Source organism: Zingiber officinale, chromosome 2B (genome assembly GCF_018446385.1).
Source record: "Zingiber officinale cultivar Zhangliang chromosome 2B, Zo_v1.1, whole genome shotgun sequence".
Taxonomy (NCBI): domain Eukaryota; kingdom Viridiplantae; phylum Streptophyta; class Magnoliopsida; order Zingiberales; family Zingiberaceae; genus Zingiber; species Zingiber officinale.
Window position 1 is genome coordinate 74,142,576 of NC_055989.1, and position 72,089 is coordinate 74,214,664.

The 72,089-nt window shown below is 41.6% G+C and overlaps 2 protein-coding genes and 1 pseudogene across 3 annotated transcripts; 2 read left to right on the top strand and 1 right to left on the bottom strand.

Moving 5' to 3' along the window:
• The first annotated feature begins 17,560 nt into the window (after window positions 1–17,560).
• On the top strand, window positions 17,561–18,568 carry LOC122048351 (extensin-like). The gene has a single exon (XM_042609929.1). It carries the CDS (start codon window positions 17,561–17,563, stop codon window positions 18,566–18,568), a length of 1,008 nt encoding a protein of 335 aa, XP_042465863.1.
• Window positions 18,569–37,718: 19,150 nt separating this feature from the next.
• LOC122045891 (cytochrome P450 704C1-like) lies at window positions 37,719–39,999 on the top strand. Of its 2 annotated transcripts, none has more exons than XM_042606306.1 (6): window positions 37,719–38,156; window positions 38,291–38,506; window positions 38,571–38,858; window positions 38,941–39,273; window positions 39,438–39,641; window positions 39,721–39,999. In XM_042606306.1, exons 1-6 carry the CDS (start codon window positions 37,851–37,853, stop codon window positions 39,898–39,900), a joined length of 1,527 nt encoding a protein of 508 aa, XP_042462240.1. In that variant the 5' UTR covers window positions 37,719–37,850; the 3' UTR covers window positions 39,901–39,999. The 2 variants fall into 2 exon arrangements, with proteins under 2 accessions (XP_042462240.1, XP_042462239.1); XM_042606305.1 differs by having other exon boundaries at window positions 37,720–38,156; window positions 38,935–39,273.
• A 10,404-nt stretch (window positions 40,000–50,403) lies between these two features.
• Window positions 50,404–57,366, bottom strand: LOC122048352 (annotated as a pseudogene).
• Window positions 57,367–72,089: the final 14,723 nt, after the last annotated feature.

Here is a 72,089-nt window from a genome sequence, read left to right on the forward strand (position 1 = left end):
AGACAATTTCTTAAAACTAAATTTCTATTTCTACTAAAAGATAAGTAGACGTCTCCCATTGCAACACTGCCACCTTAGTAGCATTGCCCATGTAGACGGTAATCTCCCTTCAGATAGTCGGTTTCCTGGAACCCTGCAAGGAATTGCAGACATGATCGATGGCTCCGTATTACACACAGGTCCGGTAGATAACACCGCTAAACATGTTTCAACAACTAGAGCATGAGATATACCTTTGTTTTGGTTCCTACGAGGACATCCAATGTCCCGCCTTCTTGCATATGAAGCACTTGCCTTCTTCTTCACTCCGACTTTAAATCCCAGACTGAGATTTATTCACTTTCTTTCCTGCTCTTTGTTTCTTCTTCTTCCTCCTCTCCTTGCTAGAACCATTTTCGAGATAGTGAATTTGAGAATTGTGACGAAATAATCCTTCGTCAATAGTTCCCCTAATGAATAAATTCTTTTATTCATATTATAGTTCAGCGGAACCGCTCAAAACTTCTAGGTAGCGTTTGGAGGATCATATCGATCCGGGTTTCCCATCAATTTCTCCTCCAAGGATCCGTATCTCGGATAAGCCATCATCTTTATGATATGATCCCTTACAGGAGTACCCTCTTGCATGGTGGCGTCATTATTTTCTCATGGCTTTTGCCTAGAAGCCCTATCCCGATGACCAAAGAGTTCCTTGAGATTGTTCATAATATCATAGGCTGTTGGTAAATCTTGATGCTGATGTTGCAATACATTTGACATTGAAGCCAAAATGTAACACCGCGCCATCTCATCTGCTTTTACCCATTTCCTATGAAATTCAATCTCCTCTTGGGTAGATTCACCAGTAGGTGCTTCAGGGCACTGCTCAGTCAGTACAAATTTATAGCTTTCAGCAGTAAGAACAATGTCCAGGTTTCTTTTCCAATCTGTCCGTTGAAGTATGATGGACAGTGGGTTGAAAGTCATCCTAAGAATCACAAATAACTTTTGGTCAGAACTCTAAATTTAGAATAATATTGATTCCTCAAACAATACTATTTTAAATTAACCAACACCTCATAACACCGTGAATTTTGTATGCCACGTTAGTGTGGACGTATACAAATTCAACATTTGTAAAAGGAGGGTTTTAACCCATTAATTTTATTATCTTGTCAACCTAACTTTTGACAAATAAAATTAATAGTTGGTATTATTTAGTCACACAAATAATAGCAGTGACTCCGATGGGGAGGATACTATTAGATGTGTCTAAGTGTATACCATTACTTGACACTAAGTCCATTAATAAGATTATGCCCCTTCCGTTGGGGAAGATCACACGCTCTTAATTAACTTCCTATAGTCATCCAAAAATGGAAGTCTGTTCTAGTGATCCGCAAATAAGCTCATCCGTTATGGAGGAAGGCACTCAGAGCCAACGCGCAAGCTTGTTTGCATCACTTACAAACCAGTAATGGAGACCATGGGATTTATTTAAAAATCCCTCTCCCACTTAGTTATTTATAAATGAGGAATTTTAACTATGCTAGCCTACTAAATTGGTAAACTAACATGCACACACAGCACAATATAAAAGCAATAAATAGAAAATCTAATTTCAACTATTATGGCTTTTATCTCTAGTTGTCCTCCGTGTGTTGTCATCTCAAGCTGCTGCCATATTTGGCCACCGCCACCGGATCTAGTTGTCGCATCCATCTTGCTCCTAGTTCCGCTGCGCCTCTGGTCCTTAGAAGGTTCCACGCTTTGCAAGATTCGATCCGCGACATAAATAGAATTTTACATTTTTGATCCTATATTCCATAAAAGGAATGTACATGTATCTAGATCAAAAATAAAATCCTAATAAAACTAAATACTGCATTTTAATTCAATCATTCACACACAGATAAAGTCCCTTGGCATGTCCAAGGGTCCAATCGCACACATAATAACTAAAGGCCATAATAGGTTGAGCCTTCATCCATAAAGGTAGCACAGCCGACTATTAACTGCTCTATGTATGACCAGCATAATAATACCAATCCAGAGGCAAAACCCCTACGATCCTTGTTGGTTGCTACTCGGAAAACCTATAGGTTCCACTGTACAAAAATTTTGTACAAAGGTCTGAACCTTTTCCTAGCTACCATGTGTTCTTTTAAATTAAATTTTGGATCGCCTGCGGAACTTAACATGATTGATCAAAAACTTAATCTATTTGTTCTTTTAGGTTTTGACTTGGATCTCCTGCGGAACTTAACACGTTCGACCCAAGTCTCCTTAAGTTATTAATTCCATTAAATATTAATTTCCATAATTGGTTCCCAGTACTGACGTGGCGAGGCACATGGCCTTCTTGGATATGGGAGCAACCACCACCGACTAGACAAAACCTTGTATAGAAATCTAATATTTAATTTCCTAAAATAACTTTAGGTTAACCGAAGAGAACAATCAAATCACAAGGAAAAAAAAATAAAAGAACACAACATCGAAAAACATATTCGAAATTCTAGAACGTAAGCCTCTTGTATTTGGTATTATTTCCATAAATAACTAGTATGATGCGGAAAGAAAAATTACTAGTTATACCTTGTAGAAAAACCTCTTGATCTTCTATCGTATTCCTCTTCTAACCTCGAACGTTGTGTGGGCAACGATCTTCCGAGATGAGAAACCACCAACCACCTTCTCCTCCTTGCTAGGTTCGGCCACAAAGGAAAAGCTTCACCAAGGAAGAAAATCAAAACACTAACCAAGCTCCAAGAGATACTAGCTTTCTCTCCTTCTTCTTCTTCTTCTCCGAGTAGTATCCGGCCACCACAAGAACTCCAATAGAAGAGGGAGATTCAGCCACCACAAGAGAAAGAGAAGGAGATGATGGCCGGCCACACCAAGGAACAAAAGAGGGAGAGAAAATAATAGAGGTTGTATCTCATGAAGGCACCCTCACCCATTCTTTTATATTCCTTGGCCTAGGCAAATTAGGAAATTTAATTACAATAAAATTTCCTTAATTTCCTTGACATGATTTAATTGAGAAAAATAAAATAAAATTTCCCAATTAAATCTACATTGGCCGGCCACATCATTGGAGAACAAATTGGACAAGTTTCAATCAACAATTAAAACTTCCTAATTTGTTTCCAGAAATTTTAAAAATTAAAATTTCTCTTTAAAAATCTCTACATGGTTAATAAAAGAAATTTCTATAATTTTAATTTTATCAACATGTGAATAATTTTTTAAAGAGAAAATAAAATATCTCACCAATCTACAAATAAGGAAAGAGATCTAATCTCTTCCTTTAATCTTTTGTAAATTTTACAAGAGAGATAATTTAATTTTAATTCTCTTTAATAAATTATTTCTTCCACATAATAAAAATTATAATTTAAATTCTTTTTAATTTATTTTGGCTGGCCCCACTAGCTTGGGTTCAAGCTAGGGCCGACCACCCAATCTTATACCTAGGCCGGCCCTAGCTTGTTTCCCAAGCTAGCTTGGCCGGCCCCTATTGGGTGGGTATAGAAGGTGGGTATAGGTGGATATAGAACTCCACAAATAAGAGGCTACGATAGGGACCGAGAGGAGGAATTGGTTTTGGTCTCCCGATAAAATTAAGCATCCCGTGTTCGCCCCAAACACACAACTTAATTTTATCAATGATAATTCATTCCACTAGAGAACTATCATTGAACTACCGCACCAATCCCAAATTACATTTTTGGGCTCCTTCTTATTATGAGTGTGTTAGTCTCCCTGTGTTTAAGATATCGAATGTCCACTAATTAAGTGAGTTACTGACAACTCATTTAATTAATATGTAAATCCAAGAGTAGTACCACTCAACCTTATTATCATGTCGGACTAAGTCCACCTGCAGGGTTTAACATGACAATCTTTATGAGCTCCTCTTGAGGACATTATCAACCTAGTATCTCTAGGACACAGTTTCCTTCTATAATCAACAACACACACTATAAGTGATACCATTTTCCAACTTATCGGGTTTATTGATTCAACGAACTAAATCTCACCCATTGATAAATTAAAGAAATAAATATCAAATATATGTGCTTGTTATTACATTAGGATTAAGAGCACACACTTCCATAATAACTGAGGTCTTTGTTTATTTATAAAGTCAGTATAAAAGAAACGACCTCAAATGGTCCTACTCAATACACTCTGAGTGTACTAGTGTAATTATACAATCAAAATAAACTGATACTTAATTACACCACGACCTTCTAATGGTTTGTTCCTTTCCATTTTGGTCGTGAGCCACTGTTTATAATTTATAAGGTACTGATAACATCATCTTCTGTATGTGACACCACATACTATGTTATCTACAATATAAATTAATTGAACAACTACAAACAAATGTAGATAATTTGACCAAATGTGATTCTTTATTCAAAACAAATGTTTACAAAAGCTTAGGCTTTCAGTATACACTCCAACACGATCACCCTTGATCCATCTGGATTTTCCCTTGCCCGGCTTCACTCACCAGGACTTTCACCTAGCTTCACTCACTAGGGTTTTCACTTGGCTTCACTCACCAGGATTTCCAATCTGCCCGGCTTCACTCACCAGGACTTTCCAACTGCCTGGCTTCACTCACCAGGACTTTCCCACTGCCTGGCTTAACTCACCAGGACTTTCACCTAGCTTCACTCACTAGGGTTTTCACAACTGCCTGGCTTCACTCACCAGGACTTTCCCACTGCCTGGCTTTACTCACCAGGACTTTCCCACTGCCTGGCTTCACTCACCAGGAATTATCCGTCTGCCTGGCTTCACTCACCAGGACTTTCCACATCCGGTCCAGAGAACGAGCTACCGAGCCCTCTCTGACCACAGTTCGGAGAACGAGCTATCGAGCCCTCTCCGACTTCCATCCGGTCCAGAGAACGAGCTACCGAGCCCTCTCTGACCACAGTTCGGAGAACGAGCTACCGAGCCCTCTCCGACTTCCATCTGGTCCAGAGAACGAGCTCCCGAGCCCTCTCTGACCACAGTCCGGAGAACGAGCTACCGAGCCCTCTCCGACTTCCCATGTGCCAAGCTTCTATACTTGGACTTCTCCGTGCCAAGTCTCCATACTTGGACTTTTCCCGTGCCAAGCTCCCTGCTTGGACTTTTCACCATGCCAAACTCCCTGCTTGGACTTTTCCCATGCCAAGCTCCCTGCTTGGACTTTTCCCGTGCCAAGCTCCCTGCTTGGACTTTTCCGAGTCAGGTCAACTCACCTCGGGTCAACCAGGTCAACCTTGACCACGGGTTGCACCCACAATCTCCCAAGCTTGTATCCTTGTAAAACATCAAGATACAACTTTTATGTTCACGTCAAACATTGTCAAACATAACTCGTCAAACATCAAAACACAACTCGAGTCAAGTCAACTCGAGTCTGGTCAACCAGGTCAACCTTGACCTAAGGTTGCACCAACAATCTCCCCCTTTTTGATGTTTGACAAAACCCATAATCAAACCCATAATCAAGTTAGGTTAACCCGATAACCTAACTTAGGTTTTCCAATGTTCTTCCCTGAACATTCTCTATTCTCCTCAAACCTACACTCTCCCCCTTTTTGACACACATCAAAAAGAGTGAATCAAGGTCAAGAGTTTCTTTCTAATGAAGGTCCCATACATTTCATTGAAACCCTTAATTTCCCCCTTGATACTAAGGTCAACAATTAACTTAGTGATAATCCCATATCACGCAAGTCTTTAGGAGTAAAAACTCCCCCTAAAAGTCAACTCCCCCTTGACTAATAGGTAAAACTCCCCCTAAAGGTCAACTCCCCCTTGACCATTGCACCAACAATGTCTTGGAGAGTTTCAAACCTTCAAAATACCAACTCCCGAGCTGAAATTTCAGACAACCAGTCGAATTTCAGCAATTTGGCACACCCTGATCGGTCACCAGACCGATCAGGCTCCCTCTGGATCGGTCCAGTGACCGATCCACACAGACCTGGACCGATCAGGGAACCTCCTGATCGGTCCACGACCTATGATTTCTGATTTCTGAATTTTTCTTCTCCCGAAATTCAGAAACCTCTAGAAAATCACAGAAAATTCGAAAAATTGTGAAATTTTGAGGATACATTCCTCATACCACATACTATCATGGAAAAATAGTTTTCTATGAAAATATCTTCCATTTTTCAATCTTGATACAAAGTTCAAAAGACTTTAAAATAGCTCAAAGTTAAGTCATCTTTGTATCACTTTGCTCAATGATGAATGCTATCACTAGAAAATCTTCATCAAGGTTTTTCAAATCAATTTTGAAATGATTTTAAACCATTTAATTTAGGACCACAATCTTTGGGCTAAATGTACATGACTTGTACATAAGCTTTCCCTATGATCCCCAATTTTGAATTAGGCTCATCTAGGTACAAGAACTATGCACCTTGTTCCTAACTCATCATCCTAATATCTCACACACATCTAAGGTGTATCAAACACATCCAAGTTAATTTTGATGTGAGATATGGGTTTAGGTTATCTTAGGCTAAGGTCTCATGCATTTTTCTAAACAACAATTTGATCTCCATATCAAATTGTGTTTCTTATCCTTAAGTCAATTTAATTGATCCTAAATGCAAGAGAAGAGATGATGACATGGCATATAATGATATCATAAATGAAACATGTGCCAATGTCATGATGTCATGGCATAAAGTGTGAAACTTAAATAAAGCATGACATTTAAACTAACCTAAGCATTATCATGACATTTTAAATGATCATAAAATAAATATGATGTCATGACATGGCATATGGCAAACAATATATGGCAAATAACATGTAAAGGTATAGAAAATACCTAATTCTAGCCTTAGTTGTCATTTTTGATAATTTTGATCATTTTGCCATAAATTCTATATTCCTAAGTGTAATAGACCTAAAATCATATCCTCAAGACTTTTAGATCACTATGTGGCAACTAGATTGACTCTAGAAAATTCCTCAAATGTGGTTGGCACATCCTAATTATCTTAGGAATAATTTTCACTTTCATTTTCAAGGCTTGATTAGACCTTGAAAATTCCTAAAGTGCAACCTTTTGCCATGATTAGGTTAACTACCTATTCAAGTAAGGTTGGCACACCCTAACTAATCTAGCGTGATGGAATCACGCTCCTAGGAACCCAATACCTATTGGAGCTCATTGGGTTCACTAAGTATTCACTAGGGATGACTTCCCTAGCAACCCTTATAATGACCCTCCTAGGCTTTGAAGCCTTGGTCATTTGGGACTCATCAAGATCAACTCTAGGGGTGACTCCCCTTGTGACCTTGGTGATGGTCTTCCTAACCCTAGATCTTGTTCCATAATCGAATGGAACATTATGATAAGTGGGCTTGACCACTTGAGACTTAGGTTTGTGACTCAAACCTCTCATGTCCTTGGGCTTTTACTTTTGACCCTTAGGCCCTAAAGATGATTTCTCCAAATTCTTAAGGGTCTTTTCTAAAGTGTCAAGTCTTGACCTCAAGACTTGATTCTCCTTTTCTAATACCTCAAGTTTTAATTTGTCATTATTCTTTGAGGTACTCCTAGGCATATGTCTAGTAGTTTTGGGATTCCTATCTAGGTTTCCCTTAACCTTAGATGAGTTAATCCTAGGGTTGACATTTCTAGAGTTGTCCTTATTCAAGCTAACATGTTTAGCACCTAAGCACATATATTGATTCCTATAATTAACATGCTTATCATTATTAGCAATTGCAATAAAACTACTAGCATGTGTCTTATTGCAAGAGTGAGACTTAAATGTTACCTTAGGGTTTGCCTTCGCTCCCCCTATTGACGTGCTCGGTTTCTTGTCCTTGTGAGGTTGCCTCCCCCTCGGACATTGGCTCCTATAGTGTCCCTTTCGCTTGCATTGGAAGCACACCACGTGCTCCTTGCCCTTGCATATCGGGACTCCGGCTTCCTTGACTTTTGGTGCCGGTGGAGTCTTCCTAATCCTCCTTGGACACTTACTCTTGTAATGTTCATACTCCCTACACTCAAAGCACATTATGTGTAATTTATTTGAAATTGAAATGCTTGAGTTACCTAGGGTTGAGGATGGATGAAGACTTTCTTCTTCATCCCTTCCGGACGTAGAAGCTTCTTCTTCTTCTTGCTCCGAACTTGAAGAAGAACTCTCCTCCTCTTCATCCTTAGATGTTGAGTAGCCCTCAACTTCTAATTCAACACTTCCATGATGTGAGCTACTTGGCTCACTTGACTCCTCTTCATGGCTTGAATTGGAGCTCTCCTCATGGAACTTCGCCAAGTTGTTCCACAACTCCTTGGCATCGTTATATCCACCTATCCTACACAAAACATCATTAGGTAAAGAAAATTAAAAAATTTTCAATACCTCATCGTTGACTAGGGATTGGTGTGTTGGAGCAATCCCAATGGTCCGCGGGACCATGTGTTTTGGTGTTTGGGCAAAGGGTTTAAGTTAGGTTCACCCTTGTATTTGATATGTGTATTTGAGTTGTGCAGGTTTGCAGGATACACATATGACTCAGGTTGATGGCTTCGGGTCCGGTGAAGGATGGAGCATCCGAGGGACCGTGGACAAGGCAGCGAGGACAAGGGCCGAGGGAAGCGACTTCGAGGCATACGCGAAGGATGGCATTGGGTACGAGCCGCGGGCTTGAATGCATCCGAGGGACGAGAGCCAAAGGAAGTAGGCTTGAAGGCAAAAGGTCAAAGCTGCAAAGGAAGAATCAAGTGAGTCATAAGGGTGAGGGTACGAGTGCACGAGAGATTGTACTCGGAGTAAAATCCTAGATTTTAGGGTTTTACTGTAGCAGTACTGTAGCGCTACTGTAGCAGTACTGTAGCAGTCGACTGCATGTTTTGGCAGTCGACTGGTGCAGTCGACTGGGGCAGTCGACTGGCAGCGAACAGAATGTGTGAAATCGAGCCGTTGGGATGTAACGGTCGAATTTCCACAGAGGGCAGTCGACTGCATGTTTTAGCAGTCGACTGGTAGGCGGGGTTTTCTAACCCGTGGCCTATAAAACCAAAGCTTGGGAGCTTGGTTTGAGTTGACGAAATTAGTGGTGGGTAACCTCTAATTAGTAGTCAACTAGTGCCCTAGCAATCCAAGTGCTCTTGATCGAGTTGTGGTGAGGTTTCTCCACCGACAAGGAGGATTGTGCTAGCCGGAGTTTCCGGGGATTAATCCACCGACGGATTGAGGGATCGTCCACCTTACGGACACGCCGTGGAGTAGGAGCTTTATCTCCGAACCACGTAAATCGACGTGTGTTGAGTATTTGGGGGCGCCGTCTATCCAACCCCCCTTCAAGCCGGCCGTCCGATCCCCAACAAGTGGTATCAGAGCAAGGGTGCACTTCATCGGACTAACCACCGAGAAGAGCAACGCATAAGAAGATGGCCGGGTTGATTGTCCCTCCAAAGTTTGAAGGAGGAAGCCTTGTGGACATCACATTTTGGATGATGAAGATGGAAGTCTTCTTCAACACGGATTGGGACACCATGATGGTTGTAAAGGAGTCATTCAAAGTCCCAAAGGACAAGAAAGAAAAGAAGCTCCGAACACGACATTGGACGGAGGAGCAAACCTCACGATCGGAGGCAAACTCAAAGGTAATAGCAATTTTAATTGATTTATTGCCTCCTAATGTGATAAGTGGTGTAGGTAAATATGAGAATGCCCATGAATTGTGGAGCAAAGTGAAGAAATTACCATGGGAGGAATTTTTGCCTACACAAGAAGATGAAAAATCCGAAGAAAGTGATGAAGTGGTCCAAGAGGAGAAGAAGGACCAATCGGATGTGGAGAGCAATTCAACATCAAAAGAAGAAGAACCCAAGGAGATGGGTTTAATTGCTCAAGTTGAGGAGGAGGAAAATGAAGATGAGGCATTATCTACATCCTCAAGAATTGAAGAAAATTCCAAGGCAAGTGAAGAAGAAGAAGAGGTCTTGGAAGTGGTCAATCTAGCAAGCACCTCCACCGAAGTGAAGTCAAAGGACCACATAATTTGCTTCGGGTGTAATAAGAAGGGACACTACAAGAGTAGATGTCCTTTGGGTAAGAAAGAGGTAACTCCTAAACTCAATTCAATTCATTTTGAATCTAATTTGAGTTGTAGGAAGAAGAACGAGAAGAAGCACATTAGATGCTTCACTTGTGGTGAAATAGGGCACTACCACACCAAATGCCCAAGGAAGAGAGAGCTCAAAAGGTTGGGGCATTTAAGGATGTGGGAAAAGAAGTGGAGGAAGAATGGAGGCTCATGTCAAGGGGGAGCTCCAAAGGTAAAGGGTAAGGTAAACCCTAATTTAAATTTGAAGTCAAATTTAAATTCTTCCATGCATGTTAGGAAAAATAATGTTAATCATTATATACCCATGCAAAATTTTGGTTTTAAATATCATGATAGGAGTAGGGTAATTGTAGATCAAACCCTTAGGAGACCCTTTCATGATAAACCTAGAAATGGTAGACCTAAGGAGACCCAAGGCATTAATCCCAAGAAGGGGAGACACATGCCTAGAAAGGGTAGGTCTAGGAATGTCCATGGTGGACATGTTGACTCTAGGGTTAGGAACCTAGAGAGGGAGAATCAAGCTTTGAAGTTAAAGCTTGATAATTTGGAGAAATTCCTTAAGAGATTCACTATTGGATCTAAGGGATTAAATATGGTGTTGGGTAGTCAAAGACCCAACAATGATAGATCGGGCTTGGGATACCGATCTAGTCCCTCCAAGGTTAAAAGAAGACCATGTGCTAGGGTGGCACATGATAAGTGCAAGGGAGAGTCATCCAAGGCCAATAAAAAGAAATATGCTAGGGTTGCATATGATTATGGCAAGGATGATATGTCCAAGGTCAAGAAGATAAGGAGATCTTCTAAGGGACATCATTGTGGTTTGGTCACAATAGATGAGTCACCTAGGGAGGTGACTAAGGTAAAGAGCTCTAGGGGGAGCTCCAAGAGTCAATTTGGGACCCATGGCCAATGGATCTCAGGTGGGTTCTACTTGGGGGTCTAGAGGAGCCATGGAGTGTGCCAAATGGTTTGGAGACGGACTTGAGTCTCAAACCTAGGGTTTTGGCATAATTGGGTTATATTTCATGCTTGAGAATATGACATTGGGGTCATATAGCATGATAATTGGTTTTAGATGTATAGATGTCATATAAACCAATGCTAGGGATGCATTGTGGGTTAGTATGGGCAAATACATCAAGAGGAAGCCAAAACTAGGACTTTAGGTCAAGGTTCAATTGAACCTTTTAGCTAGTTTTGAGTTTTGTGTCAATCTTGGGATTGGTGATAGATACATTTTGAATGTATTTTCCCAAGTAGAAATGATTAAACAGACCTCTCCACAAAATTTGGGAATTTTTGGAGGTCTGTGGAATTTCTGTGCATTTCTGAAATTGGGTGAAATGCCGAAAAAGGTCGAAAACTGTGCCCGGTCATTCGCAACTTTTAGGTCGATCGCACTCAATCGATCGCTAAAGTTGCAATGATCGGTGGCTGAAACGAAGCATTCTGTTCTCGATCAAAGATGCACTACCGATTGGTAGTTCTTGCAATGATCGATACCACCGAAATTGTTTTCAAGATTAGATTTTGACCAAGTCAACTCATACAGTGTATGAAATCCATGGGGATTAATACATGAGTTTAGGGTCAATTGGAATGACAAGTTTTCAATAATTGGGATATTGTTGGAGGACTTTTGGATGTTAGGCAAAGGGGAGAAGTAAGGTTTAGTTGGGAAAACCTGAAGTGCCTAGGGGGAGCCTTGGGATAGGTTCTTAAAAAGCCCGTTGTAAAAATCCTAGCTCAATGGAGAGCTTAGGTAAAGGGGGAGCCTTGGGATAGGTCCTTAAAAAGCCCTATGTGGAAAATCCTATCTCAATGGGAGCTTAGGTGTAGGGGGAGCCTTGGGATAGGTTCTTAAAAAGCCCTGTGCATTGTTTCGGCGGTTGCCAAGTGTGTAACCTTGACAACGTAAGCCCAATTCGGCAGTGTAAGTCCAAGTGTGTAGCCTTGGCAACGTAAGTCCATTCGGCGTTGTAAGTCCAAGTGTGTAGCCTTGGCATCGTAAGTCCATTCGGCAGTGTAAGTCCAAGTGTGTAGCCTTGGCATCGTAAGTCCATTCGGCGTTGTAAGTCCAAGTGTGTAGCCTTGGCATCGTAAGTCCATTCGGCGGTGTAAGTCCAAGTGTGTAACCTTGGCAACGTAAGTCCATTCCAGTGTAAGTCCAAGTGTGTAGCCTTGGCAACGTAAGTCCATTTGTTTTAGCATGTTTATTTGTTATTTGTTTTCCCTAACTTAACGTATTGCCAAACACCAAAAGGGGAGATTGTTGGAGCAATCCCAATGGTCCGTGGGACCATGTGTTTGGTGTTTGGGCAAAGGGTTTAAGTTAGGTTCACCCTTGTATTTGATATGTGTATTTGAGTTGTGCAGGTTTGCAGGATACACATATGACTCAGGTTGATGGCTTCGGGTCCGGTGAAGGATGGAGCATCCGAGGGACCGTGGACAAGGCAGCGAGGACAAGGGCCGAGGGAAGCGACTTCGAGGCATACGCGAAGGATGGCATTGGGTACGAGCCGCGGGCTTGAATGCATCCGAGGGACGAGAGCCAAAGGAAGTAGGCTTGAAGGCAAAAGGTCAAAGCTGCAAAGGAAGAATCAAGTGAGTCATAAGGGTGAGGGTACGAGTGCACGAGAGATTGTACTCGGAGTAAAATCCTAGTTTTTAGGGTTTTACTGTAGCAGTACTGTAGCGTTACTGTAGCAGTACTGTAGCAGTCGACTGCATGTTTTAGCAGTCGACTGGTGCAGTCGACTGGCAGTGGCAATGGTTAGTGTGAAATCGAGCCGTTGGGATGTAACGGTCGAATTTCCACAGAGGGCAGTCGACTGCATGTTTTAGCAGTCGACTGGTAGGCGGGGTTTTCTAACCCGTGGCCTATAAAACCAAAGCTTGGGAGCTTGGTTTGAGTTGACGAAATTAGTGGTGGGTAACCTCTAATTAGTAGTCAACTAGTGCCCTAGCAATCCAAGTGCTCTTGATCGAGTTGTGGTGAGGTTTCTCCACCGACAAGGAGGATTGTGCTAGCCGGAGTTTCCGGGGATTAATCCACCGACGGATTGAGGGATCGTCCACCTTACGGACACGCCGTGGAGTAGGAGCTTTATCTCCGAACCACGTAAATCGACGTGTGTTGAGTATTTGGGGGCGCCGTCTATCCAACCCCCCTTCATGGTGGACTTGTTCCTTGGTCCACTTCTTCTTCTCTAGGGTTTCTCCTTTCTTGTCCATCGGAGGCTTGAAACATAATTGAACACAACTCCAATTTTCAAGGTTAGTCATAAGAAAATACCTCATTCTTACCTTCCAATACGCGAAGTCGTCGCGATCGTAGAAGGGTGGAATCGTGATGTCCTCTCCGAGTTGATCCATCTCTAGCTTGTACTCCCTCGGGTGTTAATCCGGCGAAGAGCGACCTAGCTCTGATACCACTTGTTAGGATCGATGGTCGCGGATAGAGAGGGGGGGTGTGAATAGTCGACCCCAAATTCTTTCGTTTCTTCCTACGATTAGGGTTAGCGCAGCGGAAATAACTAAATAGAAACGCAAAAAGGAAAGATCAAACCTCAAACTCGAACTCGACGATGTAACGAGGTTCGGAGATGAAACTCCTACTCCTCGGCGTGTCCGTAAGGTGGACGAGCCCTATCAATCCGTCGGTGGATGAGTCCCCGGAGAACCGGCTAATAAATACTCCTTGTGGGTGGAGAAACCTCGCCACAATAGCTTGCAACAGCAATATGGAAATACAAAGAAGAGCAAGAACAAAATACACAATGAATGTACAAATACTCGCTTGCCTTCTCGTCGACTGAAGTCCCGGATGAAGCACCAACTTCACGGACGAATGCCAACAAGCAACTCAGTCAAAGAATCTTACCCGAAGCTTCGGAGCTCAGCAAAGCTCAAGAGCACAGCTTTCAGAAGAACAGCAGCTCAGTTCAGAGGAGGAAGAAGAAGAGAAGCGAGAATTTTATCTGTAGAAGCCCTCAGCCTCTTTTATACCAACATCCACCTGCGAAGAAGAAGCCAGAAGACAGCAGAAGACAGAAGACCGTTGTGAGCCAACGGATAGTTCTGGACCGATCAGAGCTTCCTCTGATCGGTCCAGGGACCGATCAGCATGCATGTCCCTTCCTTTTCTCCCGAACTTCTTGCCTTCTGATCGTTGTTTCCTGATCGGTCTGCAGACCGATCATATAACACTCAGTAGGCTACTGTTTGGTTACTGATCGGTCACCGCATCATCCGGATACTCAGTATCATCGATCGATCCACGGATCGATCCGGAGCTTGGTTTTACCCAAACCAAGTCTCAAACCTTCCAAACCAACATCCAACAACCATGACCTATTGGTACATCATGCTTAGCATCCGGTCACCCTTGACCAAGACTCCCCACCAAGTGTCTGGTCAATCCTTTGACCCACTTGACTTTTCTTCACGTCTAGCATCCGGTCACTCCCTTAACCTACTTTACCTTCTCAACACCGATGTCCGATCACCCTTGATCCATCTAGATTTTCCCTGGCTTCACTCACGTGACTTTCACCTAGCTTCACTCACTAGGGTTTTCACCGGCTTCACTCACCAGATTTCCAAACCGCCGGCTTCACTCACCAGGACTTTCCAACTGCCTGGCTTCACTCACCAGGACTTTCCCACTGCCTGGCTTTACTCACCAGGACTTTCACCTAGCTTCACTCACTAGGGTTTTCACAACTGCCTGACTTCACTCACCAGGACTTTCCCACTGCCTGGCTTCACTCACCAGGACTTTCCCACTGCCTGGCTTCACTCACTAGGACTTATCCGTCTGCCTGGCTTCACTCACCAGGACTTTCCACATCCGGTCCAGAGAACGAGCTACCGAGCCCTCTCTGACCACAGTTCGGAGAACGAGCTACCGAGCCCTCTCCGACTTCCATCCGGTCCAGAGAACGAGCTACCGAGCCCTCTCTGACCACAGTTCGGAGAATGAGCTACCGAGCCCTCTCCGACTTCCATCCGGTCCAGAGAACGAGCTCCCGAGCCCTCTCTGACCATAGTCCGGAGAATGAGCTACCGAGCCCTCTCCAACTTCCCATGTTCCAAGCTTCCATACTTGGACTTCTTCGTGCCAAGTCTCCATACTTGGACTTTTCCCGTGCCAAGCTCCCTACTTGGACTTTTCACCATGCCAAACTCCCTGCTTGGACTTTTCCCATGCCAAGCTCCCTGCTTGGACTTTTCCCGTGCCAAGCTCCCTGCTTGGACTTTTCCGAGTCAGGTCAACTCACCTCGGGTCAACCAGGTCAACCTTGACCACGGGTTGCACCCACAATCTCCCAAGCTTGTATCCTTGTAAAACATCAAGATACAACTTTTCTGTTCACGTTAAACATTGTCAAACATAACTCGTCAAACATCAAAACACAACTCGAGTCAAGTCAACTCGAGTCTGGTCAACCAGGTCAACCTTGACCTAAGGTTGCACCAACAGAGAAGGCCCGGGCGGAGCTGGCAATTTATTAGGTAGGCGAAACAGAGCATCTAAGAGCATACAGGCGATCTTATGTCACCTCTCCCTTCTTCATGAGGAAGATTGGAGGTCTGATGAATCTTATGCTATGCTGTGGCGCGGCCAGCGGGGCTCGTCAAATGTTTGAGCAGGATCTGCTTCGATCTGCCCCTTCAAAAGATTTCTTAGACACTGCTCGCCTGATGAATGAGCTTCTGCCCAGGTCACTTCCTTCCTTCAAAGATAACGACGACTTATTTCTTCTCCCTAGGCCTCCTGCTGATGCGGAGCCTTGATGCAGCACTGAATGCTAAATTTTATTGTAAAAAATAAAACTTCCAAACATTTGCTCAAACTATTTGCTTTGTAATTTAGGATTTGTCATTACCTTGAAGTATTTAACCTTCTTATAATATGTTAACCCTCTCATAATATGACATGACTACTGGTTCTCGATTTTTCCTTAGCTCATTAGCTTCTTATCAGTTGCCTCGTATGTTTCCCGACCGATATGAATCGTGGCAATATGAATGTGTGCTTTGGCCTTCTAGTTCAAGTTTTATTTGACCCCGGTCGGGATTCCCTTTTTTACCCCAACCTGTTTTCCTTGCCTTTTTCTGCTGACCGCTTAACTTAGCTTAGCAAATCGCCCTGGTCTGCGTTTATATCCCGACCTGTTTAACTTTCCTTTCTCTGCTGACCGCCATGGCTCTGCCATACCCCCCGATCTGCTCTTCCCCCGTAATCCAGGTTAGGATAATTCTAGAGCGGGAAATCAAGAGTTAAGACCAGACCGGGATACAGAGAACACTTAGAACGGTTGCGTCTTTTCCTGACATCTATCTCCTCGTACTTTACGCCACCACTTTTCCAGATATACCCTCGAGCGTTATTTTCAAAGAAGATCCATCGGCCCTCTTTGCTCCCGCCAATTATTGTGGACCGGTGGATGACACTTGACTAAATTGCCCCTCCGCCCAGCGGCTATAAATAATCTCCTTTCTCTTTTGCCTTCAGACATTTCATGTCTTCTTCTTCTTCCTGCCGGAATCCCTTACTACTCTTGAATCCCTGTTTTTGCATCGATAGCTTCCCGCTTGATCTCTTCTCCTTCTGTTTCTTTTCTCATGACATCCTCCTCTTTTCTATCTTCTCTTACGGCGGTGTACTATCCTGGCTCATCTACTTCGATGAACTGGATCGGGATGACCTGCAATATACCTATGGAGTAGGGGATAACGCACATGTGATCATCCCCACCGGAATACACCAATTTTTTGCTCCTTCCGAGGGATATTGCACCTTCTTTAAAGAACAATTCGTGGTTGGCCTTCGTCTTCCTCTTCACCCCTTCTTTTCTGACGTGTGCCGCCACTTCAAAATTCCCTTGGGACAACTAATGCTGAATTCTATAAGGATCCTCTGTGGATTTGTAGTGCTCTGTGACGTATGCGAGCTTTCCTGGTCTGCCCCTTTGTTCCACTGTTTTTTCACCCTTCGGCACCAGGAAGAAGGCACATTCCGATTCCAACCTCGTCTTCGAACTGCTTTTTTCTCACCTCTGCAACCTTCTGAGCCAAACTGGAGGAACAAATTCCTCTTCATGCGATTTCCTCATGAGGTAGAGTGGCCCCTGCGATGGCAATCATCACTTCCCCCGAGCCCGCCACTAGGGGATTTCCATCTGGATACATCCTATATAGAGGCTTCCTCTCGCTTGGCAGGATGGCAACTGAACTTGACGCGTTTATTATCTAAGGAAGTACTATCCTATTTTTGCCTGAGCTATCTTACTCCTAAGACGCCTCATTCCCTAGATAAGCTTCTCTTTTAGTTCTCTTCTAACTTCATGCATTTTATTTTTCTTACTGCAGTTGACCTCCTACTCTATCTTGTACAGCTGAGGTCTTAACTCATGCTTCAGAAGTTCACCCTCTTCCTCTAAGTGACATGGAACTAATGAGGCGTGGTCGAGTTATTTTACAAAGAAGATTGCTCCCCTACTCGTCTTCGACCTCCGTCGGTGTGGCTTCCCCTGCAAATCCTCGACCCCGTCTTCCTCGCCGAGCTGCATCTACTGTCCGACTTGCCTCCTTCACTCGTCCCGTTCATCCCAGGACGGCACGTCCATCCCGGCCTGTCACCCCTGTTCATCCCCGGGCCCCGCCTACTGCCCGACCCCTCACCCTGACGCCTCTTCAATCAATTAATCCTCCCCGAACTACTTATATCCCTGGTTGTGGCCTCGGTCAAAGATCAGTCAACGTACCTTACGCCAGCCCTGCCTTCAGAGAAGCTTCCCAAGCGGCCCGTCAAGCATGTTCTGTGAATGACTGCCTAAGCCGGGATGCCCCTTCTTCTTCTCGGTGTAGGGTTCGGCTACCTTCCGATAATTCTGATTCGGATGACCAGCCGTTGGCTCAGAGACTTCGCCATAGGGCCCCCGATCCTATACCAGACTCGGGCCCTTCCACTATTCCTCCTCCGCCTCCTACTGCAACCACCACTTCTCCTTCGCCTCCTATTGCAACCCCGACTCTTGTCCTGAGCCAAACAGAGGTTCCCCCTGCTCCATCCGCGGTTTCGTTTGAGCCTCCGCCAGCTCAACCTTCCACATCGCAGCAGCATCAGAGCAGTGAAGCTGGCCCCTCGCATCGCCCTTCACCAGCTACTTCACCGCCAGAACCTTCTCAGGTGCCTCCCTCAGTTCCTTCTGGGTCAGCTGCTAGGCCTTCTAGCTCCGTTGCTGGGCCTTTCCAACCACCACCATCTGTTCCTCTCTATTATCGTACCACTACTCCTTTTGAAGCTGGGTTACAGTCTCGGCGAGATGTTCCCACCAGCTCCTTGACAATGAAAGATCGCTTGACCACTTTGTGGGAAGAAAGTATGCATCAGATGGAACTCTTGCCGCCCCTGCCCAGATGGATAGATTCTCTGAGCTGTATATCAAGGTAAGCTTCCATGATTGATTACCATAGCTATTATCCTCCCCATTTTTATCAGATGTTTCCTTTATGTTCTAGGCCTGTGCAGAGTCCCTAATAATAAACCAATCCTTCCATGTTGTTCATCACCAAAATAAGATGCTACGGGATAAGGTTGCTGAACTGGAGCTGCAATTAAATAACCCGATGCAAGCTAGTCAGGCCCTGAGAGCCGAAATAAAGGATCTGACCAAAAAGAAGAACTATCTGGAAGTATCCTTGGCGCTAGCTAACCATGAGCTTAAAGGCCTTAAGGAAGAAAAAAGTCTGGTCAACGTCGTGCACCAGCAACGTATGGATCAACAAACTTTGGTGCATCAACGAGTCGTTGACCAGCTGACCCAGAAGCTATGTGCTACCGAAACCTTAGCACAAGAACAGGACAAGAAATTAAAATCCTAGACAACCCAATTAACATCTCAAGCAGCAGAACTTCTGACAGCCCGGACTGAACTAGCTTAGGCCCGGGCTACTGCTGAAGGAGTATCTACAGCCCTAGCCATCTATAAGGAAGGAGAGAATGATCGCTGTCAACAGAGTCGCGCTTTGTACTTGTGTTCCCTAGAGTTTTGTATACAAGCAGGACAGCGTTTCTCTACATCTATTATATATGGTGCGGCCGGGGCTCTACGACAACTTTATGAACAGAGCTACTTGAAATCAGCTCCTCCTCTTGAATTTTTAGATCACGACCGGATCCTTAAAGAGATCTCGGATGATATTTTTGCTCCTTTCAAATGATACTTATTCACTGCCTGTAACTTAAAGACTTTCTGTGAAATACTTCATTTCTTTTCTTAATTCATATCCATTTGTACTTTGAGGTTTACTTTGCTAAAATTTCTTAATCTGTTGAAAAAAATACTAGGATATATAATTCCCACTTTAACATATCCTCTTACCGAACTATCTGGTCTACCTTTAACCCCATCCTGCTATCCCGACCTGTCAAACATTTGTCAGCCCGATTTCTTCTTCTTTATATGACTCTTTAGACTCGGTAAGGCAGCAAGTAGTTAGTGCTCCACGGTCGGTCTAGCTTCTTGCCCTGGTTATCTTATAAATAATAAGCTCCGAACGATAATTTCTTGATAACTTTGTAGGGTCCATCCCGCTGCGGTGTTAACTTGGCCACATCTCCCATAGGCTTAACTTGCTTCCAGATCAGATATCCTTCCCCGAAGAATCTAGGAATCACTCTTCTATTATAATTTTGCCTCATTCTTTGTTGATAGGCCTCCAGCCGAGCCGTCGTTCTGTCACGGGTTTCACTAATGAGATCCAGTTCAGCCAACCACCGCTCTGCGTTTCCTTCATCGTATAATGTCCTCCTGCCTGATGGCACTCCAATTTCTATGGGTACTACCGCTTCGTTGCCATAAACCAGATGGAATGGTGTCAGACCAGTACTTTCTCGGGGTGTTGTATGATAGGCCCATAGAATGCTTGACAACTCTTCCACCCAGTTGCCTCCCACATGATCCAACTTAACCTTCAAATCTCGCATGATTTCTCGATTAACCACCTCGATCTGACCATTGCTTTGCGGGTATGCTACTGAAGTGAAGGCTTGCGTGATGTCAAATCCCTTACACCAGGCCTGAATTTTTTGCCCCTGAAATTGCCTCCCATTGTCTGATACCAATTTATGCAGAATGCCGAACCTGCAGAGAATATTCTTCCACAGAAACTGGATGCCCGCATCTTCTATGATCCTGGCCAGGGCCTCTGCTTCGACCCACTTAGAGAAAAAAACCACCGCCACCAATAAGAAACGTCTCTGACCCGGAGCCATCGGAAATGGTCCCACAATATCCATGCCCCATTGATAAAAAAGACAAAAGACTATAGATGTTCTCAGCAGAGCCGTTGGTTGATGTGTTAAATTTTGATGTTTCTGGCAGGGCAGGCAGGTATTTACCAGCTTGTGAGCATCCCTCTGTAAAGTAGGTCAGAAATACCCGGCCAGAAGTACCTTGTGGGATAATGTCCGACCGCCTACATGACTGCTATAGCATCCCAGATGTATTTCTCGCAAGGCCTGGTCGACCTCCTCCATATCCAAGCATTTGAGTAAGGGTCTAGAGAAGGACCTCTTATAGAGCTGATCCCCGATCATGACATAATCATGGGCTTGCTTCCTGACCAGCCGTGATTCTTCTGGGTCGGTCGGTAAGATACCCTGCCTAAGATAGTTGATCATGGGCGTCCGCCAATCAATAGTTGTTTCCCTATTGTTTTGCAGATCTATCTGAGCTATAAGGAAAGTTTGTGCCATTGACCGGTCCAACACCCAAGTGGTAAGGAACTGGCCATCTTTACTAGCTCATCTGCCTTCTCATTCTCTGCCCTGGGGATTTTGGTTATTGTGATTTCTACAAATTCCTCTTTTATCTTCTCATAAGCTTCCCGGTATACTTGTAATTTATCACAATTTATCATAAAGTTGTCAGTCACTTGCTGAGTTACTAGCTGGGAATCTGAATAAATGATTACCCGAGCTACCCCTACATGTCGGGCTGCTTGCAGTCCTGCCAACAAAGCCTCGTATTCTATTTCATTGTTGGTGGCTCGGAAATTCAATTGAACAACCAATTGGAGTATATCCCCTTGGGGAGATATCAATAAGACCCCGACCCCGCTTCCTTGGTGATTTGCTGATCCATCCACATAGACCTTCCAGGTTTCTTCAGAGTTGGTCTGATGAATTTCTGTTAAGAAATCTGCTAAGGCCTGCGCCTTAATGGCTATGCGGTGCTGATATTGTATATCGTATTCCCCCAACTCTGTCGCCCACTTGATAAACCGACCTAAACTTCTACATTAGTCAGAGCTCTCCCCATGGTGCTATTGGTCAAAACTGTGATAGGATGTGCTAAGAAGTAAGGTCTTAACCGCCGAGCCATAAGGACCAATCCATAAACCAACTTCTCGAGGGCGAGTATCGAGACTCGACCCCTTTTAATAGATGATTGAAGAAATACACTGGTCGTTGTATATTATCATATTCCTTAACAAGCACAACCCCTACGGTCTCGGGGGTGGCAGATAAGTAGACCCATAAGGGTTCCCCAACAACTGGCTTGAATAAAGATGGCAAAGCCTCCAAATACTTCTTCAGCTCCTCAAAAGCTCGGGTACAGTCTTCATCCCATTGGAATTTGGAGGCCTTCCTAAGCACTTTAAAGAAAGGAGCGGCCCGGTCTGTAGATCTAGAAATGAATCTTGACAGTGCTGTTATTCTGTCGACCAGCTTCTGAGTTCCTTCAAATTCTGGGGAGGTTGCATATCACGTAGCGCCCGAACTTTTTCTGGATTAGCTTCTATTCCCCGCTCGGTCACCAAGTAGCCCAAGAATTTTCCTCCTTTAGCCCCAAACAGGCATTTCAAGGGGTTCAGCTTCATCCCATATTGTCGGAGAGTCTTGCAGGTCTCTTCTGCATCCCTGATCAGGTTCACAGCTAAAGGGGACTTGATGAGTATGTCATCCACATAAACCTCCACATTGCGCCCGATCTGTTCCCGGAAGATTTTGTCCATCATTCTTTGGTATATGGCTCTTGCGTTCCTGAGACCGAAGGGCATGACAGTATAACAGAAGGTATCATCAGCCGTAATGAAGCTAACCTTTTCTTGGTCCTCCACCACTAAAGGTATCTGATGATACCCCTGGTATGCATCCAGCATGCAGATCCTCTTGCAGCCGGTAGTGGAATCCACCATCTGATTGATCTGGGGCAGAGGATAGCAATCCTTGGGGCTAGCTCTGTTGTGGTCTCGGAAGTCTATGCATACTCTCCACTTATTGTTGGGCTTTTTCACTAAGACCACATTAGGAAGCCAGGATGAGAACTGCACTTCTCGAACATGGCCTACCTTCCTGAGCTGATCCACATCAACTCTGATTATTTTGTTCTGGTCGGCTGAGAAGTTTCTTTTCTTTTGCTTGACAGGTTGGGAATCTGGTAGTAAATGTAACTTATGCTCGACTACTTCCGGCCTGACCCTAGGTAACTCCTCTGTAGACCAGGCGAAGACATCCTAGTTATGGATCAAACATTGGACTAACTCTTCCTTGAGAGGAGAAGGAAGGTCGCTTGCCAAGCGAGTTAGACTCTCAGGACGCTCAGCGTATAGTTGCACCTCCTCCTAGGGGATGAGTTCTTCAGCCATGGGCGAAGGCTCTTCTTGAACAGCATGGACGCCTCCATCTTGAAACCTTTGATTTTTTCGAGCCTCCACCCGGATCATATCAATATAGCACCGGCGAGAGACCCCCTGCTCTCCTTTAACTTTGCCGACCTGCTCGCCAATGGGAAATTTGATTTTCTGATGGAAGGTCGAAACAGTAGCCCTAAATTCATGCAGAGCGGGCCTTCCCAAAATGACATTATAAGAGGAGGGGGAGTCTACTACTATAAAAGTACTCCTCCGTATGCGCACCAATGGCTCGGTGCCCAGGGATATTGCCAGTTTAATCTGACCCATTGGCTTCACCTCATTGCCTGTAAATCCATATAGAGACATAGCCACAGGCTAAAGTTCAGTGGCATCGATCTGCATCTCCTCGAATGCAGTTCTGAACAGAATATTGACCGAGCTCCCGGTGTCAACGAAAACCCGAGCCACTCGGTTATTGGCGATGATAGCTTTGATGATAAGGGCATCATCATGAGGCAGCTCCAGACCTTCTAGGTCTGCCGACTCAAAGCTGATAACAGGGCCAGAAGCCTACTCCTAGCTGCATCCCACAGTATGAACCTCCAAGCGACACACATGTGACTTGCGCGCTCTTCCCGAATCTCCATCAGTTAGCCCTCCAGAGATCATACCAATCTCTCGGACGGCGGCGTTGCCTCTATTCTCGGCTTCCTGCGCTCCTTCTGGCTCTTTCCCCTGACCAAGTTGATGAGTACTGGGTCCTGCTAGGTCAGGGCGGGGTTGCCCGACCTGTCCAGCCGCGGTTCGTTGCTCTTCCATCATCTTGAGCACTTGAGGGGCTAGCTCGGGCGGTGGTAAGCCTAACTCGATAGCCCGCTTGAAATCCTGAACAAACTGGAAACAGTGATTAGTATCATGAGTGCGAAACCGATGATAAGTGCAATATCGAGTGTTCCATGGTCCAGGTCGGGGAGCATGCACGGCTGCGACTCGGGGGGCTGGTCTGACCTCCGGCCCGGGATGGAAAGTAGGTCTGGCTTCCCGAGCACGCGGCAGAGGTTGAGGAGGTGGTTGAGGCACCCTTCTTTTTGGTTTATTGGTAGGTGGAGGTGGTCTCTCGGCTTTCCTCCGGGCCGCCTGTGCTTCTTCTACTTTGATGTAGCAGGCAATTTTTTCCACCATCTCATCAAAATTCCAAGCGAGATTTTTGATGAGATCCCTGAAGAATTCTCCTTCCCCTAATCCATGAGAGAATGTGCTCATCAGAATCTCCAAAGTGGCGGTGGAGACATCCTGGGCCACTTGATTGAAGCGGTTGATATAACTTCTTAAGGGCTCGGTCGGCCCTTGCTTAAGAGCGAAAAGACAGTGATTCGTCTTCTGATATTTCTTACTGCTAGCAAAGCGACGCAGGAAGGCCGTCTTGAAGTCCAAAAAATAGGTGATGGATCCTTGAGGTAGCCCATCAAACCACTTTAACACTGAGCCAGCTAAAGTGTTCAAGAAAACTCGACACTTGACAGCATCACTGTATTGGTGCAGCAGGGCTGCATTTTTAAACTTGCGTAAATGCTCTTCCGGGTCTTTGCTCCCGTCATACTCTCTGATCGATGGGGCCCTGTATCCCTTGGGCAATCTTTCATTTAAAATCCTGGCCGAGAATGATACTCTCTCATCCGGGTCTTCTGGGAACACTTCCGGTATGATGAGAGCCTTCCCTTTCTTCGAATCTCTGGGCAAGGAACTTTCAGCCATGGAGACTTGCTGCTGTTCTTTCTTAAGGCTGTGGCCTTGGGTTTCTAGCTGATCATACCCCACGCCGGGCTCACGATAAGGAACCTGAGGAAATGCCTCAGGCTGTTTTCTCTTAGAGCCCCGATCTGAGATAGGAAGGGGTTCTTTGGAAGCTTCAATAGGAGCTTGGCGTGGTCGAGAGGCAGTCGATTGCTTCTCGGAGGCTGCTCACCTCTTGGCCTCCTTGAAGAGTTCGTATTCTCCGGTGGTCATGGTGACATTGATGCGACCAGACTCCTCCATCTTCACGTTTTGGAACAGGTTATTATGTTCCCACAGACAACGCTAAATTTAATCCCGTCTGGAAGCTGAGTCGGATGGAGGCGGACCTTGATGTACTGGAAGTTGACGAAAAGTCGCTGCGGCGTCGGATCTATCTGGCACCCTCCAGAAAGGTTCACACGGGTGGTTGACAAAGGAAGATAACCAGGACGATGACACTGCGGCTCTGCGCACACTTAGATGATCCCACGAGTCGTTAGAGACCAGAAACCAGGGAAAAAGTCCACGGGTCAGGTCCTCCGACGCTCAAGTCAGGTATTTTTTTCCCCAGAAACACAGAGAAAGGATGAAAAGTAAAGACTAGTGAGAAATGACGAGTGAGCGTACCTACACAAGGGACAAAACATCCCTTTTTATACTGCAACGGATGTTTCTGGGACCTGGCGAGTGTCAGGGAATGTCGGCTGTCAGGCTTTGTCTAGCGGTGATTAACATGTGACTCTTCTTAATAGGCCGGCGGCAAAACTAAAGGCGTAGTGAGCCCCGACTGTTAGCATATTCCCTGACACATTGATTATTCTCTGACAGTCTCTGACAAGCGGTTACAATTCTTTGGCTTGTTTGTCCTGTAGTGCCTTCACGCTGGGTCTGTATTCCGAGATCTGTACTCTGACTTGCTTCTATATGTTGTTATTTGTGGTTCATATATCCCGATCTGTGCGTTAGGCTTGTATCCCGACCTGCCTTTGTCAGCTGTTATCCATGGCCTGTACGTTCTGACCTGTACGCTAGAGCTGTGTCCCGACCTACTTCTGTCTACTGTTATCCATGACCTGTACGTCCCGACCTGTATGCCAGGTCTGTATCCCGACCTGTATCTGTCGTTATCCATGGCGTGTACATCCCATCCTGTATGCTAGGTCTATGTCCCGACTTGCTTCTGTCTACTGTTATCCATGACTTGTACGTCCCGACCTGTACGCTAGAGCTATGTCCCGACCTGCTTATGTCTACTGTTATCCATGACCTATACGTCTCGACCTGTACGCCAGGTCTGTATCCTGACCTGTATCTGTCATTATCCATGGCGTGTACGTCCCGACCTGTATGCTAGGTCTGTGTCCCGACCTGTATTTGTCGTTATCCATGGCGTGTACGTCCCGACCTGTACGCTAGGTCTATGTCCCAACCTACTTCTGCCTACTGTTATCCATGGCTTGTACGTCCCGACCTACTTCTGTCTATTGTTATCCATGACCTGTACGTCCCGACCTGTACTCCAGGTCTGTATCCCGACATGCTTCTGTTTACTGTTATCCATGGCTTGTACGTCCCGACCTGTAGGCCAGGTCTGTATCCCGACATGCTTCTATTTACTGTTATCCATGGCTTGTACGTCCCGACCTGTACGCCAGGTCTGTATCCTGACCTTCTGGGTTTCGCCCGAGGCTTTTCCTTTTGCGTCTCTATCTGGCCTGTGGGCCTCCTCCTCAACTATGCCTGGCCTGTAGGTCCAGCTTTCAGCTGTACCCGGCCTGTGGGTTCAGTTCTCAACTGTATCTGACCCGTGGGCCCAATTCTTGATCACTATCGAGGCCGGCTATTGTCCGACTCGCCTCGTCAGCTGAGACTCTGACCCTGGCCATGCAAAACTTGACTTCGGGCCTCCACGTAAGCTTGACTTCTGACCGGCCACGGAGGCTGGACTTCTGACCTCCACGTCGGCTTGACTTCTAACCTTCGTAACCTTTGTTGGTGCAATATTCCCTAGGTCAAGGTTGACCTGTTTGACTGGGCTTGAAGTGAGTCAAGCTCAAGTCTTAATGTTTATGTTTTGATGGTTTGACAATACATGTTGACAATACATGTTGACAACACATGGAGATTGCAGGTGCAATTGTTCATGTGTGGAGATTATGATGGAGAGTCAAGTAGGTCAAGGTTGACCGGATACTTGACTGGAAAATCCTGGTAAGTGAAGCCAGGTGAAAATCCTAGTGAGTGAAGCTAGGTGAAAGACCTGGTGAGTGAAGCCAGGCATAAGAGAAGTCCTAGTGAGTGAAGCTAGGCAGAAGGGAAGTCCTGGTGAGTGAAGCTAGGCAGTGAGGAAATCCTAGTGAGTGAAGCTAGGTGAAAGTCCTGGTGAGTGAAGCCAAGCAGAAGAGAAATCCTAGTGAGTGAAGCTAGGCAGAAGGGAAGTCCTAGTGAGTGAAGCCAGGCACGGGGAAATCCAGATGGGTCAAGGTTGACCAAACATCTAGTGAAAGTCCAAGTAGGTCAAAGGAATTGACCGGATACTTGGCAAGAGGAGAAAAGTCCAAGTGGGTCAAAGGGATTGACCAGACACTTGGTGAGAGAGTCCTAGCTGGTCAAGGGTGACCGGATGCTAGGTTTTATATACTAACAAGTCATGGTTGACTAGATGTTGGTTTAGGGGGCTTTGGACTTGCTTTTGGGCAAGAACCAAGATCTGGATTGATCAGCCGATTGATCCAGCAGATCTGGATCGATTAACCGATCGATCTAGCAGATCTGGATCGATCAGCCGATCGATTGGATCATGCCCAATCGATCGGCTGATCGATCGGGTGAGTCCCCACGAACAGAATACCTTTGGATCGATCTGTGGATCGATCCAGAGGTCCCAATCGATCAGTGGATCGATTGGGAGCTGCTGTTTGTGTGCGATAAGCCCTGGATCGATCAGCCGATCGATCTAGGCTATTCCAGAGAGCACAGAGTCGCTCTGGATTGATCGGTTGATCGATCCAAAGTCTCCCCCATCGATTGGGAGCAATCCAATCGATCGGGATCCGACCGTTGGCGTCGTATTTAGCTGCAGGCGAGCGTTTCCTTCAGCAGGATTTACACGATTCATCTCCAATCTTCACCAGCGACTCCACAGCTATCTCTCAAGTTCAGATTGCGGGTTCTTGAAGATTCTTGGAGGTTCTTCCAAGTCAAGAGGCGGATCAAAAGCAAGAAGAGAAGTTAGGGTTAGGGTTTATTGTAAGCTTTTGCTTGTATTTCATATCCTTTCCTTTCTTCTTGTATTGAGAGTTTGTAAAGGCTTCTCCGCCTTCGGTAGTTACCGTAGAGGAGTGTGTTTCATAGTGGAGGGTGCGTGAGTGTGTGGATCCTTAGATTAGTCACCTCTTGTGAGGTGGATACCAAGTAAAATCCATTTGTTAGCGTTATATTTTGTTTCTTGTACATTTCTGCTGCACATCTTTGAAGAAACAAGCAACGCCAACCACGAAGCACGCGACGAGCTATTCCCCCCCCCCCCCCCCTCTAGCTACTTTTCGGTCCCAACAAGTGGTATCAGAGCAAGGTCGCTCTTCACCGGAATCATCGCTGGAAGGGGCAAATTTAACAAGCAAAGCTAGAGGGTGAAGAAGTTGGAGCAAATTCATCAAAGTCAAAGAATTCAAGAAGCTCAACTTCAAGATGCAATTCCAAGATGGACTTGGATTTGACACAAGGGTGGCTCCACCGTACACAATGACAAGCTTCGATTCTTGGAGATCAAGAATCGAAAATTTCTTGATGATGGAGATAGAGCAATGGTTTGCTCTCATGGAAGGTTTCGAAGCTCCAAAGAATTCCAAGGGCAAAGTCCTCAAGAAAAGCAAATGGAGTAAGGAGCAACTCCAAAGATGTGAGGCCAATGACAAAGTGACCAAGCTTTTGGTCAACTTATTGCCAAGCAACATCTTGGAGCAAATTGGAGATTTTGAAGATGCCAAAGAGTTATGGAGCAAATTGGCAAAGACTCATGAAATCCCCTCCACTGTACCAAGCCAAGAAAAATCCAAAGAGGGTGACTCATTGGAGCAAGATCAAGAGGAGGACTCCGAGGTTGAGAGATGCTCAACTTTCGAAGAAGAAGTCCAAGAAGCCTCATCTTCAACGGAATGCAATGAAGAGGGCAAGGAGGGAGCATACTCCTTGTTCCATGAACAAGATGAAGATGAAGAAGCCTCCACTTCTAGGATTGAGGGGGAGCAATCCTTGGTGACGCCGAATCAAGAAGAAGAAGAAGCTTCTACATCCGGGTCAAGAGAAGAAGAGAAGGAAGAGGTTTCCACCTCAACAAGTCAAGCCAAATCTATTGGAGGAGCATCATTATCGGATCAAGAGGAAGCCTCTACCTCCGGATCCAAAGGAGAAAGTGTCATTTCTACACAAAAAGGTATAAACATTTTAATTAATAATAAAAATCATATTATATGCTTTGAATGTAGGGAACATGGGCATTACAAGAGCAAATGCCCTAAATTGACCAAGAAGAAGGGCCAAGTGGCACAAAAGGGCAAGGAGAAGCCCAAGGAGGCCATCCCCACTACAAAGAAAAGCAAGGAGCACATTGTATGTTTCTCTTGCAATCAAAAGGGGCATTACCGAAGTCAATGTCCTAAGGGGAAGAAGGTGGTCAAGGCTCAAGGAGGAAGCTCAACTCAAGGGGGAGCCTCCAAGATAAAAAAGAAGGTATCTTTTATTGAGCCTACCCCTTTAAATTATGGTAAAAAGCATGCTAATTCAAGTTTATATCATTTTAATGCGATTTACCATGAAAATAGGAGGCATGATAGAGTTAAAGAAAGTCATGTAGCTTATCATGCTAAGACTTGTCAACCTAGGTTTAGAAAGGTAGATAAAAATCTAGGCAAGAACACCAAGGTCAATAACTATAAGCCTAGAAATGAAAATGCTCAAGGATTAAATAGAAAACCTAAATCTAGGGATTTAAGGGAAGAAAATCAAGTCTTGAGGTCAAGACTTGATAAAATTGAAAAGACCCTAAAAAGGATGGAAAACATCCTTAAAGGGCAAAATGAGCAAAATCTAGGTTTAGGACAACAAGGGTCATCCAAGGGCCATAAAGGTTTGGGATACAAACCTAAAATCAAAAGGGATGCACCTACTTACCATAGGGTTCCATATAGTTATGGAACCAACCCTAAGTCTAGATGTCAAGTCAAGGATACAAGGAAAGTCATCCCTAGAAGTATCTTTGCAACAACAAATGTGACTAAGACTTCTAAGAAGTCTAAGAAAGTCATAAACAAGGTCACAAGGAAAGCAATCCCTAGAGTTGACCTAGAAAAGGTAACCAAGGCTTCTAAGAAGCCAAATAAGGTCACTAGGAAGGTATCTAGGGAAGTTATCCCTAGTGAATATATAGAGCATCCAAGGAGCACCAATAGGTTTTGGGTTCCTAGGAGCATCTTCTCTACCCCATAGATGGTTAGAGAGTGTCAACTCTAAGAAGAAGGGTAGTTAACCTAATTTTGAAGAAATTGACACTCAAGGAGCATTTTCAAGGTTATTATTAACCTTTGAAAATGAAATAGATTTATTGTTTACTCTTGGGAAGAGTAAAATGTGTCACAATTTGATAAATTGGATGATATTTTAAGTGACACAAATTGGGAAAATCATAAGAACTACCAAGTTGGGATTTTGGTATGTTCTTAGGAAATTTAAGGTCAATCTAAGCCTTAATTTAAAGTGCTACTCTTGTGGAAGAATGAAATATGCCAACATTTGAGGAATAAGCTTGATTTCAATTGGCATAAGTTAATCAAGAGAACTCGAAATGCCAATTTATGCTTTGGCATTTTCTTGGAGCATTTAGAGGGCAATCTAGGTTTAAGTTTTAACTTAGCTTAGGTTTAAGGACACCTAGATAGGTAATCTAGGTATTTTATTTATGCTAAATCTTGCCATGATTGTTTGCTCACTATATGCCATGACATCATATTTAGTTTTAGATTTTGCATTCATGACTTATGATGAAAAATACAAAAAATATCATGTCATGTCATACATACATCATGTAGTCATAGGAATTTTCTTTTGGAAGCTATTTCATTTTGATGTATGTCATAACATTATCATGCATTATGTTTATTTCCTTAAAATTAAGGACAAATGACATTTATAAACAAATGGTATAAACAAAAGGCATTTATAAACAAGTGGAATCAACAAGTAACATCCTTGGTGGATGTTTACCACTCAAAATGCCTAAATAGATATGCATAATCCCTAGATTAGGGCAAAACCAAACTTTACATCTCACAAATACCCATAAGGTGACTTGTATGTGTTTTGGTGCATATTAGATACAAGTGAGATGTTAGGATGATGAACAAAACTCAAGATGTTGATTTAGTGCATTCTTTTGAGTTTTAAATTTATCAAAACACATAGTTATGTGTTTTCCCATCATTGGGAAAGCTAATGTACAAGTCATGTGCATTAAGCCCAAGGAACATGGTGGGATATTAGTTTTGAAAATGTTTTAAAAATAATTTTGGAAAACCTTGGTGAAGACTATCTTTTGATAGTAATCACTATTGAATAGTTAGACACAAACTTGAAGAAAACACTAAAGTTTTTTCAAGTTTTCAAGTTGTGTCAATCTTTGAAAATATAAAGTATTTTATTAAAAAACTATTTTTCCTTGATAGTATATACCCTAAATAATGTCTACACAAATTTTCATGATTTTTGGAATTTTGTAGAATTTTCTAGGGGTTTCTGAAGTTGACTGAAATGAAATTTCAGCAACTATCATACCTCAATCGATCACCCGATCGATTGAAGGGTCTCAATCGATCGGGCGATCGATTGAGAGCAAGCTTCTCACGAACAGAAGCTTCTTGGATCGATTCACCGATCGATCCAGCCCTCCTGAATCAATCAGTGGATCGATTCAGCATGGTCCGATCGATTGGGACCCAACTCCAATTGATCGAAGTTGCTGATTTTGGCTGATAAAGCCTGATTTCAGCATTTTTGAACCATGGTTAGTCTAGGTAACCATTCCAAACCCTTAAAAATACATTTGTATACATAAAAAGGGTGTTTTCATGTTGAAAACAAAGATGGATTGGTTAAGGAAGACTAGATTGAAGTTTAGGTTGAGGTTTGCTTCAAATTTTGAACTTTTGAACCTCAAAACTTCTAAATTTGGGTTTTCTAAAGGTTTAGGGATTCCAAGTCATTGTTGGTGCAATGACAGAAGTTACCACCATGTCTTTAGGGGGAGGGACTTTTTAAGGACATGAAAATTATTTTTTATACACCTTGGGGGGTGGTTAACCTTCTTTTAGAGAAAATGCTCAAGGTTGGGCATTGAAATTAATGAGGAGTGGATATCCTCATTGTTTAAGTGGAGTTTGCTCATGGATGAGCATTTGATAAAAATGAAGGGTATGAGACCTTCATTTGAGTTATTCAAGTGGTTAATGCTCAAGGGTGAGCATTGATGATAATGAAGGGTATGAGATCTTTATTATCGTGTTGATCACAACGAGTGAAGTTATGAACAACGATAAGCAACTCTTCAGGGGGAGAGGTTGTGATTGATGTGTGCCCAAAGATGAGGGCATGTTTATGATGTGTGCCAATAGGGGGAGAATGTATAGTTAAATTAGGCCTTCAGTACCTAAAGGGGGAGTTTGCCCTCTAGAAAAGGAGAAGAATGGAGGGAACCATCATTCAGATATTGGCATGAAGGGAGTTGAGGCTATGAGATTAGCCTAATTTCCTAACTTAACATGTGGTATTGTCAAACATCAAAAAGGGGAAGATTATTGGTGCAATATTCCCTAGGTCAAGGTTGACCTGTTTGACTGGGCTTGAAGTGAGTCAAGCTCGAGTCTTAATGTTTATGTTTTGATGGTTTGACAATACATGTTGACAATACATGTTTGACAATACATGTAGACAACACATGGAGATTGCAGGTGCAATTGTTCATGTGTGGAGATTGTGATGGAAAGTCAAGTAGGTCAAGGTTGACCGGATACTTGATTGGAAAATCCTGGTGAGTGAAGCCAGGTGAAAATCCTAGTGAGTGAAGCTAGGTGAAAGACCTGGTGAGTGAATTCAGGCAGAAGAGAAATCCTAGTGAGTGAAGCTAGGCAGAAGGGAAGTCCTGGTGAGTGAAGCCAGGCACGGGGAAATCCAGATGGGTCAAGGTTGACCAGACATCTGGTGAAAGTCCAAGTAGGTCAAAGGTATTGACAGGATACTTAGCAAGAGGAGAAAAGTCCAAGTGGGTCAAAGGGATTGACCAGACACTTGGTGAGAGAGTCCTAGCTGGTCAAGGGTGACCGGATGCTAGGTTTTATGTACCAACAAGTCATGGTTGACTAGATGTTGGTTTAGGGGGCTTTGGACTTGCTTTTGGGCAAAAACCAAGATCTGGATTGATCAGCCGATTGATCCAGCAGATCTGAATCGATCAGCCAATCGATTGGATCATGCCCAATCGATCAGCACCCAATCGATCAGCTGATCGATCGGGTGAGTCCCCACGAACAGAACACCTTTGGATCGATCCAGAGGTCCCAATCGATCAGTGGATCGATTGGGAGCTGCTGTTTGTGCGCGATAAGCCCTGGATCGATCTGCCGATCGATCCAGACTATTCCAGAGAGCACAGAGGCGCTCTGGATCGATCGGTTGATCGATCCAAAGTCTCCCCGATCGATTGGGAGCAATCCAATCGATCGGGATCCGACCGTTGGCGTCGTATTTAGCTGCAGGCGAGCGTTTCCTTCAGCAGGGTTTACACGATTCATCTCCAATCTTCACCAGCAACTCCACAGCTATCTCTCAAGTTCAGATCGCCAGTTCTTGAAGATTCTTGGAGGTTCTTCCAAGTCAAGAGGCGGATCAAAAGCAAGAAAAGAAGTTAGGGTTAGGGTTTATTGTAAGCTTTTGCTTGTATTTCATATCCTTTCCTTTCTTCTTGTATTGAGAGTTTGTAAAGGCTTCTCCGCCTTCGGTAGTTACCGTAGAGGAGTGTGTTTCATATTGGAGGGTGCGTGAGTATGTGGATCCTTAGATTAGTCACCTCTTGTGAGGTGGATACCAAGTAAAATCCATTTGTTAGCATTATATTTTGTTTCTTGTACATTTCCGCTGCACATCTTTGAAGAAACAAGCAACGCCAACCACGAAGCACGCGACGAGCTATTCACCCCCCCCCCCCCTCTAGCTACTTTTCGGTCCCAACAACCTTCACGTCAGTTTGACTTCTGACCAGCCACATAAGCTTGACTTCTGACCAGCCACATAAGCTTGACTTTTGACTAGCCACGGAGGCTGGACTTCTGACCTCCACATAAGCTTGATTTCTGACCGACCACGGAGGTTAGACTTCTGACCCTCCTGACCTCCACGTCAGTTTGACTTCTGACCATCTTGTGGTCTTGACTTCTAGCCACATCTTTTACTGACCCCACGAACATGCACTGTATCAATCCTATTTTGTTTAGTAATCACTTATTTTCATGTTTGGGGATTGGATCGGTAGGATCGACCGTCAATTTTCTAAACTAAGCCTAAACTTTCAATCTCTTTTCTATTACCCACTCATATTCCATCCAATCAAGCACTATCTAAATTTATTATAATAGGGTAAATGGTCCATTTCTTACCAACATGTCTCCTTAAAAAAATTTCTTTCATCCTTAAGTAGTTGATAACTATCTATAAATTGAAGCTATAATATATAAATTGATAGCCTCCACATATGAAGGAAGACTTGTTCCTCATCCAATTCCACCATTTCTATGCTTCCTCCTCTTCCCAAGTGACCAAAAACAGTAGCTACTTCACCTGCAGCAAGCATGGACTTGCTCACTGTCATGGCGACATTAGGCCTTCTGTTTTCAGCTGCGTGCGCCTTTGTGTTTCTCCGCTGATCAAACAGCAGCCCCAGCAGCAACAACAACAAATAGTAGAAGCAGTATGCTCCTGCAATTGAGACAATTCTGCATCAAATTGTCAACATCCCAAGGATTTACGACTACCACACCGAGCTCTCCTTGTTCTTTTAGATGTGGGACTATTCTCTATCTATTAATTTTGGGCTTCACTTTAAACAATTAATTTCTGATTCATCCGTAATCGATTTTGAGTAAATCAATAGTCTAGATTTATCTACGTAAAACGTAGATTTCGAATTTGAAGTCAATTATGACTTTATCAACTTATGCACCTCGTTTTTCCATTCGAAAAACCGTATTCCAACAGCAATTGTTGGAACGTGCATCTCTTTTAAGGGCACTTTGGACAGGGATGAGATCATCCGCGAAGGTTAGACCAATCTCTGGTCCAACTTTTACATTGGTGGGGGACAATGACCTCCACCTATTAACAGGTGGGGACTATTACATCCTATCAATCCCCTTGTCCTGATCCAGGAGCGAATCGGGACAAGGGGACTAGAGGATCTCATCCCCTTTGGACAACCCTTATGAAGGGAAATCTGACAACTGATCTTTCATCTTTAAGGAATATTTTTTTGATCATCTAAAAAAAAACGACATTTGATCACTAGTATGATTAAATGTTGGAAAGAGAATTCGGATTGTAAATCAGATTATGCATTAGAAATTCAAGTTCAATACATTACAAAACAAAGGTAGTCTGAGATATATATTTTTCCTTATGTTTTGATTCATGTGTTTATTGATATTTATGTTAATAGTTTTATTTAGGGTATATTTAAATAATTTAATATATTTGAATTAGATATTTTACACATATAAATAAAATAATTAAATTACTATTAGATAAATCAATCACAGATAGCTTATATTTATTATATTTTTAGCATCTTATTTGAATAATTAAATTACAATATATATTTAGGGATTTATATTTGTTTAAAAATCCGAAATCCATATGAACATATTTTTGATTTAATTATTAAATCATAAAATAAAAGTTTAAATTTCCATTGTAGGTAAGGGTATAAAAATATGATATTTAAATTTTGAATTCGGTTCCAAGACAGAGGTCCCTGCTTTTGCAGTTCATCAAATAAAAAATAAAATTTTGACTCTGATTTCATCGAAAAGCCTTGCTTTAATCAAGGCTCGGAGGCGGCGACGATGGCGAAGCTGACAGGGCAGATCGAGCAGGTGCTTCAGATACTGGAAGGGACCTTTGCGGAATGAAGCAAAGGGAAGGAGTTCTTCAGCAGCGATACCGTCGGCTTATTGGACATCTTAGCAGGTAGCTGCTTAGGTGGATCAGGTGCAAGAGAAACTCCAAACAGGTGAAGTTTTTGGATGCAGAGAAGCTTCCTCGGCTGGTGGGATGGGCGGAACGATTCCTGGCGGAGGAGTCGATGAAGGGGCGATGTCGGACGCGGACGAGTATGTGGAGCTTGTCAGGGCATGGCGGCGAGGAGAGCTGCCTCGGCGCGTTAACGGTCTTGTAGTTAATGGCTTGTTTTGTATATTGAGAAGCTCAAGGGCCTATATGTAATGTGATGACTATGTTCTGTCATTTAACAAACTTTTAGGCTCTAAGTCTCAATTATATGAAAAAATAAAAAAGAATTAATCCGTCCTAAAAAAAAATCATACCATCAACTTGAACCAGTACAATAAAGTCAGTGTAACAATTTTATTATTGTACCGAATCTCTTCTTTTAATTATGTAAAAAAGATAATAGAAAATGTAAATTAAAAATTAATTAAATATTTGTCAAAATAATGATAGGATGTTTAACTGAGTGTTAATATTTTAAAGATATTTTTAATAATTAGGATAATTTTACTTTTTGGTCAGTCATCTAAATAAGGGATCCAAATAAGGGTAGAGTAGAGAAAAATCTTTAATTATAATTATAATTTTACATGTAATTTTAACTCATAAAAAATATTTGTTTCTATTCTTTGCATATAAAGTTTTATTTACTTAACTCCCTCGTACAAATATTGTTACCTAATTGCCCCTCAAATTTTTTTTAAGTACAAAAGGTCCAAAAATAAATATAATTCCTCTTAAAGTCAGCACTTTACATTACTACACTAGAATCAAGTATATTTTCTATTAAATTGAGCATGATTTTTTTCCTATTTTAATATAATTTCTCCAAAATTTAATACTATTTAAAGAAAATATATTAGTATATTTTATATTAAATTGAGCATGATTTTTTCCTGTTTTAATATAATTCCTCCTAAATTCAATACTATTTAAAGAAAATTTAGTATATTTTCTATCCAATTAAGTATTATTTAAAAAAAAATCTAGTATATTTTCTATCTAATTGAGTATCATTTAAAAAAAAACTAATATATTTTTCATTCAATTGAGGTGAAAAAAGAATCGTGCTCAATTTGATAGAAAATATACTAAAATGAGTATAATTCCTTTTAAAGTCGGTATTTGATACTAGAATCGAGTATATTTTCTATTAAAATTACTCTTCATATTTTTTAGGTATAAATAGTCTAAAAATGAGTATAATTCCTATTAAATTCAGCACTTTAAACTAGAGTTGAGTATATTTTATATTAAATTGAGTACGACTTTTTTTCTACTTAATATAATTCTTCCTAAATTCAACACCATTTAAAAAAAATCTAATATATTTTCCATCCAATTGAATATCATTTAAAAAAAATCTAATATATTTTTCATCCAATTGAGGTGGAAAATAATTGTACTCAATTTGATAAAAAAAATATACTAGATTCTAATTTAACATATTAAATTTAAAAGGAATCATATTCATTTTTAATTTTTTTTTTATACTTAAATATTAAAGACAATTAGATAAGTATATTTAATCAGGAGATGAAAATAAAATTTTATTTCAATAAAAACTACATACAGAATTATATTTTGCAAATTTTACTCCAAAATAATCACTACCATATCTACCGTCACTGACCGGAACGATCAAGTCCAGTCTTTTCCGGACAGATCATCGTGGGGACCTGGCCGGGAGAGGTTTAACCTCCACTGTTGAAAAAACGATGTAGCTAGGCTTTGTCAGCCTCGATTATTGTTGAAAAAATTATTGTTGAAAAAACGATGTAGGCTTTGTCAGCCTCGATTATTGTTGAAAAAATTATTGTTGAAAAAACGATGTAGGCTATGTCAGCCTCGATTATTGTTGAAAAAACGATGTAGGCTTGGTCAGCCTCCACATATGAAGGAAGACTTGTTCCTCATCCAATTCCACCATATCTATCCTTCCTCCTCTTCCCAAGTGACCAAAAACACCAGCTACTTCACCTGCAGCAAGCATGGACTTGCTCACTGTCATGGCGACATTAGGCCTTCTGTTTTCAGCTGCGTGCGCCTTTGTGTTTCTCCGCCGATCAAACAGCAGCCCCAGCAACAACAACAATAAGCAGAAGCAGTATGCTCCTGCAATTGGGACAATTCTGCATCAAATTGTCAACATCCCAAGGATTTACGACTACCACACCGAGCTCTCGCGCAAGCACAAGACCTTCAGGTTCTCGAGTCCCTTCTGCCAGTACATCTACACCGCCGATCCTATCGTCGTAGAGTACTTCCTCAAGACCAATTTCCAGAATTATGGCAAGGTACTAGCGAAAAGTATATGATTTTCTTTTTTCTTTTTTATAATCCAGTAGGCCTTCGTCTCCGAAGGAAAACAAGTAGTCTATGGTCGGACTTAGTGTTGAGGTAACAATCTGGTACATGATTTTGTTTTCAGGGGTGGCTGCACTATGAGAACCTGAAAGATATGTTTGGCGATGGAATTTTCTCTGTCGATGGCGATGAGTGGCGCCGCCAGAGAAAGCTTGCCAGTTATGTGCTCGCCACAAAGGCCCTGAGAGACTTCAGCTCTCCAATCTTCAGAAAAAATGCATCTAAGCTTGCTCATGTCGTTTCATCCTGTGCTAAAAGTAACGAGAAGTTCGATGTTCAGGTAAGCATATATATATATGAATTTTGTGAGTTCATCCCTAAAGCCTGAATTTTGCGACCGACAGGACCTACTGATGAAGTCGACAATGGACTCGATATTCAGAATTGGGTTCGGAGTAGAGTTGAATTGCTTGGACAGCTCTGATCAGGAGGGGAATGAGTTTGCGAAATCGTTCGATGTCGCCAACGAGATGCTCATTCTGCGATATGTAAACCCGTTGTGGAAGGTTATGAGGTATCTGAACATTGGATCTGAAGCAAAACTCAGAGATAAAATCAAGCTTGTCAATGAGTATGTGCACAGATTGATCAGTATCAGGATCGAACAGCCTTCAGAAACAGGAAATAAATCAGTAAGCGACTCCTTTGACACCATCAATCTCCTCCTCTGCCAAAAGACTAATGTTTCTTATTTGATATGAATCGGAGAACGTGAACGAAGATATCCTGTCGAGATTTCTGGACGAGCGAAAAAAGGATCCACAAAGCATCAGCCTTCAGTTCTTGAGGGACATAATGCTGAACTTTGTGCTCGCTGGGAAAGATAGCACAGCAGGCACACTGGCATGGTTCTTCTTCTTGATTTGCAAGAACCCTTCTGTTCAGGAGAAGATTCACAAAGAAGTCATGGAAGTTACTGAAGCCACGGAGCCTGCAGTGGCTTTCGATGCGTTCGCGGGGAAGATAAGCGAGGATTCGCTTAACAAAATGCATTATCTTCATGCTGCGCTCACTGAAACACTTAGGCTGTATCCTCCCGGCCCCATGGTAAGTGTCCGTTTAGTTTGTAAATTGTAGTAGTATCGAATACAGAGTCTTATCCTACGTTATAAAATAGTCACACGGTAATAATTTTATTATTGTGCTAAGACTCCCTTCACTATGAAAGTATCATAACGAAGCTAATTTTTTGGAATGATTTGCAATTACAGGACGGTAAGGTTTGCTTCTCGGACGACACTCTGCCTGGAGGCTACACTGTAAGAAAAGATGATGTTGTGTTCTACCAGCCATACCCAATGGGGAGGATGGAGTACTTGTGGGGTGCAGATGCCGAAGCTTTTTGCCCGGAGAGGTGGCTGAACGACGATGGCATCTTCCAACCTGAAAGCCCATACAAATTCACAGCTTTCCAAGTAAGAAATGATCCAAGTGTTCAGTTTTACGGTCCGAACATTGCACGAGTTTGAGGCTGCTTGTGTTGTTTGCTTTCAGGCTGGGCCAAGGCTGTGCTTGGGGAAAGAGTTTGCCTACCGACAAATGAAGATATTCACAGCGGTGCTGCTGCGATTCTTCGAGTTCAAGCTCAGCGACGAGGGCAAGGTTGCGCGCTTCAAAACCTCGATGACTTTGCTGATCGATGGAGGCCTCTTCCTTGAAGTGTGCCGTAGGTGAAACATGGTTTGAACCAGTTTAAACGCGTGTGTTCAGTTTAATTCCCTAACTCTGCTTATAAACAAGCTTATAAATGAATAAACAAATTTATAATATCAATATTATAATGCTTATATTATAATATTAAATTTAATATAATCTTTGTTAATCCAATTTCAAATCAGCCGGATTCTATAGCATCAATCAGATAGCCTAAAAGTCTCCGCCGGCTGACAGTTGATTAGAGACTAAGGGAGTGTTTGATTTGTGAAAATCAGAGTGTTTGATTTGCGAAAACCGGATGAGAATAAGAATGAGAAGGATAGAAATGAGAAATGGGAAATGAAAATAGAGGGATTTTTATTCATCCTATTTTGTTAAATACTCACTTATTGTCATGTTGGGGGATTGGATCTGTAGGATCCACCATAAATTTTCTAAACTAAGCATAAATTTTCAATCTCTTTTCTATTATCCACTCATTCCATCCAACAAAGCACTATCTAAATTTATTATAATAGGATAAATGGTCCATTTCTTAAGGACATGTCTCTGTAAAAAAATTCCTTTCATCCCTAACTAACTAGTTGATAGCCATCTATAAATTGAAGCTATAATATATCTTCTTTCACATAACAAGGGCAATTCGTCATCTTGATGGGCATCCTGACTATCCCATACTATTAGAAGGGGTAAATTGAAAAATCAAAGTTAACCATCTTTATTAGAATTCAATCCTTATCCAGTTCTATAAATTAATCAGGTAATAATCAACTCGTCTATGTCCGATAATAATATTAGTGTGTATATTTATGTGTCAAGACACTCCTTATGTATTTTATGGATAATTATTTTATAAAGACAAGTATTTATCATTAGTGATTTACTTTTTTATACGTATATGATTAATGATAAATTTTCACAAATTAATGGGTATATTAATTAGAAAACAGTTCTTGATCAAATAGATATCTAGAGGAGACATGAATATCAACACTGAGTATGACTAGATCGAGATAGACCAAGGGATGGATATCCAAGTTGTACTCAGGGTGCCTTGAGTTTAGAGGTACACTGGACATGACCCGCTTAAGAGAAGACCATATATTAAGCATCATTGGTCATTCCTCTTATGAACGAGTGTAATTGATCTTTTAACTTGAGATATTCATTTATTCTATGTGTGGAGTTATATGCTTTGACATCGTTAAAAGTAGTCTTTAATCGGATTGTGATTAATACGGTAGTTGGGTGTATGACAAAGCGTAGAGAGAATAATGTTGAATCAATAGAGGGTTCATCGCTCTTTTGGATTAAGAGTTAACATCCTGGCCGCTTGATAGAGATATTAGTGAATCGAAATTCATGGCCATGGAAGAAATGATTTATCATTCAAGAGGAATCTATTATATCTTGGAAATAAAGTAAAACAATTAATTTGGTAATGATGCATAATGTACCGAATTAATTGGGATGTAGGCTTAGATGAAGAGATTGAATTACACAGTAATCAGTTAATGGTGTTTTATAGTTTATGATTGATATTAATTTTATTACGTTGGGTGGCTAAAAACTGTTGCTAGACGGTTACCTTAGTCTATGTATAGATTTACACTACCTTCGTGTATAAAACTTAGAGGGTCGCACGCATAGCACGTAGACATGAACATTATTGATTATTTTAGTGGATAATAAAATTAATCAATTGATTATTTCAAAATAAGAATTAATTGGATTATTAATTAATTTTGAAATATTGGAAGCTAGTTGAGATCAAGATCAAATATGGATTTATTTGATATAAAGAAAAGAAAATTTGAATAGTCATAATCATGATAATTAATGGATAATTCAAATAGTCATCATAACGATGATTAATAGAGAATTTGAAGAGTCATAATAATAAATGTCATAAATGAACAATTTATAGAGGCTATAACTCTTCATCTTCCTAATTAATGAAGATCATAAATAATGAATTAATTGAGACCTTAACTTTTCGTATTCCTTGGAGGCTATAAGTAATCATCCACGGAAAGATTCAAATGATGAATTCCTTATCTCCATTTCTCCCTTGTCAACTTCTTCTTCGCTTTCTTCTATCGAAAGAGATCGATAATACTTCTAAGGTTTTGTCGATCTAAGAGGCTAGCACCTGACGGATCGTGACAAGTTTGTGACCTAGTGCGCATAGATATCGCTAGAGGAGTCACACATGGGGCTCTTATCTGTCTGTGATATCATTCAATCCTATCAAGAACTCGAGGTAGGGGTGTCAAAAATGAACCCGACCTGACGACCCAACCCAAGTCGACCCAAAAAAAATCAGGTTCAGGTTGGGCATTTTCGAGTTTGGGTCGGGTTCGGGTTGGAGGGTTGGAGAGTTGAAAATTTTTGGGTTGGGTTGGGTCAAGTTCGGGTTGATCTGGGTTGACCCGGGTTGACCTAAATATAGGGTTTAGTGGGGTTTTTTAGGGTTAAATCAAATTTTATTTTGAAAATTAAGATATTTTTATGCATATTAAAATTATGTTTGTATGATAATGCTGGAGTATTGAGATAAAAGTGAAGAATTATAGGAAAAACAGCCCAAAAAAATCATTTTGAATCAGATTTTTGGGTTACCTGGGTCGGGTTCGGGTTGATCGGGTTGGTCGGGTTCGGGTTTACGTGTTTTAGGTTGAACTCGGGTTCGGGTCGGGTTCGAGTTAGGTTTAAAAAAATCAATCCGACCCAACCCAACCCGACCCAATCGAATTGACACCCTTAACTTGAGGTATATTTTTATGTTATTTTTGTAAAACTATATGTACCACGAAGAGATCCATGATTTAGTATATGTCTTCCGCTGCGCTCCAAACCCAACAGTGGTATCAGAGCCAATTTGTGGTTGTATCATATAGTACTAAGCCGATTCTTCAAAATTTATTTGAGGAATTAGTGTTTCGAGATATTTCAAAAAAAATCTTAATTTCTTTATTTCAAATTATATGCCTTAACATTTTATTTTAGAAATGAATTTTGTCTAAAAACCTGTAAGTAATACATATTGTAATTTAGATATAAATTCCTTATAGCATAAGTATATTAACATGTTAAAATCTCTGAGGTCCTATTTGTCTTAAAAGACTATAAGGATTAATAGAGATAAATCTCGTAATGAGATTGTGCAAATGCACAAAAAGTTAATCATGGTGAGACATTTTAATAATTATAAAATCCCTTAAATATATTAAAGTCAAGATTTGTTGAATGCTCTCCACTAATAACTATGATGATAATTAGAGTTTTTACATAAGTCGGTACAACTCAACTATGAGTTTGTGTCAAAACATCTATAATTTATCATAATTATTAGTGCATCGACTTAACTTAAATTCGTTGATTTATTAAGCTTAGCTAAGGTTAATTGATTTGAGGGTCAAGTGTTGAGAATATAAGACTCAATAAGAATATACCAAAAATCACATAGATTTGTGATTGACAAATTAAGACCTACTTGATGAATGCAGTATGTAGGTACAGCTCAGCTGTGTGCATTTTATATGATTCAGGGTTTCGGTCCTATTAGGAATTGTTACCAACCAATTTCTTATTCTAACAGTTGAGGATGTTGGACTTGAATCAAATTATAAGAGTTATAAAAGATCTTTATTAAATATATTCCACAAACACTAAAACTCTGCTTTAAATTTTAGATGGCAAACACAAGTACCTTATTACTGTAAAGCATTCTCGAGAAAGAAAATATCCTCCTCGGTTCCAACTACCTGGATGGGTATAGGAAATTGAAAATCGTCTTAAGACACGAAAGAAAAATTTACGTGCTCGAAAATGAACCACTGAAAGAGCCTACATCAAATATTTCAGATGAAGATCAGTCATATTATTCTCAGTATATAGAAGATGTACTAGATGTGCAATACATCATGTTATCTTTTATGTCTCCCGAGTTGTAGAGACAACATGAGAACATGAGTGCTAGAGAGATTGATCAGCACTTGCATGAGCTCTTCTAAGAGAGTGCGAGAGTAGAGAGGTATGGAACCTCTCGAGCACTATTTCATACCATGCTGGAGGAAGGAAACCAAGTTGGGTCTCATGTATTCAAAATGATCAGGTACATAAAGAGACTCGAGAGCTTAGGTTCCAAGTTGGACCAGGACTTGGCTGTTGACCTAATCTTGTCGTCACTATCTCCATCATTTTCTCAGTTTGTGTTGAACTTCAACATGAACAATATGGAAAAGAGTTTGATTAATCTGATGGTAATGCTGAAAACTTCTGAGAAGGATATGAAGGTAAATCTTTCATTGTATGCAATGATGGTAAAGAAAACCAATAAGCGCTCTACATCAGTCTTACATGCTACCTGAGTCTCTTAAAGTTCCTTTTCTAATTGGGTTAGTCACTCGAGCTAAGCTTGACTCTCTCAGGGTGAGCGGACGGGAGTGTATAGGGAGTCAACCTTTGATAGGTGTTTCTTCAGGGCCTCATTCTCCTGAGCTAAAATTGTAAATTTCTACAACATACCCATTCCGAATGCCCATTGCTGTAGAACAAAAATCATCAAGAAATGTTCAGAGTGAAAAATAGTTGAAGGGTTAAAAATCCTACTGCAGTCAAATCAAATGAATACACGACTGTCATCTCTATGGCGTAAAGTCACACAATCGGTTCATAGCCGCCTCACATGCCTTCATCATTGGGCCCCTTAATAATATGCGACCTCTGATTAATGGGGTAGATGATAGGGTGGGTAGCTATTGTCGGGGGTAGAGGGTAGGTCATAGATGGCGGAGAATTTGTAGAGCCTTTTTGACTTGATACTCGAAGTTGTGGTCGGAGGAGCCTCGATGAGAGGGGTGACTGGAAGAGTGGTCGGCGATCGACAAGTGATGATCGGAGAGCTGGTCGGCTATAAGGTGACCTCTTGGATTGGACTGCTTGAAGGAGTGGGTATTGAAGGACAAGCGAACAAAGTCAGCTTGGATGATTGTGTCGGGGGCTCTTCCCGGACAGGCATAAGGTGAGGCAAAGATACAGTGATAGGGGATGCTCACCCTTAAGAACTTGGGCAGAGAGGGCGGGCTTGCGCCTCCTTTCCAATGGTGTCTTTGCCTCATTAGAAGGAGAACCCTCAGAGATTGGGAGAGGATCGATTGACACTTCTTCCTGCGCGGTCTCCTTGTTGGATGCAGTCGGCTGGCTATTGGATGCATCGCCAGAAGGATCAGTCAGCTGTTGAGTTCACTTAGCTAGCAACATTTGCTCTTTCTGGAGTAGCTTGTCCTCTTGTAACTAGATATGTTTGAAAGCTACAACCTCAAAGAAAGCATCCGTTGCATGAAACAAGAGAGACTTTAGGTAGTGCCAATCTAATGGACAGGTTGATAAGACTTACCAAAGGAGCACGGAAGCTTTACTCGAATAGGACTTAGTCCAAACAAGTAGAGTAGGCCCTCTTACAGTAGCTTGGGAGCCTTCAATTGAACACCGCCTAGCTTCTTCGAGTAGGAGATGAAGGCTAGGTCAAGCTTGAAGTTCCCAAGTTCTGGAAGTGGGGGAAGGTTGGACCACCATGCGGCCAGCCAAAAAGCATCCTCGGGTAGTTCAACAAAAAAGAAACAAGTTTTCCATCACTTATTGGAAGAATACATGTCCTTGAAGAACACTACCTTGGGATGAGATTGAAACGGAAAAACCCTCGACTCCAACTTCTTGGGCTTCAGAAACAAGTGAAATTTATGAGGAGTTGATGAAATGTCATACAAGCGAAATAAAATGGACATCTCGCACATACTGCAAAATGCATTCGGTGCAAATTGGGAGAGGGGGATATTGAAATGAAGGCTTATCTCAAAGAGGAAACAGGGTTCAAAAAATGTAAACCCCCTTTCAGTTGATCCTTAAAGAAGGTAACAAAACCCGAAGGAGGGCGATGAGGGTGATCTTGGGGGGGTTGGAAGGTGGATACGGTAGTTTGTGGAGATTTCATTTTGCAAATGAATGGTCTGACAGTCAGTGTTATCAAAATCTGATTGTTGAAAGTGTACCAGAGAGCAAAAAATTCCTAAGCCATGAGAGATTGTAAGGAAAACAAAGGAGGAGTAGAGGAGGAACTTACTGATCGAGAGAAAAACAAGTTTATCGAAGGAAATTGCCGGAGAGAGGATGGAAGAAGACAAAGCACAAGGTAATTTGTTCTTGCACCACTTAGGGCTTTTAAACATAAGTCACAAGATAAGGCTACACCGTAGTCATTCGATTAAAACAGCATACTCATTGATAACTGTCGATTTGCAAATGGAGGAGTATCATTAGTATGTATGAAAAAACATGTATCAACTGTCACTTCAAAGAATGTGTTAGTGAGACACATGACACTTGCCCATAAATGAACATTTATAATGGATAAGACAGCCGAATCATTACACTAAAAAATATCTTCCTACGTATCAGTGGTACATTGCTGGGCATATCAATCCTCTAACATGTATTTTTTCAAAAAATACGACTAAGTGTATCAGTAATGGGCGAGCGGAAGCACGTTCACCTGGTCGAACCAATAATGGGCGAGCAGAAGCACGTTCACCTGGTCAAACCAATAATGGGTGATCGGAAGCACGTTCACCTGGTTGAACCAATAATGGGCGAGCCGAAGCATGTTCACCCGGTCAATCCGATTAGCGAGCTAATCGAGCATATACAAGACTTGGGTCTAATCAGTTGATTATGAGTCTCCTTCGACTAGATTTGAAAGGGAGACTAGTAATATGTGGTGTTAAACGAGGACCTTGGGATGAGGTAGCAGTCAAAGTCAAGGTAATATGACAGTCAAAGTCAAGGAAAGGTAACAACCCACGTGTCACTCTTTTGCTTCTCACCCAACACTAAGGCTCCCAATTCAAGGATGGCCTGCTCTAGCTCCAGTCGGGCCTGAGAGACCTAATGTGTCACCCCAGTGCTAGAACACTTAGCATATAACCGATTGCTCCTGAGTTGCTTGGGTTTAAAAGAGGATCGACCTGTCACAAGGTTGTCAAGTAATATATTCATCCAAATTCTAAGGACCCGGCCTTCCACTCTTAATGTGCAACTTAATACACAATCGGTCAAGCATATGGGCTCTCGCTGCTTATTCCCCCATCCTCCTACATATGGGCGACCGAGTATAAGGTTGACCATAATTCCAAAACTCAGTATCCTTATTTCTACATAGTAAACATACAATGCAAATCTCATAAGAAACCAGATCGGATTTCCAGAGCTCATGATATCACTTCCAAGACAAGCCTCTAAGTACAAGGACGATTGACTGAAAGCACCAATCAAGCCTCTCGAGGCTCAATTCCTCATTCTTCATAAATAAGTATCCTCGCGTATGGCCAGTCGGTCATAGAACTGTCCGAACCTAGGGAACTTGGTTCTTTCTTATTTCATAATCAAACCTCCAACATCACATGATATGTATCAGGGCAACCCTAAAGGTAGAGCATCCTTATAGGATTCAGTATCTCGTTTATGTATAGATGTCACACTACAATATGCGGCCGATCGGCTAAATGTTCGGTCGAGATGTATTCAAGGCATAACATTGTCAGAAAATCGTAATCATTTGTCAAAAAATATTCATCTATGGCATGAACATTCAATAGACCTTTCTCGAATGTGATTTTACATTTTCCATCAGTCGACACATTATGACAGCATATTCTTTTAGCCACCTTATTAATGGTATCAATTACAAAAAGGATGGGCACGGGTAATGGAAGATTCCTCGGACATGATTATATGTTTCTAGATTATACATATTCCTTTATTCGACAACTTTTGAATACGACAATTTCTGTCATCTCATGACTATGGAGGTTATAGAAGGCAAATTTCAAAAACTTTGGTAGCAAGTTACTACAATGAAACATTTCAAACTCAAACAATCAAGATGAAGAAGATAACATCGCCAAAGGAAAGAAATTAGATAAAGGTAAAAAAACAACCTTGAGTGGTGGAATTTTTCATAATTTTTCCTTTGACAGAAAAACCAATGAGTATCCGATGGAGAAAGCCGAGGGGGTGGATCGTGAGCAAGTGAGGAAGATGAGAAGAGTCGCTTCAATCCATGCGAGCAGCAGCGCGACAGTGAAGTCCGACAATAGCATAGTGGATGGTAAGAGGTGGGAGCAGTGCACCTAGTGTGGAATGGTCCGGGAGAGAAGGGCGAAGGCGCGGATAAATAAAAAAAATGATAATTCTAAATAGTGTTATTGATTATCTTGGAAATAATCAGTTTGATTCTATAGAAATTTTTTATCAGTCATCAGAGTAAATCGGGAAGCATATAAGACGGCTAATCTAAAATTAATTGTGATCTCCCCTAGATTTACATTCCCATCTAGGTTATAATTTGAGTATGCGATGGGCAGACTGTATACCGTCAAGTATGGAGGCAGTTCGTCGACTGCCAGCGGCCTCTAACCGTCAACACTCTCTGACCGTTTGGTTCAACCCTAACTAACTATAATTTAAATAGAAAGGTGAAGGCAAAGGGATGATAGTCCATTTTAATCGGATTCTGATTATTTTAATAGGATTCTGATTATTTTCCAATATACAAATGACAGAAGGGAAGGATTCATACAGCCGACCCCACCTAGTGGGGAAAGGCTTGGTTATTGTTCTTGTTGTTGTACAAATGACAGAAGGATCAATGAAGACCATAGATTACGGATAAAAAACACTCTGCTCTCAACAAAAAGGTTCATCAAGGAGAACCACCATCGACCATGGCCCTCACCACGAGGTCGCGTCCAAATGAGGTCGTTGTGTCTGACACGAGCCCCAGCTCAAATCTACTGTCACCCAGAGGAGGGAGCTGCCGCCTTCACTTTGTCTTTATCTGCTGTTTTCCCGTTACGTTTTTTTTTTCCATTTTGCTCATAAAACTTTGTTCTTTGTTCCTTTTAATGGGTCTCCGGGTCATGGTATCATGGTAGGATATTCAGATTGTCTCTCAGGTATCTGCGGTTCGAACCCCAGCTATGACATATTTGCAGGAATTTTTCCTCCAAATGAGAAGCGTAAACAAAGGATGTTGGGGTTCTGGACTGGTCGTCACGTGCACTTCCCGATTTATCCTGATGGCCGATGGAAAACTTTCGTGGGATCGGATCGATCATCCCAGATTCGACGTTACCCAACCTGATTAATTTTTTTTGTTCGTTTCGATGGTCATGATGAATTTGTTTGACGGTTTCTCCGTTCGTATGCTGGATGGATATTATCACATTTTTTTTAATAATAAAGATGTAACACTTTTATTTGCAAAACATAATATTTATGTTTTGCACACGCGTTGTGTAATATAATACATCGAAAACACATTGACCCTTTATAATGAAATTATATTAATTAAAGTATTTTAACATTAAAATACTAAAGTAAAGTCATTAGGGTAAAGTATTGACTTTTGAAAATCTGAATTATTTGAGTTTTTGAAAATCCGAATTGTTTGGATTTTCAAGTGTCACTCTTACGGTTTCCCTATGAAAAAAATTAATTTAATTTAATATTAAACTTATCTTAGTAAAAAAACTAAGAAAAATATATTTTTTAATGTTGTCGGCCTAAAATATTTATAGAAGCTTTTTTGATCATAGTATTGTCAATTCTAAGATGTGGGACTAAAGAGAACTATATTTTTTTTTATATAAAATACCCAGAAAAAATTAATGATGAGAAAAATTCATAATAATATGTCGCAGCTAAGTCTCGAATTGTAGATCACTGATTGTTTCGCTTGTGAAATTACTAATAAATCTTAAAATTATTTTTAGTGTGAATAGAAAAAAAAAATATTAACGTAAATTCATTTTAGGCTTCACCCAAGTTAATTAATAAAGGGGGAAATTTTTTAATAAAATAGTAAAATATGGAAAAAACCTTTTTGTTTTCCGTTCATTTAAATACTAATATTATACAACGATATTATCATTTTTTCTAGATTAATTTCAAAAGTAAAAACATAATTGATACACATTTAGGTCAACTTTCAAAATATTTATCCTTATTATTTTTTATGACTTATCCTTCATCGTGTCCATATATTCACCTGATATGTAATGTCAACGAGTTATTTGATTTTAATATTTATTTATGGTTTATAAATGCGCGTTAGCAATTTATTCTAGGAGGAGGGCGATTTTCCCTTGGATCGCATGGATGATTAGGATAACTAACTATTGATAGTTGTATTATATAAATTTCGTCCTGAGCACAAAATTATGAATTCATTACACTTGCCTGAGCAAAGAATAACATGTGACCTATCAGTTGTATAGTCTATAGAATAGAACAGTGATATTCTCTCAAATCTTCAAGTTATATTGGTTTCATACAGTTACTCTTATTTTGAATAGCAATTTATTAAGAGAGCAAAACTAGAATACATACCAGATCGGCAGATCTAATGAAGTTTTCTTTGCATTGCATTGACAATTGACAGAAAGCTCTGCTTCAGATGCCTTAAATATCGATGGGTGGCAATAGCGTTGCAAAGCATTTGGGACGATTAGATTGGTTTGCTGCAATAACTTTGACCATCTCATTTATATCTTTATCACTACTAGAAATGTGAACCTCCTTTAGCCCATGCAGATGTTCTATGCCAATGACTGATTCACGGGGATAAATTATTTCAAGAATTTCGAGGCTTCGGACGGCACCTACTTCAAAACTCACGTTGTGCCGTGCAATTGTCAGCAACTTAAGTTGTGCGAACCCTTCCCGATCGAAGACCAAATTCTCACCATTATAGACGAATGACTCACCTCCTAGTTCCAGGTTGACCAAAGCGGGGAGATTTCTCAAGACTTGTAGAGCCTCGAGCTGCAGTTGTGTTAACCACAGAGTTATCTTGACAACATGCTTCAGAGATGCAAACCAAGGAGGCAATTCGCCAAGTCTGCAACCTATCTCGATCTTGCAGAGCAGCAATGGCGGCAAAGCTACCTCATCTAGTGCCTTTTTCAGACTGCTGTTTCCCAGATGCAAAATCTTTAGAGATCGAAGGCTGCCAGTGAGCTTCGAGAGCAGGGCGCTGATCTCCTCCAGCATTCTGAGTGATAAATCATAGTCACAAAAACGGATGCCGAGCTTGTGGAGGTCGACAAGCTCACCAATCTCCTGTAGCGGCTGCACATTATCAGCGTATACCATTCCAAACGTGACAAGTCTTTTCAACTTTCTTATTCCTTTCGGGACCTTCAATATGTGGGAACCAGCAAGCAGATGGACCAGTTTTTGGAGTTTGACGATGGTATTGGGTAGTTTTACAATCTCAGTTCCTCTTATATCCAAAAACTGTAGATTTTACAAATCTCCGATTGAATCTGGCAACGCTGATATTCGAAAGCCTCTTAGAGACGAGTACTTCAAAAGAAACAACTTGGAAAAGCTCTTGTGGTGGAGATGAAACAAGTTATTCCAACTTCCTTGCAGGTCAATTGCCCTCAATAGCCTCTGCTTTCTATAGTCCTTCAGTGGTACATCCTCACCAAATGCAGTGAAGGATCGGAGGTGGGACAGATCAGTGTCAGCCACTAGTTCACTGCTTTCTCCATGCCACGATAAGCGTCTTATCTTCTTATGTCGCGGTGCCTGCTCCTTCAGTAGCACCGGAAAGTTCTCCTTCTTTGATATATCGAGATTCGTGAGTATGACATCAAGCATCATGTCATGGACCCGGCAGGATTTCACTGTCCCACTATCATTAAATTGCGATGGCTGCACCAAACTACGACTCACCAACTGGTTGAAGTAGCGCTCAGCAACTTTCTCAGCGGGCAAGCCGCCTTCGCCACTCACAATCCCTTCAGCAATCCACCGTCTCATCAGGCCCTTCCGGCGAATCTCAAAATCCTCAGGGAAGATGCCTAAGAACAAGAAGCAAGTCTTGAGATGGCAAGGCAAGTCATTGTAACTCAAAACTAGTATTTGATGGATCTTCAACAACATATCGTTAGTTTCTATCTTCAAACGAAGGTGGTCGCGCAAGTCTTTCCATTCCTCAAGTTTTTTATCAGGCTTGGAAGCCAGAAGACCTCCGATCGTCAAGATCGCAAGTGGCAATCCATTGCACTTTTGCAAGATTTCTCTGCCAACATTTTCTAGCTCTGGAGGACAATTATAGTCCGGCGCTTCAAATACTCTTCTAGCTCTGGAGGACAACTATAGTCGGGCACTTTAAATACTCTTCTACATAATAACTCCCAAGATAGCTGAGATGATAAAGGAGAGACTTTAAATATAAATTGATGACGAGAACAACTTGTAATCGCTACTTCCTCAATGCGGGTGGTCACTATGACCCTACTTCCTTCTTTACCTGGTGGCAATGCAATGTTCAAGCTTTCCCAAGCTCCAGTTCTCCAAACGTCATCAAAAACAAGCAAATACCTCTTTTTATTGAGATGACCTCTGACTATCTGCACCAGTTGTGAGTCGTCCATCATGTTGAGAAGTTGCTCTGTGTTCAAACTGGAATCTTGGCACCCTAGAGAAATTTGTTCCTCCTTGACGGAAATTTGTCGAATAATCTTTTTGAGAAGCTCTTTGATGTTGTAATTTTGTGACACTGCAATCCAAGCTCGATATTGGAAATGGCCTCCGATGATTGCAGTCTTGTCATAGACTATCTTAGCCAAAGTTGTCTTTCCTAACCCACCGGAGCCTATGAGAGAAATCACCGTGAGCTCGAGACAGTTCTCGTCCATCACCCACTCGATGAGCGTATCTCTACTCTGTTCGATGCCCACGAGTTGATCTTCCTCTACAAAATGACTGATGATCCGTGGGTCGGTGTAGGTGTAACTATAAGACATGTCCAATCTGGTGGTGGAGCCAGAGTTTGTAAAAGCTTCATTTGGGTGGGAATAGCGATCATTCCTCTTTCTAATCTCTTCTACTTGAGCCTTCAATTTCTTGAGATTTGAATGCCATGGCGAGCTTTCAATGATTTTATGCAGCTAAGGAAGTACTTAAAAAACATTTAACTCCACGTTTGGTTCGTGGTAGGGTGTCCATAAAAGAGATAAAATAGAATTATCAAAATTGACCGGATCAAATTATCAAATCAAATCATATTAATATTTGGATTATTCTAATAATTCTGTTATAATTATTTTCAGAATTATTCTTAAAATAATTCTGTTATTTATTAATTAGTTATTGACCAAGTATTTTTTGAACATTATATATTATATTATCCTTAGGACAAATATCAATGAACAATAGATTTCATTCCTCTCATATTATTTCTTGCTCTTTCCCTATTCTTCCTCTTACATGACATCAGCGCCATCTCTTTTTTATTTTCCCTCAATTTCTTGAGGCGGAGATTGTATAAACGAACAAACGAAAAATACTTATTTTTCTTCTACTGTCAACCCCATTGCTTCTTTTTCCTATGCCTTAATCTCTATTTTTTTTTTTCGTCTATGTGGTTTTTTCTCCACTACCACCGGACAAGTTATTTTTTACTTTAAATGTTGAATACTCAACGACATCAAAGAGGTCAAAAGCAAAATTCAGATCAATGTCAGATTTGTCACATCGTTGGTCATACTGGAAATATATGCCCTAAAAGACTTGATTGGTCTAGGGTAAAATGTCAAATTTGTCTTGGAATTGGACATTTTGATATTCAATGTCTTAGTCTATTTGATTCAAATTTCATTGGTGGCCCTACAGCCTCAAGACAACCATCTATTTCACAAGTATATCCTAAAGTTCTTTCGTCTGTGCCTACTTGTGGTAAAATCTCAGAGTTTTCATCTACTGATTGGTATATTGACACTGGAGCAACTCATCATGTCACATCAGATTATAATATCCTTACAGACATAATACCATATTATGGCTCAGATACGGTGCAAGTAGGCGATGATTCAGGTTTGTAAATTGCTAATCTTGGAAACACATATGTTCATTTATCTAATCAAACTTTTCACATGCGCAATGTCTTTCATGTTCCATCTATCACTAAAAATTTACTTTCTACACATCAGTTTTGTCTTGATAACAATGTCATTTTTGAGTTTCATCATAATCATTATCTTATAAAGGATAGAGGAACAAATGCTATTATATTTTATGGGAGAATAAAAAATAGCCTCTATTGTCTTCAGAGTTCTTCAATCAAAACATTTGTTGGTGAACGCACAAATAAACCAGCTTGGCATGCTCGACTTGGTCATCCTTCCCTTCGTATTGTTCAGTCAATCATCAATAGGTATGATTTACCTACTTCTATTACCTCCTCTCCATCTCATTCATGTAGGGCATGCATGGAATCTAAAAGTAATAAGCTACCTTTCTCTTCATCTGATCATGTTTCTAATTTTCCACTTGAAATAATTCATTCTGATATTTGGGGTCCTGCACCTATTTTGTTTAATCAAGGTTTCCAATATTATGTTACATTCATTGATCATTTTAGCAAATATACTTGGCTTATCTTATGAGAAGGAAATCTGATTTATTTGATATATTCTGTAATTTTCAAATTCAAGTTGAACGATATTTTAATCGTAAAATACTTTCTTTTCATTCTGATTGGGGAGGCGAATATCAAGCTTTCCATCGTCATCTTGTCTCTTGTGGAATTGTTCATCAAGTTTCTTGTCCTCACACTCCAGAACAAAATGGCTCTGCTGAGAGAAAACATAGACATATAGTTGAAACTGCCTTAGCTCTTCTTCATCATGCATCGGTTCCGCGTAAATTTTGGGATGAAGCTATTAGCATTGCAGTATATCTCATACATCGACTTCCTACTCCATTGCTCAATCATAAATGTCCTTTTGAAAAACTTTATAATCAAACCCCTGATTACACTTTCCTTCAAATTTTTGGTTGCGCATGTTATTCATGGTTACACCCTTATTCTAAATACAAACTTGACTCTCGTTCACTGCAATGTGTTTTTCTTGGTTATAGCAATTTGCACCATGGTTATCCTTGCTTGCATATACCAACAGGATGAATTTATATTTCACGACATGTTACTTTTGATGAGTCTCTATTCCCTTTTTCGGCAGCTTCTTCAATCTCTCCTCCAGATACAAGTGACACTTTCTTAATGCCGCCTAATATTATCAGAAGTGATGGCATCCTAGGTCCTGCTCCGGAGCTCTCTAATAACTCTCCTATACCATCAGAATCACCTCAGGTTGCTGCTCCAATCTTAGAAGCCTCACTGATCGAAGATAATATGCTCTCTGGTTCCTCGGATAATGCAAGTTCGTCATCTACATCACCATGTCAGCATACTTCCTCGTCGTCATCAACAAGTGATTCAGATGATAATGCTCCTCGTCGCATGCTTTCCATTAGTGATATTTATGAGCGTTGCCCACCAAATGCAACTCGATATCCCCTTCCACGAGCTCTAGTGGTCTCTTCAAAATCTATTGAACCAACCTGTTTTACACAAGCAAACAAGGATCCAAACTGGCGTAGTGCAATGACTATAGAATTTGATGCACTTCTTCGCAATGGAACATGGACTCTAGTTCTGTGCACTCCCTCAATGAATGTTGTGGGCTCTAAATGGGTATTTCGTCTTAAGCATCGAGCTGATGGTTCTCTTGAAAGATACAAAGCTCAACTTGTAGCTAAAAGATTCAGTCAACAACCAGGTATTGACTTTAATGATACTTTTAGCCCAGTCATCAAAATTACATCTATCAGACTATTATTATCAATAGCTGTTAGTTCTAATTGGCTTGTATGACAATTGGATATTTAAAATGCATTTCTCCATGGTCATCTTGAGGAAACTGTATTTATGGAGCAACTACCTGGGATCATTCATCCACAATTTCCATCTCATGTTTGCCAACTCAAGAAATCCTTATATGGTCTTTGACAAGCTCCTCGTGCATGGTTTCATCGACTATCTAATTGCTTACAAGCTCAAGGATTTTGTGGATCAAAGACTGACTCATCTCTATTTCACAAATATAATGATGGAAATATGATATTTTTTTCTTATTTATGTGGATGACATTCTGATAACCGGCAATGATCACAAGGGTATCACAACTTTATTAAGTCTTCTCAATCAAGAATTTCCTACTCGAGATTTGGGTATTGCTCGTTTTTTTCTTGGTATTGAGCTTATTCCACATGAGGATGACTATCTTCTTTCTTAGAGAAAATACATTACTGGACTTCTTCAAAGGGCCAAAATGGATGGAGCACGTCCGGTCTCTACATCAATTGCTGTAAACAACTCTCCAACTTCATCCTCTCTTGCTCTATCTGATCCACAGATTTATCGAAGTATTGTTGGGGCCTTACAATATGTCACTATCACATGCCCTGATATTACTTTTGCAGTAAATCGTGCTTGTCAATTCATGCATGCTCCAACTGAACAAAATTGGGATAATGTAAAAAGAATACTTCGTTATCTCAAAGGTACTATTCTACATGATTTTCTTTTATATCGCCAATCGTCTTGAGATTTACATGCATATAGTGATGCGGATTGGGCAAGTTCTCCTGAAGATAGACGCTCTACTAGTGGATATGCAGATATTTCTTGGACGAAATCTTATCTCATGGAATTCGAAAAAGCAACCTACGGTATCTCGTTCAAGCACTGAGGCAGAATATAAAGCTATAGCAAATACAACATTAGAAATTATTTGGCTTCAATCACTTCTTTCTGAACTTCATCTTGCATCAAATATTGCACCAAAAATTTGGTGCGACAATATTGGAGCAACATATCTTACAGCAAATTCAATCTTTCATGCACGTACAAAACATGTGAAAATTGATTTTCATTTTGTTCGTGAACGTGTGGCAACTCAGCAGTTATCCGTCTCTTATATTTCATGTAGATCAAATCGCTGACATCTTTACTAAGCCACTATCCAGACAACGTTTCAACAAGTTAGCAAACAAACTCAACATCAGAGATCTCCCGTTGAGTTTGTCGGGGGGTAAAAGAGATAAAACAGAATTATCAAAATTGACCGGATCAAATTACCAAATCAAATCATATTAGTATTTGAATTATTCTAATAATTCTGTTATAATTATTCTCAGAATTATTCTTAGAATAATTCTGTTATTTATTAATTAGTTATTAACCAAGTACTTTTTGAACATTATATATTGTATTGTCCTTAGGACAAATATCAATGAACAATAGATTTTATTGCTCTCATATTATTTCTTGCTCTCTCCCTATTCTTCCTCTTACAGTCATAGGAGACGACACTCGAACTCATCGATTAAGTCTTCGGCATCGTAGGCCACCTCCCTCACTTCCTGCACCCAGTTCTGCTGTCGATCATCCAGATTCCACCTGGTTGACATGTCTGTCAAGAAAGAGGTGAAGCTTTTGAGCTCAGCGACTATGTCCCGGACATCATCTTCGACTCCGGCCAGCAACCTGGCTTCTTCCGCTAGCATCCTCTCTAGCTTTTCTGCAACCTTTATAGTCATCATCGTCGCCATGATGCCAATCACTGTTTGGCGCAGTTGATGGAGCTGGAAAAGGAAAAGAATATTGTTTCTGCGACTTTGAAAGGTAGAAAATAACCACTTTGAAAAACTTTTCAACAATGGCGGCAAAGATATTAGCCTACATTGGTCTATCTCATCAATGCAATGCATATAAAAGGAGAATTCTCTGTATCATAAAAGTGATCCAAAGATTCCACCTCACAGACCAGAATTGAACGATCGCTGAACCAAATGACAATATTGTTGAGTTTTAATTCACATTATCCCTTATGCTTTTAGTCCCACATTGCTAAGCCAAGAAGGTTGGAAGGCCTTATATATGGAGTCCTTCCATCCATGCTTAGCAATGTTAAGGGGACTTACACGCATGCGCGGGCTGAGCCCAAATCAGGTGGTTTCGGGGGGTTCGAGCCGAAAATCCATAAACCGGGCGCGACGCACGCGATTATTGCGCGCAGGGGGGGTGCAAATCCCCAGCTCGTGGGCCTCGCGCTTGCGGGCGGCCTGGTCTGTTTTTGCCAGTTTGGTGACCTGGTTTACTTTTGTTGGTCCGGTTTGGTTCTGTCCCTCGCACCTGGTGGTTCGGTTCTGTCCATCCGAGGAAGCGAAGCAGCGCGACGGCATCTGTTCGGTTCTGTCCGCGTCGCGTGAGGATGCGAAGCAGCGCACCCGCGCGTGAGATGAGGAAGCAAAAGCAAAGCGTGCGTCGCTTCCTCTGCACTGCTTCAAGTGTATAAATACACTTCCTCTGCTCCTTCTCAAATCACTCCGAAAAAAAGCAAAGCATTCCTCTGCTCTCTGCTTTCTTCTTCTTCTTCTTCTTCTTTCCAAGTTCTGAGGCTTGGTTCTGCGATCTGAGGTTGAGTCCAAGTGCGGCGTTCGTCTTGGAGTGCACCTACGAACGACGCGATCGGTTGTCGGATCTTGGGAGGATTTTGCCGGAGAGCCTCTGCACCGTGGGCGGCAATAAATTCTCTAAAGACAGTCGGCAAGCCCGACGCTTCAACCGGAGATACATAAATTCTTAACCTTATTCTTATTACCGTTTATTGCATGCTTGTCATTTATTGGTGCAATTATAGATTACTGTGTTAGCGTAATCATATCACTACAATTTTAGAGAATTTATTGTAGCATCAATAGACATGATAAATGATAGGGTAACGGGGTCTGATGAGACTAGCGCCTGACCCGAAAGATTTTTTGGGCAAAACTTCAGACGTTGGCAACAACGGATGAAATTTTGGCTTACTACGCTAGGGCTATTCTCCGTTATAGAAATAGATCCTCCTTCACCTGATGAAGAGGAACCTGCCTATAGTGCTGTCTTATAGAGGTTTAAGCAAAGGGATTATCTCTGCCATGGGAGGATCCTGTCTGCCCTCTCAGACGCACTATTTGATGTGTACTGTTCAACATCTTCAGCTAAAGAGCTGTGGAAATCTTTGGATAAAATAATACAACTCCAAAGATTCTGGTTTAGAAAAGTACACTGTGGCAAAATTCCTAAACTTCAAAATGGTTGAAGGCAAATCTGTAATTGAGCAGACACATGAATTCCAAGTTCAAATTCATGGTCTTGCCGAAGGAGATATGTCCTTACCCGAAAAATTTCAAGTCTTATCAATCATCGAAAAATTGCCTCCGAGTTGGGAAGATTTTGGCATGGCTCTTAAACATCGGAGAGGTAAAATCTCTTTAGAAGATTTGATGATTGCCTTAAATATCGAAGAAGAACATCGGAAGCAACATAAAAATGATGATACAAGAATGCCTATGGATTTTATTCCAAAGGTAAATGTAGTAGTCTCATCTGACAAGAAGAAATTCAAAAATCATAAAATGAAGAACAAGATGAAACACAAACCAAAGGTTCAAAAGAAAAATGTAACCAAGCCGTGCTGGGCATGTGGACAAATTGGGCATTATACCAAATTCTGCCCTAAGCGAAAAGACAAGGAGAAAAACTAAAGCAATACGTCCAACATCAAAGCACAAGCAAATGTCGTGACTGCTAGTGACAACACCAGCAGTAGGTTTGTTACCTTCAAACCCGAACTAAACTTGATCTATCAACCTAATGAATGGTTAGTTGATACAGGTGCAAATGTGCACTGTTGTGCTGATCGCTCTGCCTTCCTTACTTATCAGGTAATTGAAGACACTTTCGTAACCATGGGGAACCATTCTGCAGCCAGGGTGTTTGGGATAGGACAAGTTGACCTGAGGTTCACCTCTGGAAAAGTCCTGTCACTACATGATGTGCATCATGTTCCAGCGGTCCGTCGGAATTTGATTAGCGGGTCAAAGTTAGTCCGTGCTGGTTATGAGTTGAACTTTAAATGTAATAAAGTTGTAATATTACATTTAGGAACCTTTATTGGAAAAGGTTACCTTAATGAAGGTTTATTTAAACTCAATGTAGAAAATGTTACCTTAAATAAATCTACTGATATTGGTTGTTCATATAACATTGAGTCTTATGATATATGGCATGACAGATTATGACATGTTAATTTTAATATCGTGAAAAGGATGATGAACCTAGACATGATTCCTAAGCATACTATAAATGATAAGAAAAAAATATGAAGCTTGTGTGCAATATAAACAAACCCGAAAACCTTTCAAATCAGTTGAGAGAAATTCTGATATTTTAGAATTGATCCATACTGACTGTTGTGAGTTTAACGGTGTAATAACGAGAGATCATAAAAGGTATTTCATTACCTTCATTGATGATCACTCTCATTATTGTTATGTTTATTTGCTGAAAACTAAGGATGAAGCTTTAGATAAATTTATGATTTTTAAATCTGAAGCTGAGAATCAAACAAATAAATCTGTTAAGAGGTTAAGATCCGATAGGGGTGGAGAGTTTACCTCAAACCTGTTTCAAAAATTTTGTCAAGATACAGGTATAATTCATGAGGTAATTACTCCATATAGTCCTCAATCCAACGGTATAACAGAACGAAAAAATCGAACCCTTGAAGATATGATTAATTCCATGTTAGGCAGTTCTGGGTTACCCAACTTCATGTGGGGGGAAGCTCTATATACTGCATGCCATGTGTTAAATAGAATCCCCATGAGGTCTAGGGATAAAAGCCCATATGAGCTTTGGAAAGGTCGGAGGATAAGTTTGAAATACCTTAAAGTGTGGGGGTGCCTTGCAAAGGTACTAGTACCTGAACACAGAAGGAAAAAGACTTGGTCCAAAGACCGTAGATGGTATCTTCTTGGGTTATGCTCAAAATAGTATTGCATATAGATTTCTGATTATTAAATCAGAAATTTCTGGAATAGATGCAAATACTATTGTTGAACTTCGCGATGCTACATTTTTTGAGGATATATTTCCTATGAAGACAAGAACACCTCAGTCTATATCTAGTATTCCTACTAGAGATAAGCCTGCTTCCGAAGAGGCCCCATTATCCGTAGAAGGTATACCTTCCTTAAGTCACTCTAGACTAGATGAATCTAGTGAGTGTACAGAACTGAGAAGAAGCAAGAGGCAACGTGTGTCTACGGATTTAGGTCAGGACTTTATCACCTATAATATAGAAGGTGACCCTGTGACATATAGAGATGTTATGGCTTCTCCTGAAGCTAAGCACTGGAAAGAGGCCATTAAAAATGAAATGGACTCTATTATCTCTAATGTCACTTGGGAGTTGGTAGATTTACCTCCTGGGTGTAACACTATAGGATGTAAATGGGTGTTTAAAAGAAAACTAAAACCTGATGGGTCAGTAGATAAATTCAAAGCCCGCCTAGTTGCTAAGGGTTTTAAACAGAAAAAGAGATTGACTATTTTGACACTTATTCTCCTGTTACTAGAATTACTACAATCCGAGTGTTGATAGCATTGACATCCATATATCATCTTGAGGTTCATCAAATGGATGTCAAAACGGCATTCCTTAATGGAGATCTTGAAGAAGAGATATATATGGATCAGCCTGAGGGACATGTAGTTTCTGGAAATGAGAATAAAGTCTGTAGGTTAGTTAAATCTCTTTATGATTTGAAGCAAGCCCTAAAGCAGTGGCACGAAAAATTTGATAGTGCTATGCTCTCGTTTGGCTTTGAAATGAATGACTCTGATAAATGTGTATATGCTAAAATGAAAGGTGATAGTTGTATTATCTTATGTTTATATGTAGATGATATTCTACTTTTTTGTTCTAACCTTTCTATTATTAATGAGACTAAGGCCCTCTTAAGTGGTAAGTTTGATATGAAGGATATGAGTTGTGCTGACATGATTTTAGGGCTGAAGTTGACTCGATCAACTGATGGAATAGCAATTTCTCAGTCACTCTATATTGAGAGAGTATTAGAGAAATATGGCTATAGCCAAGTTAAATCTGTAGTCACACCGTACGATCCTTCAAAAACTCTCCACAAGAATAAGAGTGGTGTGGCAGTGTCTCAATTAAGATACTCACAAATAATAGGTAGTCTAATGTATTTAGCAAATTGTTCTAGACCTGATATTTCTTTTGCTATATCGAAATTGAGCAGGTTTACCAGCTGTCCAGACAGAACACATTGGGATGCATTAGACAGAGTACTCAGATACCTAAAATGCACTATATCCTTGGGCTTATGGTATGGGAGATTCCCTGCAGTCCTGGAGGGATATAGTGATGCTAGTTGGATAGCGGACACTGCTGACTGTAAAGGCGTTACTGGTTATGTCTTTACACTTGGAGGCGGTGCAGTTGCTTGGAGGTCTGTTAAACAGACGATTATAACCCGTTCTACATCTGAGACAGAATTGTGTGCTTTGGATACCACAGTAACTGAAGCTGATTGGCTGAAGGGTCTTTTTTCTGAAATTCCCTTGATGATGAAGTCAATACCTTCTATTTCAGTACACTGTGATAATCAAACAACAATAGCTCAGATTAAAAGCTCCAAGTATAACCAGAAACAGAAGAGACATGTACGAATACGATTAAAGTCTATTCGTGAGTTAGTGTCTCTTGGAGTGGTGTCATTGGACTTTGTAAGTTCAAAGGACAATATTGCTGATCCACTCACTAAAGGGCTTGATTATGAGAAAATCAAGAGATCCAGTAAGGGAATGGGACTGAGGCCTGTCCTGGATTCATCTATAGCAGCAACCCAACCTATCTGATTGGAGATCCCAAGAAGTAGATTCAATGTTGTATAAACAAGCTATAAGGATGAATCGTAAGCATCAAATTGATTGAGATGTAATATCATAGTTTCTTCCCTGGATAGATGCTTGACTGCTAGTAAGGATGAGCTTAGGAGCTCTTAATGAGTTCAAGGTCTTAATGACAAGATGCTTGCAGTACATCCTTGGAGAACTCACCTATGTAAGTGTAACTATGGGGCCGCAGTGTGGGGGGTCTAGGCAACTCTCCTTAGCACTTATGAAACAAGATTCGGTGGTATGGCCGTAATGCACCAACCCAGAATGATTCAACCGTCGCCAGTGATGAGTTGTTACCAATTGATCTTCACATATAAAAGGTTTAAGATCAAGACTCAGTTCTCTTCAAACCTATGTGAATAAGATTGGTGTACTTAGGTGAAAATTCAAACCGGAAGGTATTTTCACTAAAAGCTCATTGCAACTAAGCCTCAGAACTTATCTTTGTTTTCGACTAAAATAATTTGAATTAGTGGGGGATTGTTGAGTTTTAATTCACATTATCCCTTATGCTTTTAGTCCCACATTGCTAAACCAAGAAGGTTGGAAGGCCTTATATATGGAGTCCTTCCATCCATGCTTAGCAATGTTAAGGGGACTTACACCCATGCGCGGGCTGAGCCCAAATCAGGTGGTTTCGGGGGGTTCGAGCCGGATATCCATAAACCGGGCGCGACGTACGCGATCATCGCGTGCAGGGGGGGTGCAAATCCCCAGCTCGTGGGCTTCGTGCTTGCGGGTGGCCGCGTGAAGAAGCGAAGCAGCACGACGACATTTGTTCGGTTTTGTCCGCGTCGCGTGAGGATGCGAAGTAGCGCACCCGCGCGTGAGATGAGGAAACAGAAGCAAAGCGTGCGTCGCTTCCTCTGCACTGCTTCAAGTGTATAAATACACTTCCTCTGCTCCTTCTCAAATCACTCCGAAAAAAAGCAAAGCATTCCTCTGCTCTCTGCTTTCTTCTTCTTCTTCTTCTTCTTCTTCTTTCCAAGTTCTGAGACTTGGTTCTGCGATCTGAGGTTGAGTCCAAGTGCGGCGTTCGTCTTGGAGTGCACCTACGAACGGTGCGACCGGTTGTCAGATCTTGGGAGGATTTTGCCGGAGAGCCTCTATACCGTGGGCGGCAATAAATTCTCTAAAGACAGTCGGCAAGCCCGACGCTTCAACCGGAGATACACAAATTCTTAACCTTACTCTTATTACCGTTTATTGTATGCTTGTCATTTATTGGTGCAATTATAGATTACTGTGTTAGCGTAATCATATCACAACAAATATCTCGATTTTAAGAGCATTTTCAATGGAAAATATTTGGAGATGATATTTCTTTAAATATCTATTTTTTTTTTCAAATATCCCTCAATATAAGAGATAGTCATGGAGTGATTAGAAATTATGAATCGCTCCCCGTGATTTCTCTTTTTGCCCACCAAAAGTCCTCGGGGCTATGGTGCAGCGGCAGGGCATTCAGGTTGTCACCCAGACATCCGCGATTCGAGCCCCAATTATGATGAATTTGTAAGAATTTTTCCTCCAAATGAGGTACGCAATTAAAGGATGCTGAGCTCCTGGGCTGCCCGCTGCGAGCGCTTCCCAATTTACCCTGGTGGCCGGTGGAAAACTTTTGTGAGGTCCGACCGAATTATTTTTTTTTCTTTTTACCCACCAAAAGATGGGCTTCAAATTTTTTGTTATTTAATTAATGTTTTTGACGTTTTTGAGAAAAAAAAAAGAAATTAAAACTGAACGTTAAAAAAATTTAAAATCGAACCGAACGTTAAAAAAAAATTCAAAATCGAACCAAACGTTAAAAAAAAAATCAAAATCAAACCTTAATCAACGTTTATATTTTTAACGTTATATATATATATATATATATATATATATATAGATCAATTCCGCACTTATTGTCTCTTAAAATTTTAAAGAGAAATAGATAAAAAATTATAATTAATAAGATATTTAATTATAAAATTAAGAATATTTTAGAATAAATATTTGATAGGTAAAATTATAAATATTTTATTAGTAGAATATTTTATTATAAAATTTAAAATATTTAAATAGTAAAATATTAAAAAATGATGTAAAAATAAAAAAATATTTAGAAGAAATATTTCTAACCATTATGAATGTTCTAAGAGCATCAGAACTCCCACTATGAGCTGGCAGCAGGGAAAAACCTCCCTCCACTATGGGAGGGAGGTTTTTCCATTTAATAAAAAAAGCGGCTTCGTAACCATAGAGGGAGGTTTTTCCCTTTAATCAAAGAAGCGGGTCCATGCTTCTTCGACTTTTTTATTTTTTTAAAACTATTTTTTTAATAATCGTAAAAAAATAAAAAGAGAACAACAGTTAATATTTTAACCATCATTGTTCAATGGTTATAATTTAATTTTTTTAATATATAAAAAAAATTATAAATATGAGATCTATTTCACTCATTTTATTGCTATTTTTGCTCTCAACTCATTTCTTCCTTTCATTCCCTATTTGTATTTGAGATGGATGAAAATCTCAATACTTCCTTTACGAATCTTTTGAATTCTTCAAATACGGAAGGAAATACATCTTCTCAAAATACTCGCATTCATCCAAATATCCAATATCGTCATATTTTCTCTCGCACATAATATCCTCCAAATGTTCAAAATATTTCATATGTTCCACAATATTATTCAAATTCCCAAAGTTCTCAAAATTTTTTGCAGATGTGGAATCCAAGTAACACCGCCCCAGCTTCATTTGGTATGTATCCATCCCAAGATTGGTCAGCAATGGGTAGCCAACTTGGGATGCCTTATCCTTACGTATTTTCTCTTACTCAACCACCTGTCATACTTTTGAATGAATTAAGAAGGGCAACTATTGATTAATCTATCAGCGATAAAAAATCTCTAACACCATCATCTGTTCCAGCAACTCAATTGCCACCACACTCATCACAAGAAGAGCGTGAAGTTGAGCTAGAGGAAAATGAATCGAAATGAAGATTTTGGTCTCTCGATGAAGATGTGGTCCTTGCAAAGTCATGGGAAACTATAAGCACTAATGCAATCATTGGTAATGACCAGAAGGATCAAGCTTTTTTGGAAACGTATAGCTGATTACTACAACAAACATCGCCCCACTGAATCTATGACGAGAAGTTATCAGCGGCTGAAATCACATTATTATAGGTTTGCACCGATGGTAAATGAATTTTTTGCAACTTATAATAATTTTTATGCTCATCGACAAAGCGATTGGAGTGACGAGAATGTGTTGGAGAATGCACTGAATATATAGAAAGCCAACAATAATAACAAGGATTTTAAGTATATGCATGTTCTCAAAAAATATGAGAAATATACTCCACAATCAGTTGCTCATTACTCTAACAAGAAGGCAAGGGCATCCGAATCAGGGGGAAACACTTCAACATCAAATCCAGATACAAGTGTTTGTTAGGATCTTCGGATCGCGGCTAGAGAGGGGGGGTGTGAATAGCCGACCCCAAATTCACGTTTCTTCCTACAATTTTAGTTAGCGCAGTGGAAATAAAAGATAGAAACGAAAATGGAGAAGATCAAACCTCAAACGCGACGATATAACGAGGTTCGGAGATGATACTCCTACTCCTCGGCGTGTCCGTAAGGTGGACGAATCCTATCAATCCGTCGGTGGATGAGACCCCGGAAAATCGGCTAATAAAAACTCCTTCTGGGTGGAGAAACCTCGCCACAATCTCTCTTGCAACAGCAAGATAGGAGTACAAAGATAAAGCAAGAAGCCAAGAACAATATGAATGTAAAAACACTAGTTTGCTTGCCTTCTCGTCGACTGGTGATGAAGCAACCACTTCACGGATGCCAACAACAGCAACAACTGATCAGTTGGAGTCCAGCCGAGGGAAGCTCACACAAAGCTTCAGCAGTGGAGAGCTCAACAAAGCTCAGATCGTAGGAGCAAGAAGAAGTCAACCTGTTTCTGTAGAGGCCCTCCAACCTCGATTTATAACCTGAACCTGCAAAGAAAACAAAGAAGACACAGAAATCTAGTCGTTGTGACTCAACGGCTAGGCCTGGACCGATCAGGCTCCACCCTGATCGATCCAGGACAGATCTGATCGGTCAGGGGACCGATCAGGCCCTAGGCTGATCGGTCCCTAGACCGATCCCAACTCTCACAGAGAGTTGGTTGCGAGCCTCGATCGGGCGTGGACCGATCAAAGAGGTGGATCGGTCCACGCATCCGATCCTCTTATTCCTTCTCCCAATCTGTTTGGTTCGACGGTCACCGGCATCGATCGATGACCCACGCTGAGAATCGAGTATCATCGATCGGGTCCAGACCGATCAGATACCCTAGTGTATCACTGGATCGGTCAACAGACCGATCCAATTTCCCAGCCTTAAACCCTAAAGCCTTCCTGATCTAGAGAACGAGCTACCGAGCCCTCTCTGACCTAGTCCGGAGAACGAGCTACCGAGCCCTCTCCGACTTCCACGTCCGGTCCAGAGAACGAGCTACCGAGCCCTCTCTGACCTAGTCCAGAGAACGAGCTACCGAGCCCTCTCCAACTTCGTCCGGTCCAGAGAACGAGCTACCGAGCCCTCTCTGACCTAGTCCGGAGAACGAGCTACTGAGCCCTCTCTGACCTAGTCCGGAGAACGAGCTACCGAGCCCTCTCCGACTCCATCCAGTCCAGAGAACGAGCTACCGAGCCCTCTCCGACCTCCCATGCCAAGCTTCCATACTTGGACTTTTCCCCGTGCCCAGCTCCCTGCTTGGACTTTTCCCGTGCCAAGCTCCCTGCTTGGACTTTTCCGTGCCAAGTCTCCATACTTGGACTTTTCCCGTGCCAAGCTCCCTGCTTGGACCTTTCCGTGTCAAGTCTCCATACTTGGACTTTTCCGTGCCAAGTCTCCATACTTGGACTTTTTCCGGAATCAGGTCAATTCAGGTCGGGTCAACCAGATCAACCTTGACCAAAGGTTGCACCCACAATCCCCCAAGTTCCTATTCTTGTCAAACATTAAAATATAACTTCTCTATTCTTATCAAACATCAAAATATACCTCGAGTCAGGTCACCCAGGTCAACCTTAACCTAAGGTTGCACCAACAATCTCCCCCTTTTTGATGTTTGACAAAAACCATAATCAAGTTAGGTTAACCCGATAACCTAACTTAGGTTTTCCAATAGTTCTCCAATGTTCTTCCTCGAACATTCTCTGAACATTCTCCCCAAACTCCAATGTTCTTCCTTGAACATTCTCTGGACATACTCCCCCTTTTTGACACACATCAAAAAGAGTGAATCAAGGTCAAAAGTTTCTTCCTAATGAAAGTCTCATACCTTTCATTGAAACCCTTAATTTCCCACTTGATACTAAAATCAACAATCAACTTAGTGATAATGTAACGCCCGAAAATTCTCAAAACTATTTTAGAAATATTCTATGATTTTTCTGGAATTTTAGAATATTTTTATGGAATTTTTAGAGTAGCGGAAGTAGCAAAAATAATTAGAAAACGAAAACGGCCTAAGCGGGGATTGAACCCGAGACCTATGACTTAGGGATAATGCTAGTAACCAGTTGAACCCAACAGGGCCATGCTGAAAGGAAAGGGATTCAATAATATTTATGTTAAGTGTGTGCGGAAATTACCACTTAAAATAAATAGGGAGGAATTAAGTGAAGAGTTATTTTGATCGTGACTTTTCCTCAAGCCCTCACCGCCGCCCCCTTCTCTTCTCCTTGTCTCGGAGCCAACCACCAGCCACCTAGGGTTCCGCCCCTAGGGCCATAGGAGGACCTTCCGGCGATGATTTCGGCACAAGGACGTTCCCCTCCGCGAGCAGAACACGTAGACGCGAAGGGATTATCGAAAAGATCGTCTCCACCGGAATTCTAGCGAATAGAGTTGTAAGAAAATTAGCGTACGAGGTAAGAAACCCCTCACCTGCAGTATAAGTAGCTTTCGTTTGATTGCATGCCTTTAGTTTAGCTATATGCAGATTTTTCGGCACCCAGGGTGTGTTTAAACCCTCCTCGCAGACTAGAGATCTAGTTGAGCACCTCTAGATGGGCCAGACACGTTATTCTCCTTCAGATGGAGGCTCTAGACATTGTTGGGTGCCTAGAGGTGGTCTCCCTATTAGAGGGGAGAGTTAGAGCACACCAAGTGTTCGACAAAATGATTAGTGTGGCTAAATACCACCTCAGATATTTTTAACAGCTCAGTTAAATGCATTAGTAGCATTTAAATCAGTATATTAGTCTAGTTTCAGCTTACATGGGACTACGGTCCAATGGGTGGGCTCCCACAGTTGCCTCTAGGTTTAGATAACCTAGCTCTAGGTTCAGATAACCTAGAAACAGCAAAATAGGCAATTAGTAGCTATATTCAGTATTTTATTTTCAGTGGCACTGTACTGGATTAGATATCCATTGGGTTGGGCTCCCACAGTCGTCCCTAGGTTCAGACAACCTAGTAACCCTACTAAATTCGGGACTTGCAAACCCGGGTCTAGTTAGTGATGCGCGCACAGCAAAGTACAGTTGCCGGGCCCACTTGCAACATGATTATGTATTTTCACTTATTATGATAATAGCTTTCAAACTCATAATCTAGTTATGTGATTATAGTTTAAGATCAGCACTAGCTCAGTTTTAGCTCAGTTTTAGTTTCATTTTCTCCTAGTTGATATCATGAGATAGCTCCATGCTTTGATTTTATTATGCATGCCATGTTTCAGTGTTTATGCCATGTAACTCCAGTATGCCATGCTTTAACAAATTCAGTGCATGTTTTCAAATAGCATTCTTTAAAAACATGTTTGCATCGTTGCATGTTTTAGTGAGGTAGATGGTTTCTTACTAAGCTTAAAGCTTACAGATACTATTTTTCCTTATACTGCAGATAAGGGTAAAGGAAAGATGGACTAGCAGAGGAAGCTGGAGGTCAATGCAGTGATGGTGTGTGTGGCAGGAACCTGGAATGAAGATTCTTAGGGAGTTTAGCAAATTAAGAATCTAGTTCCTTGTCTTAAGATACTTTTATGCATTTCTAGTGGTTTAAATGCTATGAATTAATAAGCTTTGCACTATATCATGTTAGAATGCTAGTTAATAGATATTAGAATGTTTTCCATGCATTCTATAACTGTTGTGTGAGATTTTGGCACGAACAAGTGCTGAAATCAGGGGTTCTGATTCGAAATCAGAAACCCAGACCGATCCACAGATCAATCAGGACTGGGCTGTGCCACTGGATCGGTCAGCCGACCGATCCAGATGCGAACAAAGAGTTAGCGTCTGCACTGGATCGGTCAGCTGACCGATCTAGTCGCGAACAGAGAGTTGGCATCTGCGAACAGAGAGTACCGAAGCTCACTGATCGGTCTGCCGATCGATCAGTGTACTCCCTGATCGGTCGGTAGACCGATCCAGCAGCATACAGAACACTATCGCTTATGGATCGGTCAGCCGACCGATCCAGAACCTTCTTCCGTGCCAGTATCAAGCGGGATCGATCACGGGATCGATCCGACAGCCCAATCGATCCATGGATCGATTGAAATGCCTGATTACAGCTAGCAGAACATCCGAGAGGCATAGATTATCTTCCCTAGCATGTGTACAACTCCTAGGTACACCTAGAATATTAAGTTCAGATTTTCCAGTAATCAGTTTAGCAAAATTTTAATCAATCCAGATTTCCGCAATAGTAAAATTTAGCACAGCATAATGTAGCGATCGGCCTTACAGCTTAGTTAGTAGAAGGCGAGTCGTTACAAAGTGGTATCAGAGCAGTGTTCCATACTTCCTACACACATATCAGCATTGAACCTATAGCTTCCAAGTAAGAATACCTCTGCTTTATTTATGTTTCTTGCTTTCTTGTTATAGCTCATGTTTATAAATAATTGATGCATGTTAGTATGTGATAGTATATAACATGATAGCAATAGTTATACAATTATAATTGTATTAGTTATGCATGTCCTGTCCTCCATGTCTTTAGAAATGGCACAAGGACGCCCAGCTAGAAGGACACCAGCTACTGAGCCCCAACATGAGGCAGTGCGCTGCCTCCCGGACCTTCTACAAGTTAGTGGCTCATTACAAATGCCTAGGCGAGCAGAGATAGCCACCCTCGGGCTAATCGCCAATACCCCCACAGTCACCCCGGAACCAAACCAGCGACTCCGGTGGTCTTAGAGGTTCCACCAGCACTAGCCCCAGCAACAGAGGCAAGGAGTGAAGCCTATCCAGCGGCGGAGAGTCAAGCCGAGAACTTCTCTGGCACTAGTGAACCATGGGATGCACAAGCCTGGTTCAAAACATTGGAGACGATGGAGCTTCGGATGGCCGTAACACGAGAAGGTGAAGTGTGCCTCCTTCGGGGGGATGCACGCATGTGGTGGGAGAGAATCAGAGCGCAGTGAACCAGATGTTGTGGGCTGACTTCGAGGAGTTCTTTGAGGAATTCTTTCACGCGGGTCACGAACCGCCACTACGACGAGTTCACGGAGTTTCGTCGGCAACCTTTCAATGGAGGAAGCCGTGAAGAAATTTAACAGGTTGGCTCGCCTATGCCCGTAACTAGTCAACACGTAAAAAGAACGAGTCCCGGTTGATGCTCAAGATGCTGAGGCCGAAATAGAATGAACGTGGTTGGCGGCATCCACGGCCGCAAACCACCGAAGAACTAGTCGGCAGTGCCTTGACCACCGAGCACTACCGGAATGGAACGGTACGACACAAAAGACGCATCGGCTACGCCGAGGAGAACCTCGGCTACGCCGATACACTTGGGACAACAACAGGGGAATGGAACGGTACGACACACCGGACGAACAACCTCGGCTACGCCGAGGAGAACCTCGGCTACGCCGAGGGAAAAGCCGGACGAACAACCTCGGCTGCGCCGAGGGAAAAGCAGGAAACCTCGGCGAAAGCCCGAAGACGAGGGACGCCAGAATACACAACGGGCCACAGCCGATTCAGTACGGAGGCCAGCCAGCTCAGTTACATCAGATGCAGGCCGCTTTAGATGGTCCATACATTAGCCAGGGCAGATTAGAAGCCCCTCCAGCTATGATCAATGCGAGGATCTACTCACTCACCAGAGAGGACGTAGCAAATGCCTCGACAGTTGTTACAGGTCAGATTAGTATTTTACAGCAAAGTACAACTGTCTTATTCGATACTGGGGCAACCCATTCATATGTATCCAGGGCATTTGCCGAGAAGTTAGCAATACCTCCAGAGGTACTCAGTAGTCAGTTTCTGACGACACTGCCTTCAGGAGAAATTATGGCATCCACGCACTGGCTGAGAGCAGTGCCAGTCATTATAGCAGACAGAGAACTCTTCTGTGATCTGATCGTGCTAAATATGACTGACTACGATGTCATTTTTGGAATGGACTTCTTGATCAGATACGGTGCTTCCATTGAGTGTCGTAAGCAGAAAGTCATATTCCAA

Bases quoted from the DNA above. Each gene is read 5' to 3' on its own strand.
- LOC122048351 (XM_042609929.1), top strand. From the start codon at position 17,561: ATGGAACTAATGAGGCGTGGTCGAGTTATTTTACAAAGAAGATTGCTC.
- LOC122045891 (XM_042606305.1), top strand. From the start codon at position 37,851: ATGGACTTGCTCACTGTCATGGCGACATTAGGCCTTCTGTTTTCAGCT. The intron at 38,859-38,934 runs GTAAGCGACTCC...TATGAATCGGAG, and splicing joins CAGAAACAGGAAATAAATCA to AACGTGAACGAAGATATCCT. The intron at 39,642-39,720 runs GTAAGAAATGAT...GTTTGCTTTCAG, and splicing joins ACAAATTCACAGCTTTCCAA to GCTGGGCCAAGGCTGTGCTT.